Source organism: Erpetoichthys calabaricus, chromosome 2 (genome assembly GCF_900747795.2).
Source record: "Erpetoichthys calabaricus chromosome 2, fErpCal1.3, whole genome shotgun sequence".
Classification (NCBI taxonomy): Eukaryota; Metazoa; Chordata; class Cladistia; order Polypteriformes; family Polypteridae; genus Erpetoichthys; species Erpetoichthys calabaricus.
This window is the reverse complement of record NC_041395.2, coordinates 133,033,816-133,105,904: the sequence shown is the minus strand read 5'-3', so window position 1 is coordinate 133,105,904 and position 72,089 is coordinate 133,033,816. Positions and strand designations below refer to the sequence as shown.

The following is a 72,089-nucleotide window of genomic DNA, read 5'->3' as shown; positions in this document are numbered from 1 at the left end:
CTTTTTATACAAGATCTTGATGCCAGTATTCTCTAGGATCACCAAATCTCTAAGGTAAGCTAAGAGTTTCTACCAATCAGTTATAATATATACTGCATATAATCAAGGGAGAATTTACTGTCTTGAGAATTTCATAGGATTTATTGAATTATGCTGGTCTTTTATGCTGATTTTATTATGGTGTCTTATTAGAGCATCAGGTGCTACACTTGCTCATTTAGGTGCTTATTCATTTTTCAGTTATCACATTCTTCTTGGCTCTCATTTATATAATTCTGGAAATAATGAGTAACTAAGTCTAAAAAACATTACATTATGTTCAGCATTGTTTTCTACAATGTTTGTGATTTTTTTTTAATTTAGGAAAGAAATCATTTACTGTGTTTTAACAAATTAACTGAGACACACTGCGGTTAAACATATATTTTTTCCAGACATTTTTATCCTACAATGTTCTTTGGAAATGTTAATCCAGGTTGGATTTACTGTGTCTCTAACACCTACAAAAAGGATTTTTCCATGTGTAGTTGTTTTTGTCTGTTAATTTGTTTTTTATTTTAACAAAAATATAATATTCAGTGATGCCAGTAGGGTTGGTGTCACCTAGAATGGTAACCAAGGCTGAATTAAGATCCCCACAGGCCCCCATATGACTTAATGAATAGAGCTCCTTAAGTGAGAGTTGATCATACCATAAACAATGCACCATGTGGACACCTGGCCATTTAAAGCAGCAAAATAATTCCCTCTATTAATGGTGTGGGATGACTCGAGCAGGGGGCACATCCTCTTTGATGATTTCAGTCAGCAGAGACTTATCTGTTTCATCAAGCTGCCCCCATTGTTGATTTCAGTTCTCAGACACTCATTCATTTCTGTAAGCTGAGGGATAGGGGTGTCTTCCTTGGTGATTTGAACCTGTGGACATGTGATCATTTTATCAAGTGGGTTGGAGGAGGATCGTCCTTGGTGACTTTAGCCCATGGACACTTGATTGTTTCACCCCGAAAGACTGCTGCACGAAAAACTTTATAGATAGTCATTTTGGTGTCACCATGGTACGGTCCATCCCTGCCGCACCCATGTAGTTACCATTGATAATATTCACAAAACCAAGTATCCATTTTAGGACACATATCCAATAGGCTGTATTTTACATACAGCATACTCTATGAAAAAAAAAAAATTTCTAGTTCTTTTTATCTTGCAGCCTATTGTAATTTTAAACACTCAGTCACGTATGTTCATGGCTTAACACTAAAATTACCAAAGCCTACGAAAAAACTTGTAAATCCGGCCCACCTTAAATCCCTTCGCACCTCTCCGGCAGTGTCTTTTGTCCTGTAAATGTGCCGATCAAGACAAGCAGCAAGCAGCCTACTATTCCATCCCCCCACCGCCGCAGAACGTGCACAATGTTCTCCCAGCTCATGCCTTGATCATCTGGGAGTGAAGTGCTGGAGTTTTAGGGTGGAAATAATAGATCGTTATTTGGAACACATGTATTTCATGTGTGTTCCGTTTCTACAATAATCTGTGTAAACACATTGTTAAAACAGAAACGTTTTTCATATTTTAGTAATAAATGACAAAATGTAGGCATAAACTATATAATGTGTGAAGCCTGAAGTCCAAAGATCAAACAAATATTTTCACAAAAGGTTCAAGGATGATGCAACAGTTTCCATGGCGCAGCGGTAAGAATTGCTGACTTGTAACAATGAGTCCCCCGGTTCGATCCTAACTGCCTCGTATATTTACTGTTTTGAGGAGTGAGCTACTCTTATTGTTAATATTATACAATAAACACATACATTTGGTTTGTGTCTGTAACAGCCAGTGTACATTTATAGTACTTGTAAAAGTTAGCATTTTTTTTTTACTTTTCTTCTCTCAGTCACGATCACAGTACATACTACCGCCCCCTCAGGGATCTGAATAGTTAGTTTTTATTTGAAACTGGGAATAACTGTAGATGTGAATGGTGTTTTGAGACAATGGAACTGGACATTCTCTGATCTGACACACAAACGCTGGTGAATCTGCCTTGTTCATATCTCACTGTCACTTGATTTTTTTTATTCAGTTTTACTAAGTGTTCCTGCTCAGGTACACATGTCATAAATGTTGGAAGGATGGTCCTTGCGTGTGTGTGAATTGTTAACATTTGAATTTGATGGTTGCATATAGCGCGGAACTGACCTCTGTGTACTATTCTTTCCTCTGCATGTCCTGGAGTACAAAAGAAACGCCACCATACAGCAACATGTGGGGACTGGCAAGATCGGAAAAAAAAAAAAAAAAACCACGAGGTCACTGATTACAACCGCAAGATGTTATGCGAATAAATATGAAAAATATGAATAATGTTGCATCTGTGTCACACTGTTTTCCGAAATGTACTATACAGGTCATAAAATGAATAATTCCAAATATCATATACAGTACACCCCCAAAATTCATGGGGGTTACATTCCTAGAGCACCCACGAATTTTGAAAAACCGCGACTTTTGGATGTGGTTAAAAATGCCTTTTAAATGCCTATTTTTATAGTTTAAACCCTAAATACAGTATGCCCCCAAAGCACTTTAATTTCGGTGCAAACTCAGCTTAATACATTAATACATTACCTTAAAAATTAACTTAATACATTACCTACAAACAGAATGTAAAGGTAAACCCATCTACTGTACAGTACTGTACTGCTATGTCTCCTGCGGTGCTAGAATGTAAAATACAGATGTTACCACTATACGTGCTGTAATTAATGCAAGCGCGTTTTCTTTGGTATGCGCTGTTGTTTTCTTTGTTATAAGTAGAATAAATACATAATAATTTCATTTAATTAAAATACAGTAAAATGTACAGGTACTCACCAATGATCTATGATATTGATTGTTGATGATGAATTAGCTGTGCAGTACGATGGAGAGGATTTAAAACTCCTCGGGTGGTGCCTCTTCTTCAGGCGCTTCAGGAGGAGTCGTATCTTTGGAAGGGTCTTCTTCTGAAGGGGTTATGTGCTGGCTTTTCTTTATACGTTTCAGGAACATTGTGAGGGGAAGTTGCTACGTTGTCTCCTGTAGTGAATTGCTGGTACAATTTCCGTGCCTTCTCACGGATGATGTTACCGTCCAAGGGGATGTTCTTCTTCCTGAAGTCGGTGATCCATAATGCCAAGGCAGATTCCATCCTGACGATATTTTTATTCCTTATGGTCGTTACCTTTTTGGCACTATCACAGAAACTTACGGATACGGTACTCCAGATCGCTGCTTTTGTGCATTTTGTGAAATTTTGTGCATTTAAGAATAACAAAATGAATATAATAACAAAATGGAAAACACGAGGACACTCGGCTGGAGACGCGTTACAGGGCAGCAGTCAATCAGCAGCAAGGAGAAATGAATAACGCTCTCGGATTGGCTACTTTCACCATCCCAAACCGCGTTTCCCTCAGCGGTGGTAAACTCACTCAGCTGAAGATGCGTCACAGGGCAGCAGTCAATCAGCAGCAAGGAGAAATGAATAACGCTCTCGGATTGGCTACTTTCACCATCCCAAACTGCGTTTCCCTCAGCGGTTGCTTCCTGTTCTCTCTACAGCACAGTATTGCCACGAAAAAGCCATAAAAAATTGTGGAGGATATTTGCGCTTTCTGTTAAATTAATAGATAGGTTCTAAGGAAAAATCCGCGAACGACTGAGTCCACGAACCCTGAACCGCAACTTCGCGTGGATCTACTGTATACCTACAGTTGTGACAAACAAACAATAAGCAAGCAAACAAAATTAGGTCACTGCTCTATTTTTCATATTTTTTTAACTATTATTACAATGAAATGAATTGAAACACAAATGCAATACTATAAACTCTTTTTTTCTTTCTTTCTTTGTGTAACTAGAATATTCTGGTAAGTATACAGAGTATATAAAAGATTTTGTGCTTGTCCTTCTTGCTTTAAAACATGTCTCTGAATGCTTACATTTATTAGGAACTGCTTTTTAAGCAGCTCTAATACCCCTACTACAAGCTAAAAGGTGCTAACTGACAAAAATAACATTACAATGCTGTACATTGTCACGCATGTCAGAGGGTCATCTTCCAGGATCCTACCAGGGATGTAATGCCATCTCAGGCCAAGAGAAGGCACTGCTAGCAACTTGTGTCATCTTCCTTTGCCTCTACAGTACCAAGGAACTTCCAAGTGAGGTCAAAGGTCTCCTCCCCTTCTGCCCCTGGATCATAAAAGCCCACCTACATGGAAAAAAGGTGCCACTTGTTGACAAGAGAGCTGGAGAGACAGAGTTCCTTTGAGCTGTAACAAGAAGCCTTGATAGGCTGCAATTTTCTGTTACAACACCATGGGGTGAAATTTCTGTCTGTAATCACACCATCGAGTGCAATTTTTTTATTTTTGAAGTAAATAAGGACAGCTGGGTTGGTGCTCATTTACCGTAGTTATCAACCAGTTATTATCCTGGATGATTACAACATCCATTTAGAATGCACACGGGATACTGAAGTATTTTGCAGTACTGTCGTTGGGAATTGTTGAAGGAAGCAGTGAGGGAATAAGGTGTTAGAGATATTTTCTGTAACACAGCTGCAATAGTTTATAAAACCAACAAGTGGAGAAGTGAAAGCTTTACACAGCGAGTGGGACATTTGGGTTGTCACCAGAATATGCCCGGTTTTGAATTACAGCTAATGCTAAGTGAGAATCTTTTTCTTATAGAATTTACATTATCCAATGTTCGTACTTTTGTACGAAGTGCCTTGAGCATGGGAAAGGCGCTATATAAATAAAATGTATTATTATTATTATTATTATTACTTTTGATTTTTTTTTAATTTAATGGTTATTATACTGTAGCTAGTGAATGTGATTTGTCTTTTTCAGGTTTAAATTCCCAAAGAGAAAATCCAAAGCTACATTCTGGTAGCAGAAAACCAAAACAGTACAGTAACATAACAAATAGGTTCAACTTTACACCTGGTAAATAGTGATGATAGCTAATTATGAAATTGATTGACAGTGGATTACGGCTTTAACATGCATATTCTGACATTCTAAAGTTTATTGTACTTCACAATAACTTACTGTATGTTTTTGCCCATTACAAGAATGTGTGCAGTAGTAAGAAAACAACGTGCTGCTATTGTTAAAAAAAAGCAAAAAGAGGTATGTGTTGTAAACATTTGTTACTTTTATTGTAATGGGCAATGAACTATAATGTATTGTGCTGCATTCATGTGGTAGAAAGCCGGATCAGAGCATTACTGTCTGTTTGTTTGTCTTATTGAAAACACAATGTGTTGTCACACATGAATGTTTGGGAGACAATCTTGCCTAATGCTTTTTCTCTTCCTTCCTCTGCAGAACAGATGATTGACAGTTCTTCCACCTGTGATGTCACTTCTGGTTTCTGCTGCCCTGAGCCCACCCCTTCTGGGTTGCAACATTGATAACCAGCTGCAGTGCAGTTTTGGATCAGTCTGAAGAAGGCTCCCATCTGAATAAGATATCATTTATTTTTTTTCCTTTTGCAAACTACTTTATTGGCCATCACAATATATCACAACAACTAAATCAATTAACACACTACATTCTTAGTTATAGCAAGAGAGTTCTTATTATCTCTTATAAATCTCTTATTAACTTACAGGGGGTAAAATACTATACCATTGTCTATGACTATGACTAATCAAACACTGTATGAATTTAACTTAAAGCTTTAACTTTCTAAGATCGGCTTTTACACCTTATTTTTTCTAAACCAATTTCAGCAGCTAATAAACTGCCAATAATTTAACTTTACATGTAAAACTGTATTGTATCTTGTAGTGTACTATTCTACACAGCTAACAGTTTAGTCTGAGAGGTCTTTTCTGGCAAAATTGGCTCTTGTGTGACTGTATATATATATATATATATATATATATATATATATATATATATAATATAATATACTAGCCAACCCGCGGCGTAGCATACGGCGCATAATTATTTACTGATGGGTGAACACTTCCTGAACGACACAGTTGTCCAAATGGGGTGGGTTTGAGGATACAACTGTGAGTGAATGAAAACATGGAACTCTAGGAAAAGCAACACACACTTGTCCGTGGCTGAAAACTTTGTTTGGCAGATACAGGCATATCATTTTGAAAGTTTGTCCCTGTGCCTTATTAATTGTCATTGCAAAGGCCAATCTAACAGGAAATTGTCTGCGTGTAAAAGTAAAAGGCTAATTTGAATCTGATGGGATCAGGGATATCTGAGGAATAAGTACAGTTTGTGAGGTAGGAGCTGCGATAGCTCTTCACTCCAGTACATTGCGGTGAATGCTGGTAACAGAAAGTCTAGTGCCATCACAGAGACCTTTTGCTGGCAGGAGGTTTCTGTGAAGCATGATGACTGAACTAATTTTAATTTTGAGTTTATGCGGAGGCATGCCAGTGGGAGTAAGACTATTAAGAAATTCTTCGGGGAATAAAAGTTGATCTGCAGGAGCGTCCGTGATGATAGAGTCAACACTGGTGAATGTCACTTCGTCGGTAGGGATAAGTTTCAGCACTTGTTCATTAAGGTGCAGCGAGTCTTCGTTGGTGACGCTTAATATAGCTCGCATGCAGAGTTCTTCCAGAGTGACAGTTGAGAAGTCAATGTCGCCATATGGTTGTTGAACGGGGTCAGAAATAAAAATAAAAGGAAAACAATGTGAAGGCAATGTCACAGGTGTTCTGTTTCTCCCGTCTCCAACATAAGGACAGTTTGTGACAGAATGTGTTTGGAAAATGAACAGTCAACGTGGCGCACAGGGGCATGTGGACTGTACACAGATGAAAGCGACACAGGTGAGGAGTTGGCTCTGTCTTGCGTACGTGCGTATCCAACATCCGGGGAATAGGGACAGTTTGTGAGGTAGCAGCTGTGATAGTTTAACACTCCAGTACATTGCGGTGAATGCTGGTAACAGTCCGTCTAGTGCCATCACAGAGACTTCTTGCTGGCATGAGGTTTCTGAGAAGTATGACGACTGAACCTATTTTAATTTTGAGTTTATGCTGAGGCATGCCAGTAGGAGTAAGACTGTTAAGAAATTCTTCGGGGAATGAAACTTGATCTGCGGGATTGTCTGTAATGATGGAGGCAACGGTGGTGAAAGTTACTTCGTCGGTAGGGATACGTTTCAGTACTTGTTCATTACGGTGTAGCGAGTCTTCGTTGGTGACGCTTAATATAGCTCGTGTACTGAGTTGTTCCGTAGTCACAGTTGAGAAGTTGATGTTGCCATACAGTTGTTGAATGGGATCAGAAATAAAAGGAAAACAATGTGAAGGTAATGGACGTGGGAGGAGTGTTAGAGTTGGCAGGCAGGGCTCTGTCGTGCGTGCCATTGTCGGCTGCTTAGTGAATTGCTGGTGGGCGGAGCTCTGTGAGTTGGTGGGCGTGGCTCTGTCTTGCTTGCGTCTTGCATGCCATGGACTTATATCTATAGTCACACGCAAATAGGGGACAGCCAAAGGGCTCGATGGCGCATGAAAAAACGAAAATTACAGACCTAGAAGACTCCCTTCCACATTCTCTGAAGCGCTGTACTTCCGGTCTCAGCATGATGACCTCAGTTCCATCCCCCAATTCTTATGTCATCCCTGGCTTCTATGATCAACGTAGTTTTCTCCCCACCAATTGTATTTCCTGCAAAACCTCCATAAAAGCTAATTGAATTCAATCCGTTATTGTCGAATATTTTCTATAAATTATTTTGACCATGATTCTTATTGGAACGCACAACCAGTATACGGGGAGGATCCCCAACTCTTTATCTGCTGTCTCTGTGTGGTCTTATATATATATATATATATATATATATATATATATATATCTATACTAATAAAAGGCAAAGCCCTCACTGACTCACTCACTCACTGACTGACTGACTCACTCATCACTAATTCTCCAACTTCCCGTGTAGGTGGAAGGCTGAAATTTGGCAGGCTCATTCCTTACAGCTTACTTACAAAAGTTAGGCAGGTTTCATTTCGAAATTCAAAGCGTAATGGTCATAACTGGAACATATTTTTTGTCCATACACTGTAATGGAGGAGGCGGAGTCACGTATCGCGTCATGACGCCTCCTACGTAATCACGTGAACTAAAAACAAGGAAGAGATTTACAGCACGAGTCGCACGCGGGAACGAAGGTAAATGACGTTAATTTTTGACTGTCTTTTAATACTGTGTAAGCATACATATTAACACATGTGCAATTAAAACGTGTGCATTTACGGGGTGATTTCTCAGGCTTAAAAGCTCACCTTTTATCAAACGCGGGAACAAAGGTAACTGACGTTGTTCACTGTCTTTTAATACTGTGTAACCATACATATTAACACATGTCCAATTAAACGTGTGCATTTACGGGGTGATTTCTCAGGCTTAAAAGCTCGCCTTTTACTAAAAAGGTAAATGCAAAACTATTTTCAATCAGTTTATTGAAACGCTCCCGTTAAGGATTGCAATAACATATTCGCGAGATAAAAGAACGAAGTAGGGGGAAATGGAGGAACAGCCGCAAACAGCGAAGAGCAAAAAATTAATTAAACAATTGAGAACGGACCGAGTTAAGCATACAAGCATGTTCATAAGGGAAACAAAGCACGGTGTAAAACATAAGTTTAAATTAAGTTTATAGAAACGCTCCCGCTGCGGATTGCAATAACATATTCGCGAGATAAAAGTTTAATGAGAAGACACGAGGTATAAACGAACCACACGCTGTGGCGCAACGTTAGGGGCAACAGTTTCAACCATTCTATGATCTGCTTCTCGCAACTGAAAGACGGCACATGGCGGATGTTAGCCGACTTGCTCACCGCAACGTTAGGGGCTTCAACTATGGCGCTGACGCCACATCTCAGTGCCAACACTTTGCAGACTGTACTTAAAAGACACGCCCTCCTCACTGGACAGTTAAAAACACCAATCAAACTAACGATGACATCAAGTATTACCCAATCAAAAGTAGGAAAGGAGGCATCTTCATAAAATGCGTGTGGGATGATTTGCATGAGACGCTGCTTTAAAAAAAAAAATGATAAAAAAAATACGGGATAAATCCCGTCCAGTATTGATTCAAAACGGGACGCGCAATTTCATTCTCAAACGCGGCACGATTCCCGTATTTTAAAGGACGGGTGGCAACCCTACAGTGCCAGGTAACCACCCATACAATCAGATTGTGATTCAGACTAGGAATGCAATGAATGTAATTACCCCGATCTACATACAAGGCGAAAGTCTTGCAACATTCAAAAATGATGGTTTGGGATAAGTACACCATACAACATAAAAGAGCTTATGAAGCCTTGAACCGAAAAAAGCAAGATCTCAGAGATCGTAAAAAAAAAAAAATAGGAGGTAATGTCGTTTTACTCGCTGTACATTTTAGTCAAAAATTACCAGTTATTCCACGAGGGAGACCAGCAGATGAACTCAACGCGTGTTTAAAATCCATGCTTCTCCCACGCTCGGTTATATGTCGCGTGTTCTCCGGTAGGTGCACCAAAAAATGTATACATTTAAGCATGTAATGGGCAAACAAAAAATGAGGTATACCCGAAGGCACTGCAGTAGTACTTAATGTAACTTTACTTCTTAAATGTTAATGTTTTACTGTTTAATAATTTATACGCTTCTTACATGTTGTTCAAATTCTTTTATCAAAATACCACTGACAGCGCAATGCACGATAACATGGAGTGAATACACCATACGCATCCGCCCACGGCTGCCCTGCTGTGCGCAGATAGGAGTTGATTCTACAATAAAATAAAGATAAAAAGAGTAAAACAATCATCACCCATAAAGCGTGTGTGTGTGTATATATGTGTATATATATATGTTGATATGTGGATGTGTATATGTATATATATATATATATATATATATATATATATATATATATGTAGATATGTATATATATGTGTATATGTATATGTATATATATGTTTATATGTGTGTGTGTGTATTTTATATATATAAAACACAGCAACACTCATAACAATGACAACACAATTACATTGACAATCATGTTACGTTATTTTTAAAATGTTTCCTTTTTTTTTCATAACCTCTTTAACACACTACTTCTCTGCTGCAAAGCGCGGGTATTTTGCTAGTATATATATATATATATATATATATATATATATATATATATATACACATACTGTATATACTTGTTTACATATATACTAGTAATGTCCAGGGGCCTCATGTATAAATGTTGCGTACACACAGAAATGTTGCATAAGAACATTTCCACATTCAAATTGCGATGTATAAAACCTACACTTGGCGTAAAGCCACGCACTTTTCCACTGTACCTCATACCCTGTCGTACGCAAGTTCTCCGCTCGGTTTTGCAGACTGGCGGCCCCCAGCGTCAAAGCAGTGCTACTGTTCCTGTGTGGTTACCCTTTCTTAGATCCACATCCACAAATACACTGAAATTAACCGCATATCATTCATAAATTTAATGTATGTGATTGTAATTAACCTGTAACAATATAATGGTCCATAAAATGGTCAAAACTATTCTAAATACCATAACTGCTTTAGCCTTCTTCTTCTTCTGTCAGCTGCTCCCGTTAGGGGTTGCCATAGCGGATCATCTTTTTCCATATTACTCTCACTGCACCACTTGGAGTATTTATATCACTGTATCTGAGTGTGAATCACAGATCTACAATGATCGGAAAGAGAATTATCGGTATACAGCATCAAGCACTCGCTGCCTCAGCCATTTGCTACTTGAACTGCTCTCATCCAACCAATGCTTCACAGCCTTTCCTGTTCGGACCTCGCGGTTCACAAACAGTTTCATCCCAAGAACTCTAAACGCACTCAATCAGTCCATCAAGTGCTCCTTGTAGAACTGTTTGTGCTTGCAAGTTACCGTGAGGTAATTGTACTTATGATACAGTTATAATATTGCACAACCTGAGACACTTTATAAAGCGCGTATTTACAGTACATATGATGACGATATCATTTTTAAGATGAAATGCAGCAAAATATGTTGATTATATTATACAGATAAAACTAACTTTAACTACACGGTGCCGCAGCGCTAGCGAGCTTGAGATTCATTCACGGTTTGTTCCTGCCTTGCGCTGTATTCATGCTGTGGCTGGCGCGACACTGGAAGGATAGATGGATAGAGTAATTAAACATTATGAAGATATTTCGATGTTCCTTAAAAGTTTTGAAGAATCGATGTTCTAAGCTTACAGATGGCTTAACGTCTATTACAGAGGTGATTGTGTGGCGATTGGGTAATTGGAGAAAGAAAAGTAAGGACAGGAATTGGGCGTTAGTACGTTTGAAAAAGACAGTACTTCTGTAATAAAGCATTTCATTGAAGGTCACGCATGGTGCAGCAAGCATGTTGCTGTAAGACATGAACAATCACTGCGCCACCGTGTTCCCATGTTTAACACTAGAATTACCAGAGCCTACGAAAGAACTCGTAGATCTGGCCCACCTTAAATCGCTTCTTAAATCCGTTCACACCTCTCCGCCAGCATCCTTTGTCCTCTAAATGTGCTGATAAAAGACAAGCTGCCAGCAGCAGGCTATTCCATCCCCCCACCAACTTAGAACGTGCACGAACTTTTCCCAGCTCATGCCTTGATTGATTATCTGAGAGTGAAGTGGAGTTTTAGAGTGGAAATAATAGATTGTTATTTGGAACACACGCATTTCATGTGTGTTCCGTTTCTACAGTAATCTGTGTAAACACATTGTTAAAACAAACTTTTTCATATTTTAGTAATAAATGTTACAAAATGTAGTAGGCATAAACTATAGAATGTGTAAAGCCAGAGTTCCAGAGATCAAATAAACACTTTCACAAAAGCTTCAAGAATGATACAACAGTTTCCCTGGCGTAGCGCGCTAAGATTTGCTTCTTAGAGCGCAGCAGCTTTGCTATGCCTCACAGACCTGAGTTCGATTCCCCGCTGGGGATAAAGCGTTGCTTTTTTTTTTTCTTTTTAACCTCAAACGGACATAAAATTTATAAATTGGTATGCACTGTCCGTATAATGAGATCGTTATATTTTCATGTGGGATGCTCCTTTTAAAATATTTTTTTAACAATTGACACTGCAATTAACATGAACAACTGTCCCTATAACTTATTTTTAAGATCCATAACACACAGACAGAGAGAGCACTGCGTAATAGAGAGACAGACAGGCAGAGATATATAAACAAACAGGAAAGGCACATGTACTGAAAGAAAAAAAAGATCAACATATGCATTGTTCCTGCTGCACTAAATAAGCTCACGTGCTGTAACATCACCCCTCCCCCCATCTGACTCTCTAAGTAACAGCACAAGTACAGACGCAAACAAAGTGCATGTGTGTACTGTATAATATTAACAAAAAAAGCAGCTTACTACTGAAAATGGCAAATATAAGATTGAGTTGGGATCGAACCGGGGATTCTTGATTACATGAGCAACAGCATCAGGATAAAAAAGACTTGGAGAAATATTTAAGTTTACTGCAACCTTTACAAAAATTCTAGTAAATACTGATTAAAAAATACAGGAAAATATGAGTAAATTAGAGAGTAAAATTAGAGTACATGCTGCTCACCATGAAGATGTAAAGCAAATTTTTACGACTCATATTGAAATAGTTGAACACTCAACATCCACCACTGATGAAAAAGCCACATCTGCAAAATTAGAATGCTGGAAGATAGATATAGAATGAACAACAGCAGAATCAAACGTCACTCTGAAAACCGAGAAGGTCTAAACCAAGTGAAATTCATAGCTGAACTATTCTTTAAAATAACAGAAGAAGACATCGAGATCTCAGCAGCCTGCCATATATGTGGATCAAATGCCACAAAACCGAGAAGACTGATTGTCCATATCAACAAACTACAGGTTAAAGAAAACTTGATGGCTCTTATGAGACTGAAAGAGATTATATTTGAAAATAACCATTTTCACTGATTTCTCACCTTCAACAGCTGCTAAACGAGCCACATTCTACAGCATTAAACAGTGGCTATGCAGAGCCAAAGTCGGATACAGCCTCCTGTTTCCTGCAAAATTGAAAGTGGCTATTTTTACCACTTCAGAAGAAGCAGAACAAGAACTAAGACTGATCCTGACATCCGTTTGATACATGATCATGAGTTATATCATGAGTCATTTTGTGTCCAGGCAAAGCAAGGAAGTTTCTGCTTGCAACTTGGTCCATTTGTAATGTGACATTTGCCATAACTATACATTCTTTTTCCCTTAAGTTTTTTTTTGTTAAACTTTAATTATTATAATGAAATTTCTTCCATTGCATATACTGTATGTAGGTTCAAGTGCCAACATAACAATAGGCCTCCATAGCCATCATACATGGCAATAATATGAAATCTAGGTCAAAGCTATCATATGTAACAATGTACTACCTTATATTAAGACTACAAAATGTCAACAAAAGTTCAAAAGCAATGTCTCTATAACAAAACAGTGAACTTTGTGCGCTAGAATGTCAAAAGTTCCAATCAAGAATTAAAGAGAAAAAAGTATTCTCTTCACAAGAAAGGTCTAAATGCCAAGATAGTACCTTTACAGGAGATGCATTTAATAAGGACCAGTTTTGGTTGCAAATAGATTGGATTGGTCAAATTTTTCACTCCAGCTATACAAATAAAACTAGGGGTATGGGAATCTTAATATCCAAAACAATTCCACTTGTAGTATCAGACCTAATATCTGATCCTGAAAGGAAATATGTCATGGTGATGGGCAGTTTATTTGATAAATATCTATGCACCTAACATGGATGATAGAGATTTCATCCAAAATGTACTGTATTTGCATTTATTCCTAATGTGAATACTCCTAAAGTTATAATGGCCGGGGACTTTAATTATGTTTTCAATCTAGACCAGGGGTCTCATGTATAACGCCGTGTGTAGAATTCACATTAAAACATGGAGTACAGACAAAAACAGCAATGTGCGTACACATAAAAAAATACAGATGCATAAATCTGTGCGTATGCCAACACGTTTTTCCGCTACATAAATCCCAGTCAGCATGAAGTGTAACGCACGTGCACTCACCTGCCATCACTCCCCAACTTCTCCCAGAATTATGCCTCTTTGAATATGCAAATCAATATCAACAGCTCTTAAGTTCAGCGTTCTGTGAAAAGACAGTGGTAAAGCATAGGAAAAATTGAACAATTTCAGCAAATACCAAGTGGAGGCAAGGAAAAACATACTATTTGTTGGTTTAAATAGTGGTATAAACAACAAAAGGAAGTTGATCAAGTGACACTAGAAAGCTCAAGTTCACAAAGTCACACAGTGCCTGAAATAAAAAAGAAGCGGTCAGATATCAAAGTCGCCGTGAAAAGGCAAGTAGTGGCCCACCGTCTGAGTGTCATATGAAATCTTATTAGGGTACAGAGAAAAAAAAAAAATAGGGACAAGGTGGGGAGAAACGCTCGAAATGTTAACTTTAATGTTGACTTTGTCATTAAAGTAGAACATCATAAACTTTATCTTGAAATCATTTAATTTACTAGTTTCTCAAATCCCATCATAACTAAAGTAGCACGTTAAATGTTTTGTTTCTCTTCTATGTGCTCTATGTGTGTGAATCACTATGTGCTTCTTAAACGGGCTTTCTCTTTCTCTGACAGGATACAGAATCCATTACATTCATGATTTTACAACTCTCAGAACAATTTAAATACTAAGATGTATGCTTGATATCATTTTCATGATGATAGGAATTAAAGTATGTATTAAACATGGGGCCACAGTGGCGCAATGGTAGCAACGAGCTGGCGCCCTGTCCAGAGATTGTTCCTGCCTCCTGCAAGATGCTTGCTATGCCTTGTGCAACCCTCAATGAAATAATTTATTGCAGCAGTACTCTCTCTCAAAAGTACTAACCCCAAATTCCTGTCCTTCTTTTTCTTTCTCCAAGTAACCAATCACCACACAATCAGCTCTTTAATAAATGTCAAGCCATCTGTAAGTGTAGAACACCGATTCTTCAAAACATTTAAGGGACATTGAAATATCTTCGTAGTACAGTAATCCCTCCTCTATCGCGGGGGTTGCGTTCCAGACCCCCCTACGAAAGTTGAAAATCCGCGAAGTAGAAACCATATGTTTATATGGTTATTTTTATATTGTCATGCTTGGGTCACAGATTTGCACAGAAACACAGGAGGTTGTAGAGAGACAGGAACTTTATTCAAACACTGCAAACAAACATTTGTCTCTTTTTCAAAAGTTTAAACTGTGCTCCATGATAAGACAGAGATGACAGTTCCGTCTCACAATTAAAAGAATGCAAACATATCTTCCTCTTCAAAAGGAGTGCGCGTCAGGAGCAGAGAATGTCAGAGGGAGAGAGAAAAAAGGCAAACAAAAATCAATAGGGCTGTTTGGCTTTTAAGTATGCGAAGCACCGCTGGACAAAGCAGCTGCAAGGATGTACAATGTGAAGGGAATCGTTCAGCATTTTTTGAGGAGTGTCCGTATCCTCTAGGCCAGTGTGCGAACAGCCCCTCTGCTCACACCCCCTCCGTCAGGAGCAGAGAATGTCAAAGAGAGAGAGAGAGAGAGACAGAGAAAAAAAAACAATCAAAAATCAATATGTGCCCTTCGAGCTTTTAAGTATGCGAAGTACCGTGCGGGAAGCATGTCGCTTGACAAAGCAGCTGCACAGAAGGGAGCAACGTGAAGGTAATCTTTCAGCATTTTTAGACGAGCGTCCGTATCGTCTAGGGGTGCGAACAGCCCCCCTGCTCACACCCCCTCCGTCAGGAGCAAAAAAATGTCAGAATAAGAGAGAGAGAGAGAGAAAGGCAAACAATCAAAAATCAATACGTGCTGTTTGATCTTTTAAGTATGCAAAGCACAGTGCAGGAAGCATATCGCTTGACAAAACAGCCACATGCAAGCCCAGCAAGGAAGAGAGCAATGTGAATGTAATCTTTCAGCGTTTTTTGAGGAGCGGCCGTATCCTCTAGGGGTGCGAACAGCCCCCGTGCTCACAATATATTTGAGGAGTTTTATTTAATACGTAATACGCGCTCTGGTTGGGTAGCTTCTCAGCCATCTGCCAATAGCGTCCCTTGTATGAAATCAACTGGGCAAACCAACTGAGGAAGCATGTACCAGAAATTAAAAGACCCATTGTCCGCAGAAATCCGCGAACCAGCAAAAAATCTGTGATATATATTTAAATATGCTTACATATAAAATCCGCGATAGAGTGAAGCCGCGAAAGTCGAAGCGTGATATAGCAAGGGATTACTGTACATGTTCAATTATTCCATCCATCTATCCTTGCAGTGTTGCGCCAGCCCCAGCAAGAATATTGCGCGAGGCAGGAACAATCCATGAACGGTGCACCAGCTCCTTGCTAGCGCTGCAACACCATATCCTCACAAGTTTAATTTTTAACAATATAGATTATTTAAATGAAGTTAATATTTTAGCTGTATAATGTAATAAACAAATTTTGCTGCATTACATCTTAAAAAAAATATCATCATATGTAAATACACGCTAAAGTGGCTCAGGTTGTGGAATATTATAACTGTATCGCAAGTTTACAGTGAGGTAATTGTACTTATAAGTATAAACGGTTCTACAAGGAACACTTGATGGACTGATTGATTGCGTTTATAGTTCTTGGGATGAAACTGTTTCTGAGCCATGAGGTCAGTACAGGAAAGACTCTGAAGCGTTTGCCGTATGAGAGCAGTTTAAACAGGCAGCATGGCTGAGGCAGATGCTGTATACTGATAATTCTCTTTCTGATCAGCTGCTGTGAAGCTGTGATTCCACACTCAGATACAGTGATATAAATACTCCGAGTGGTGCAGTGAGAGTAATATGGAAAAAGATGACCCACTGTGGCAACCCCTAACGGGAGCAGCTGAAAGAAAAAAAAAGTGCAGTGAGAGTAACAACGCTATAGCAGCTATGGTATTTGGAATAGTTTGGCTATTCTGTGGACCATTATATTGTTACAGGTTAATTACAATGAGATGCCTTAAACTAATAAAAAATATGCGGTTAATTTCAGTCTATATGATAAAGCCACATCAGGGATGTGGATCTAAAAATGAAAGGGAAACCACACTGGAACAAAAGCACAGCTTTGACACTGGGTGCTGGCAATTTGCAAAACCGAGCAAAGAACTTGCGTATGCCAGGGTTTGAGCTAACGTGAAAATGTGCGTGGCTTTACGGCAAGTTTAGCTTTTATAAATCACGATTTGAGCGTACGCACTATTTATACATGAGGCCCCTGGACATTCACACAAGTTGATGAATATACACCAGCCTGTTCTGCAATAGAATTAAAATCTGTTGTTGTTGCACCTCTATGTGACAACCACCTTTTTCTACCCTCTCAAGCATACACAGTATTTAATGTTTGAAAAATGTCCAGGATTGTACATAGGTAATGTCTTTGAATCCTATGAACAATTAAGCTTCAAATTTAAATTCTATCAATACAATTTTTTCACTACTTTCAAATTAGAAACTTTGCTAAATTGAACCTGACCAATTTTCCTCACCTCCCACCTAATTCTATTCCAGAAGAAATATTGATCGGTCTTGAAGACTCAGATAACATCTGTACAATATATAAAAACATTTTAAAGTCATTTCCTTTCAAAGACCGTAAACTTAATATTTCAGAAAAGGAGTGGAAGGCAGCCATACATAGAATACACTTTAACTCCACACAACTTAACATTTTTTATCGAGTGCATGTATCTTGTTTAAAATTGTCCAAAATGTATCCAGGGCAAGATTCAACCTGTGAATGTTACAATCTAGCCCTTGTCTCACTGGGCCACATGTGCACCAAATTAACATCATTTTGGACAAAAACCTTTGAATGCCTATCAGTTAGCCTTGGTGTCCCAATCACTCCTAATCCATTAACAGCTGTGTTTGGTTACTTCCAGATGGGCTTAAGGTGGAGAAGGACAAACAAACTAACTGCCTTTACAGCACTACTAACATGTAGACTTATCTTGCTTAATTGAAAGAATCCCACCCCACCTCTTTTATGTCAGTGGGTAACTCAATTAAAGTATCTCTTCAAAACATTTTGAAAATATGTCAGAATATAATCAATAACATTTTAGAATAAACTTCTATATTGTGAAAAAGGATACTGCTGCTTTTAAAGATTTGCTCTGGTTATTGGCTTTCCTCTCCTTCTGTTGGGACGGGGTAGAATTTTGGCTTGTTAAATTTGACTTGATTGTATGGAATGTTGTTTGTTTCACATTAAAATCAATAAAATATTTTTAAAAAATCACTAAATACATCTGCCAAATTTCAACAAAATCAGACCATTTGAGCTGAGTTGTTTCGTGTGGACACACAGATATACATGATAATTGCATGCAAATGCACATAAAAACAGAAATATGTCATTAAGGTCATCTCTGAATCTCCAGATTTTGCTGATGTACGATACATACAATATATATTTATATTTAATTTGATTACATTAATGTTTAAGTTGAGATTTACAAGAAATACTTTAACTGCTACTATGTAAAGGGAATATTACTGTTAAAAAGAACCTTATTTGTTTAAAGTGTTTGCAAACCAAATACACACAATACATTACTTTTGAGTTCATTATTGAATTTTGCACATAACAATGTGATTGTTGTGATTGTCTGCGATTATTCACATATATACTGTATATATATATTTATATATATATGTTGCCTGACTGTCACCATTGTTGTAAGCTACCTTGCAAGCTGGTGCTGTAATTACCGAGGTACCCAAGAACTTAATCATATTTGTTATCATTCAAGTGTATTGTTATTTTTTTTCACTTGTGAGACAGATTTAAATGTATTATAGGAATGTGAAGTGCAAAAAAAATAAACAAATAAATAAAAGCAATTCCTATTTGTTTACCGAAATGTCATGCCTCAAACATGTAACTTTCTGAGAGACTCTTTCAGTAGTGATGATTCCACTGTAAAAATCTTTAAGTACTAGCCATCATGTGCCGACCAATTCTTAGATATCATGGCCGTAAAGAATTTTAAGTCAACATGTAATTGCTGTTCATGTTTATATGGTCACATCTGCCTGATGAATTAATGTTTATTAATTTTGCAGATTTAGGTTGGATATCAGGAAAATGAATGCCAGTACCATGAACTGGCATGTGGCTTTGAAATGTGCACACGCTGTTTTGCTTCTTGGATGCTAACAGAGTGGCAAGATTGCTGTGAACTGCATTATACCAAATTTGAAACTTTTTAAATGAAAATATTTCTCTCCATTTTTAAAGATAGATTCAGACCATTAGAAAGATTAAGGCGAGAACAGGCCATTTAGCCCAATAAAGCTTGCCAATTCTATTCCTCCAAAATAACATTAGGTCAAGTTTTGTAGGTCTCTAAAGTCCTACTGTGTAAAACACAAATTGGTAACTTAAGCCAAGTGTCTATGGTTTCCTGTGTGAAGAAAAAAGTACTAATGTTTGTGGGAAATTTTAACTGTGTACCATGTTCCCAGGTATATAAAAAAGGCACTGGATGTGTGCGTAAGGTTCATACCTAAGTTTTTTTGTATTGTTATTTTGTAATGTCAAAAAAAGTTACATTAAAATGTTCCCCTGACTAAAGTGCCTCCTGAGCAATCCCTGTGTCACCTCACCCCAATGCGTAAGCCCTGCACAAGCTCCTTATTTTACGATGTGTGGTTTATTATATTGGGTAATAAATCTTCATTGTGAAAAGTGGCAGCAGCAATTAATCCCACACCCATATTTTGGTGAAGGTTACAAGCTTCATACACTTATCATTGGAGGGAGTATACTTGGAGAGCAATAAAACATTACAACATTATGTTATGACCCAGAAGAGATGTGGATGTCAAATGTTACTGTGCCTCACATTCTGAGTGTTAGCTGCAACAAATACCCTGCCACTTGTGCCTTGTTTCTAAATGATATATCTTTTGAATGAATGCTATGGATATTGTTAAACTGCTTGAGCTGTCCACTTGAAGCCAATTTAAATTGTAGTAAGTTCAGATTATACTACCTCATATCCTGTTTTTAAGTAAGTAACTATAAAATAATTGTAGATGGAACAACTCAGGTGTTTGCTTGGGTCGACATCCCTAAAGAGATGTCATTTATGTGTGAGAATTTTAAACAGACAGCCAAATTGTTGAATACCAAGCCTTTCTAAAGATCTGTATATTATTCACAGATTGTATGGGAAGCAAGCCTGAAGGCTGCTTGACTTAGTCGAGAATGAGTGAGAAGTGCAGTGTGATAACCAAATGAACATTTTGGAATATGTCATCCAGTAATGCAATCACTTTGAATGCTGCATTATTCTAGTGAAAAGACACTGGAAACTTTTAAACAGACTCATGAACAAATTTACATTATGGAAATTATCTCCCTGAGATAGAGTAATGGTACGCCTCTCGTCCTCAGCTTCTAGGACATTGACAGTGTCAGTATGAGGTGGAAAAAGAACAGAGTGCACTGTCTGACAGTAAAAAAGAAAATAAAGAGATGAACTAAGAGATGAACAAACATAGAAGGAAAGAAATTAACCCCAAAACAATTAAAAAAATTAAAGTCAAAGTACCTTGCCTAAATTCAAAACCCGAAAGAACAAGAAAATCATAAAATTGCCACAAAAATGTATTGTTTTAGAATCTAGAATATTGCACGGTTATGATTTGTGTGACACCAGTACAAATACAGTCAACGACTGTGTCAAAAACAAAATGGAATATAAAATAATGAATAATCTGAAATTTCATGTTGTTAAAATAACTTTATGCAAAAATGAAACTGAAATCAAACAGTTCAAAATGTGAAGAACAAAAAAAATATCTCAAAACAAAAAAGAAAAATGTTCTCTTTCTTTGGAATAAACAGCTAGTAGTACACAAACTTAATAGATGTCTCAAAAAAACAGATCTACCACATTAATATACTAAAAGTCTGGATGTTATGTGATAAATCACCCACTACAGTTGGAATAACATCAGTCTTGTTTTCAGACTCAATGGGCTTGGGAAACACCTCTCTCCTATTTTAAAATGCCAGCTGCTACAGGTGCAACAAAAGGGGGCTCTAACCTGAGGCTCATCCGTATGATTTTGCAAAATTTCCTGACCCAGGTTAACAGTACAATAACATTTTTATCAACTCCATGAGTAAAACTGGAAATACAAAAGATTCTCAATCTAGATGTTATTGAGGAGAGTACAGATTGTCTAACCCCATTGTTCTTTAACTTGAGCCAGATGGATTGAATCACTTTTGTAACAGTTTTAGGTGACTCAGTTAAGCCCCAAGACATTTGGGTATTGTGTGTCTCTTTCAGAGAATGATATGAAGGATACACAGGGGAAGGATTTAGATGGAGCATGGCTATTTACCCATGTTCATCTTCCACCCTTGGAGTTGAAAAAAAGACCCAGATGAATGTAAGTGACTTCTTCTACAACCATGCCCATTCCAGTTCAACTTAAATACAGCAGGAATTAGGCATCATTTGCGACTGAGATGCTGAAAGAAGTACTGGTGGCCCAACACTGTTTTTTTACCCTTTTTCCAAGGCTATTAAATAGTGCTACTTGCTACTTGTGCTACTCCACTTCGCTTATCTTGTGTATTTGTTCTTTAGTACACTATATACTTTAAAAGTATTTACACTCACTGGCCACTTTATCAACTGTTTGTTAACGCAAATATCTAATCAGCCAATCACATGGCAGAAAATCGATGCATTTGAGGCATGTAGACATTGTTAAGATGAACCACTGAAGTTCAAACCGAGCGTCAGAATGGGGAAGAAAGCTGATGGTTGTTGGTGCAAGACAGGCTGGTCTGAGTATTTCAGAAACTGCTGATCTACTGGGATTTTCACACACAACTATCTCTAGGATTTACAGAGAATGGTCCGAAAAAGGGAAAATATCCAGTGATCGGCAGTTCTCTGGGCAAAAATGCCTTTTTGATGCCAGAGGTCAGAGGAGAATGGCCAGACTGGTTCAAGCTGATAGAAAGGCAACAGTAACTCAAATAACCACTCGTTACAACGAGGTATACAGAAGAGCATCTCTGAATACACAACATGTCGTACCTTGAAGGAGATGGGCTAACGCAGCAGGAGACCACACCGGGTGCCACTCCTGTCAACTAAGAACAGGCAACTGAGGCTACAATGCATACGGGCTCACCAAAAGTGGACAATAGAAGATTGGAAAAACATCAGATGAGTTTTGACTTCTGCTGTGACAGTTGAATGGTAGGGTCAGAATTGGCAACAACAACATGAAAGCATGGATCTATCCTGCCTTTTATGAATGGTTCGGACTGGTGGTGATGGTGTAATGGTGTAGGGGATATTTTCTTGTTTTCTTGCACACTTTGGGCCACTTAGTACCAACTGAGCATCATTTAAATGCCACAGCCTACCTGAGTAATGTTGCTGATCATGTCCATTTATTTATGACCTCAGTGTACCCATTTTATGATGGTTACTTCCAGCAGGATAACGCTCCATGTCACAAAGCTGAAATCATCTCAAACTGGTGTCCTGAATATGACAATGTGTTCCCTGTACTCAAATGGTCTCCACCGTCATCCGATCTCAATTCAATAGAGCACTGTTGGGATGTGGTGGAATAGGAGATTCACTTCATGAATGTGCAGCCAACAGATCTGCAGCAACTGTGTGATGCTATCATGTCAATATGGACCAAAATCCCCAAGGAATGTTTCCAGCACCTTTTTCAAGTGCTCTTTCCAGAATTATGGAAAAATGGGGGTCTAACCTGGTACTAGTAAGGTTTACCTAATAAAGCGACTGGTGAGTGTGTAAAATATCTCTATATGCACACATACACAATAGGCAGTTACCATTTTATTATAACGCATTTATTGACTACTAAACTTTGATTTACATTTTATTTAGTGTACCTGTTTACTACTTAATGGTGCATATCCAATGCACATCCAGTTGTAGACTTATGCCTTTTTACTTTATTTCTATTTGTATTTTTGTTTTCATTCATCAAGAGGAATGTGTTTATTTTACTTCACTGTTAAACATTTACTTAAACCAGTTGCTAAAGTCCAAAAGTATAATATGGTGAAGAGATCTGATCATCAGATCTTGAAATATATTTCCTTAATACCATGGCTGTAGAGGGCAAGGGATCGTCAAAGAAAGTGTACACCTATAAACTGCAATTCTTAGACACAGAGTCCAGAGATAGGATTACATACAGTCATCTGAACACAAGTGTTTCAATGTTTTTATTCAAACTTAAAAATATACAATGTAAATGGCAGTTAGTCAGGTTATAAGGTCAGCAGTTATGAATAGGTTAAACAGTGACTGTCAAAGACAAGCACTGTTAGTAGAAAGTTTACCATTTGTGCTAAAAATGAACAAAACATATCACTTTACATTGAATTATACTGTAGATATCTTTAGTTTAGAAAACATTTACACCTCAGGCCAGAAAGCTCGCCTAATCTGAACAGCAGTAACAAATTGTATTGGAAACATAAGCTGTATTGGAATAAAAAAATCAATTATGCATGAGTGTCCTGCGGTGGGTTGGCACCCTGCCCAGGATTGTTTCCTGCCTTGTGCCCTGTGTTGGCTGGGATTGGCTCCAGCAGACCCCCGTGACCCTGTGTTCGGATTCAGCGGGTTGGAAAATGGATGGATGGATGGATTATGCATGATATATGCAAATAGTTTAACTTGAAGTTTTACTTGTGTGAAACAACAGAAAGAAAAAAACAGTCTATAAAAGCTGTTCCACACTGAATCCTACAAGGAGACTGAATGAACTGGTATCACTTATACTGTCCATTGTCAAATTCATTCTATTAAAAAAATCTTTTCATTACCAAGTTAAATGTGTTCTATTAGCTATTTTATGCTGCAGTCATACTTTCAAATAAATAAATCTTGCTTTCTAGTACATGAAAGTCCTAATGTGTAGCTCATGTCTCAGCATGTAGACAAATGTATGATATTTCTATTTTACTATTGAATAAATATTAATTGATAATATTTGTTATGCAAAACTGGACAGGAAGCAGGAGGCATCAAAAACAGAGAACGCTAAATCTCAGCTACAGACATAAAGAAAGAATATGTCAGAGCAGATCTGTGTAAAGACAGGTAGTGCTGACTGGACTTCATTGTTATCTACCCTGATGTTCAAAACTGGGCGGCACGGTGGTGCAGTGGGTAGCGCTGCTGCCTCGCAGTTGGGTGATCTGGGGCCCTGAGTTCGCTTCCTGGGTCCTCCCTGCGTGGAGTTTGCATGTTCTCCCCCGTGTCTGCGTGGGTTTCCTCCGGGCGCTCCGGTTTCCTCCCACAGTCCAAAGACATGCAGGTTAGGTGGATTGGCGATTCTAAATTGGCCTTAGTGTGTGCTTGGTGTGTGGGTGTGTTTGTGTGTGTCCTGCGGTGGGTTGGCACCCTGCCCGGTTTCCTGCCTTGTGCCCTGTGTTGGCTGGGATTGGCTCCAGCAGACCCCCGTGACCCTGTGTTCGGATTCAGCGGGTTAGAAAATGGATGGATGGATGTTCAAAACTACCAAAGCCATAAACAATGTAAAGAATTTCATTCTTCTTAGAAAGGAATTTTGCATGGAGAATACTGATGGAAACACACAAAAGGAGCACAAAATGCACAAATAAGAAACAATTCTTGAAGTGAATTATGACATATCCCGTTTTCACAAATAGCTAACATCCAGTCAAGCAAACAACACATACTGACTGTATTGTGCTAATTTGTAAATTTTCTAAAGCTCTTGTTGTAGACCATTATTGTTGGTTGGGTATTTCTGTCTGAGTGGTGGCTCTGAGGCTAAGGATCTGTGCTGGTAGCCCGAAGGTTGCCGGTTCGAATCCCTGTCACTACCAAAAAGAGATCCTACTATGCTGGGCCCTTGAGCAAGGCCCTTAACCTTCATTTGCTCCAGAGGCACTGTACAATGGCTTACCCTGTGCTCTGACCCCAAGAGGTATGTGAAAACTACCAAATTCCTAATACAAGAAATTGTATAAGACGAAATAAAGAACAAGACAATTACATTTTAAAGCTGCATCAAATAAAATAAATTGAACGATTAATAGTACAAGCATTATGCAAATTAGTTCAACATATTTACTTTATTTCCACTCATATTACTTTTATGTTTCAACTTTGGAAAATAAATCTAAGCCCCTTTCTTTATAAATACTGTAAGATTTTAGTTTAGCCATATACAGTGCAAAATGTAAATAAGTAATTTAGCATCAGCATTTACATTTTGCTTTGGTTAAAATGTGAACATACAGAAAGTCATAAAGTATGTTGAGAAAAAAGAAATAACCATTAATTTCGAATTTATAAGGCAGGATTAAGCATTTTATGTTGGTTTGCCCATTAGATGCTTCTTTGTATTCTTCTCTGGTTTTAATAATAGTATGTAACACTTTGGAGCAAAAATACAAAAAAGCAAAGAAAAGCTTGAAGCTAAAATTGCAAATATTTCTACTGCTACTGTATATTTTCCAGGTGAGCTGATGTATGCCGGAATGAAAGTAATCCAGACAGCACAGAATATCAGCATACTAAAAGTTATGTATTTTGCTTCATTAAAGTTATCTGGTAATTTACGGGCGAAAAAAGCAAGTACAAAACATATGGCAGACAAAAATCCAATATAACCTAAAACAGCATAAAATGCTACTGATGAACCCAAATTACATTCTAAGATGATTTTCTCTACGTAGTATGAAGTGTTTTGATATGGGAACGGAGGTGACACTAATAGCCAAATCAAGCAAACTATTGCTTGTATAAGGGTAAAGGAAAAAACAGTGAACTTCTGTTGTATCGGGCCAAACCATTTCATCATATTGTTTCCGGGAAGTGTGGATCTAAATGCCATTAACACCACTATTGTTTTACCTAGAACACAAGAAATACATAAAACAAATGTTATTCCAAAGGCAGTGTGACGTAACATACAGGACCAATCAGAGGGTTCGCCAATAAATGTCAATGAACACAGGAAACAAAGCACTAATGAAAATAATAAAAGGAAACTTAACTCAGAGTTATTGGCTTTGACAATAGGAGTTTCCTTAAAATGAAAGAAAACTGATGCTATAGCTATTGTTGCACAAGTTCCCAATAATGAAAATATCACCAGGACTGTCCCCATGATTTCTTCAAAGGATAGGAATTCAATTTCCTTTAATATGCATTGATCTCTTTGTCTGTTTGATTTGTATTCCAAAGGGCACTTGATGCAGTCAATTGAATCTAAATAAAAAAGAATGAATCTGCTGAGCATTTTGTTGCATATAGTATAAAGTTATCTATAGTATTACTATATATACCTATATGTGTGTGTGTGTATATATATATATATATATATATATATATATATATATATATATATATATATATATATATTAAAATATATAGATTGACAGATAGAAGGATAGAAACAACAATTGTCATTTCTGCACCCACTTTCTGAGAGGCTACTTAAAAATATGAGAAAAGTTTTAAACTCCCCGCAAAGGTGATTTTTTTTTGCTTGAACAAATTATAGAGTAGATGAATGTCACTTGCATGCAATACAAGCTTCATACCCAACTAAAGATCAGAATTCAAAGGTTATGTGCCTTTTTCTATAGGAAACAAAAACTTCAACTAAGCTTTCATAATTTTATGTTGTTTTTCATTGTCTTTCATTTATATATTTCTATATCAACATCACAGGATATCAGCATCTACACCCTTGCAAGTATAGTTCACATACATATGCCAGACTGTTACAGCACATTGATCAGCGAGGAGAGTGAGGGGAATCTGAGTACTGACACTCACTAGCAGAATATAGCCTGTAACAACACTGGGTGTGGGCACCTCAGAGAATTCTGCCTTGCTAAAGGACACCAAGGTGCACAAATAGGAGACACTGCATGTGTCTCCACAACTATTGTCCATGCTTAAGAAAACACTTAACTGATCACTTCCTTAACTGACACATTTTATGCCAGCAAGAGAGGATCACCTTGTGAAACCTTAAAAACTGTAAAGTATATTCTAGCCAGCAAGCCCAAAGTACATCCAAACAATAGAGATCTCTATAAAGAAATGAAAAGCCTACCATTTAGGCCTATGTAAGGACATGTAAGGACAAAGCATTGCCTCCACCCCATTAAATGACAGGAACCAGTTTCATTACAAATAATACTTGTTACCTGTTAGCTGGGGTAACGTCAGCAAATGAGTTAACAAAAGTATTTCTAGTTATTTGTGAAAACCTGAAAGTAATAATCTATGTGTCTGATGTATCTTTAGCTTTTATATGTTTTCTAAATTTAACAGAAAAGCTAAAAGTCTTACAGCATAACTTTCTTTTGTTATATTTAGTGAGGCTGGCTTCAAGCCATATAGTGGCTTCAAACTATATGACCCCACAATCATGGATAACCACACAAATATACACAGACATGCTGTGAGAAGAAATACCAGCCACACTCAAAGTTCAGAGGGTCCAAGAAACTCAAAAACTAGACAAAGATTTTTCATTATTTTAATAAATGTTTTAGTTAGAGGCCTTCGGTGAAATGATTCTCATCTACAATATCAAAAAGCTTATTTTCCCCTACATTTGGCTAATGGTGAACTAAAAGGTTTGTTTTCTTGAAGGTGTATAGTGTAAGCAACAGCTGTCGTTTTTGGGTATTTTTAACTGTTATGGTTAGGTAATACATAAGCATTATTCGAAATTGTCCAAAATTAATCAGTTGTTTGCATACCTGGTTCATTTGATTTTTGTAACCATTATTAGTAGGATATGAAAATGTCTATGAATTCAAAGGTACAGAGTTTGTGATATACGTACATTACTTCATAATGAAAACACATCAGGCAAAGTTTTTTTTAATGATAAAGGAAGTGTTAATTTTTTTAGGAAATTATCAAAACATAAATAATTTTTCCATCAATAAGCCAATTTGAAGGAAACAAGCTGCCAAACAGCAAAATCTGCAATGAGCTATTTTGTTTTATCATTTACAAAAATATGTATTCAGCATAGCAAGTCATATTAGATTTATGCTTTGTGTTGCTTATTGTAAATCCATCTTCTATAATCCAAGTGTTTAAAATAAATTGTGTTATTTTGTTTGTTAACATGAGAGTGCTGGGAGATGTTTTTGACAGGTAATTCTATCGCCTGCCCATATTTTAAAATATGTGATCCTTAGCCAATTTGTGAACTTTATTTAGAAACTTTTCTCATAGTATGAACTAACCTAGACTGGGGTGGCAGTCTATGACAAGTCATACTCAGAAACACATTCTTATCAAGACAACACACAGAGATGCTATAATCCAAAATGTACTTCCTTAGAATGTGGAACAAAATTTTTAAGAATCTGGACAACTGCTGCAGATGTTTCACACTGAATGAACAGAGTATCCATCAAACCCTGGAGCAGTGAGACAGAAACGTTAACCACTGTACAACTGAGCCACTCTGAATAAAATAATGCTTTTAACTTATCCTTTTTATTACCTGTGTACAGGTGCCTTTTTCTACCTAGTGATATTTGGTCACACATAGTGCACTGTACACTCCTGAGATAAGCACCTGTTAAGTAGTTTCAAGCTTGTTACAGCCATGCTGAGATATTTATTATAAAATGCTTTTTCCTTTTTTGATTTTTTTCCTGCCTTCCCTTATTTGGCTTGTTTGGCATAGTCATGCATGCATAAGATGAGTACTTTTATACTATTGAATGGATTTGAGTCTTTCTTTTTTCTTTTTTTATTTATTTTAACCCAAACAAGTAACTTTAATTCAATTCACAAAGTTACCATGTGTTTATAGAAACTGAACAATACATAAGGCTGCTTTTTCAAGAGGTATAAATGCTTAAAAATAAAATATTGCATTGGCAAAAGACATTATAAGAAATAACATTGCAGTAGGAGTTTTTTTTATTCAATTCAGTTGTTCTTTTCTAATATAATATCCAGGCAAGCCTCTTACCGTATGTACTCTCATTGTTTCGTTCAAGGGTGACAGGGCCTATTTAGACAACAATGGAAGCAATATATGAACCCACCCTAGACAGGGGACACATCTCTCACAGTACAAACTCATTCACACAGCACACACCTACTTATGCACTCTTAGTTTAGGGTTTTCAATGAATCTAAGGTGCACATCTTTAGGTTGTGGAAGGAAATCACACAAAAACAGTGAAGGAGCATGGGATTTAAACTCAGTCTCAAGGAGCTATATTATAACAGCACTAATATCTGGGATTCTGCAAAATATCAGAATGCAATGAAAAAAATTTTACCTAATGAGGCATTAAAATGTATTAATTTTCCATAATTCAAAGCATTAGTCTTATATGTTTTAGAGATATTAACAAATTATTTTTTTCATTATTGTATTACACAGAATATAGAATAGTTTGTATATTTTTATTGTTTAAACATGCAGAAACTAGAAAAATAGTTTTATGTGTACATACTGTATATACAGTAAATAGTGTATGACACAAGTTACCACATAAAATGTGTTTGAATGCTAAAGCTGAAACTGTTTTTTAGATTACCTGTGGAATTGCTAATTTCACCTTCAGCACAAGGTAAACAGTCAAAGCAACAGAGGGGTTTTCCTTTCTGAACAGCTTTTCGAGTACCACGGGAGCAGCTCTCACTGCAGCTGGATTTTGGCACCTTGAAAACAACACATTGATAGAGTCTGTTATAATTTTTTTTTTAAATTCAAATTATATTCATACTGTAAATGGTATAGTTTATTTGAATTCATACTCTAAATAAAGAGCAGTAAATTAGTTGGTTTTTCTCACAGACAGCATCCACAGTAGGATGTAAACCTTACCTTATTCTGGGTGCCTGCCCACATGATTGTGATATTATTCATTTTAAATTGCTGCCTTTCTGGTTGGGATGAATCATAAATACCAACTGTAATAAATTTTATTGCTCCTTCTTTACTCATTTGCCAGTTTATCAGGTCATACCTTGCAACAGGGTCTCCATTGTCATCAAAGTAAACCTGCTCACCGTTCCTATTTGTAAAATTAACTGTCTTGAGATAATGTAATACCTACGGGTAAATTAAAGTTTGATATAAGCTAAAATTATAATATTATAAGGATACGTGTGTAATTTAGAATTCAATTAATAATTCAGTGTACATTACCTGCCATGGCTCAATCTGGTTAGGATTTTCACATATTTTTCGGTTTGAAGGATCATTTCCATTTCGACAAGTGACAAGATTATGTAGAGAATGGGCTATGGCATAGACTGCTTTGTATACATTATTTGTGATCCCAAGGTCATTTATATCTGTATAATCATTATTTATTTCATTCATACTTTCTGTTCCAGTACATTTTTTAAAGGACGTTAAATTACCTTCAGTAGTAAAAGAACAATTAAAAGTCATTTCCCAAAGCTTATTTAGGCCACTGTTATCAGGTGCATCTGTTGGTTGAATGTGCAGTAAAAATTCTTTTAGACCTGGTATTATTGCATTGCCAATTGCAACTCCTACAGCACCACCAATAACTTTAAAATTGGCTTTTGTTGCTAGATTTTTAGCTGAAACCCACGACTCACTGCCAATCCATTGAAATCCTGTGACATTCTGTAGCAACAGTTCATTAATGAGAAATTCCATATCTATAAATGATACAAAAGCTACTATCACTTTTGAAGAAGACTGTTTAATAACATCCACGGTTTTGAGAAATTTGTCACGTGGATTAGTGCGAAAAATAGCTTCTGAATACTCAATGCACACTCCCTCCTGTTGTGCAGCTTGTAAGAAAGTTGCCATTCCATTATTCCCATAATCATTGTCACTTCTAACTGTTCCAACCCAAGTCCACCCAAAGTATTTCACAAGTTGTGCCAAAGCTTTGCTTTGATAGTAGTCACTTGGTATTGTACGGAAAAATGTTGGAAACAATTTCTTGTTGCTGAGACAGGCACATGTGGCAAAGTGACTAATCTGTATAGAAAAAAAATATACGCCATGATATTACATCAAACTTTGAAATTTCTTTCAAATGAGGTGTAAATGACCTACTAGAATAAGAGACCAATATCACTAATTAAATAGAGGTGGATTTCAAAAACACAGTAAAATATTTGTATTATTTATTGAGGTAAAACTTACATATTAGCCAATGCAGACCCAAAAAGTTCACAATATAGATATATACAGTTCAATATAGGATTCATTAAAGAGCCACAGTATTGCATGTTAAATTTATTTATCCCATTTTTGATTGAACTGTAGGTTTTCGGATGAACTACAATCCAATGTGAGGAATGCACTTTACCTTTCTCAAGGGTGACTATTTAAACATTTACTAAACATTGTTGATTATGCTTATGAAATAATATTCAAGTTTATTACATTGATAAACCTTATAATAAGGCTTATTTCAAATTAAATAGCATTAATTTATAGAAATAATAAATATGTAACTAAAAGTAAAAAAAAAAAAAAATCTTACCACAGGGATATGAAAGGGTGCAAATGTGGTTGCCATCCCTATTGTTGATGTAGAATCAGACTGTCCAATGAGTCCATGAACAGTAGATAATTTGTTGCAAGACACATTCACATTTGTTCTTTCCTCTGGCCCAATCACTGAATCCATGGATCCTTTGATTGCCAAGAGTGGGAAGCCACAACCATCATATATTCTGTATCCCAGGGATATATTCAAAAGCATATCTGTACTGTTATTTATCTCTTCAATAGCATAAATCATTGCTTCAGCAAACTGAAATTCTCTGAAATTGAATCTGTGAAATAGAGATTATTTTACTTTTTAATTTGGGTAAAGAGATGTAAGTAAATCTCAACATTTCAAATTTAATGGTGAAATATAAATAAAAAATATATAGTATTATCATGCAAACATATAATCACATATATTAACATCTAAATCTACCAACCCTTTACATTTTAGAGGCTCAGGTATAATATTAAATGAAGGCTTGTTGAGAACTAGGTTGTCATGTAAGGAAAAGACCCCCCCCTATTATAATATCACCATTCTTTGAAAACAGAGGCAAGTCTGGCCTTCCTTGTAACCTACAAACTGGATCCTGTGCAAAAGCAGTTAAAGCAGCTATGGCATAAATGAAAGAGATCATTTTAAAGTTGCAGTTAGTTCAGAGTAACATCGGGGTTTGTTCATTATTTATAAAATATTCCATATTACACACACCTCATTTAAGCATTTAAGATTTTCCATACAGAATTCTCAAAGGCAAATCCCATGTTTACAACTTGGAAATGAAACATATTGTTTGCTTTAAAGGCAGCGCATCTTAGCAATTACAGTATTTCATGATTTTTTAATCTCAATTGAATAATTTCTTCTTATATATAGATGAGCTTTAAGTTGCATGGGGTGTTTAAACTACTGTCCTTCTTAAGGGGCAGAACTAACTAAGAGAGATTGAAGTCTCAATTGATTAGCAATACAAATATCTATGATGGCTACAATTTTTTTTCTTAGCAGTTTAAATGTTCTTCAGATATTTATTGTGTGGATAAGAGGGTTAAAAATAATAGGTAAGTACATATAATTTGTTATGTCAGTAATGTTTAAGAAAAATTAGAGCAATTAGCTCAGTGCCACCAGGCTAACCTCTAGGTGTTTGATCAGGAGTTGCCATGAACATTCAAGAGCACTAACTGGACATGGTGGTTTCAAGGACTTAGACATACCACACATTGTCACCTGAAAACGTGACTAAAAGTAGCTCCCTGCATGAAATCATAGGTACCTCCAGGTGAAAGTAGTTCATACATCTTCAGTTTAAAAGATTTATCTAGCCTGACCGAGAGGGATTAGGTGGAATGAGGACACAGAACAACAAAAGTGATGCAAACATTGCAAAGTGCTTTTTATTTCTAAAACAATGTACAGTGCAAGTGCAGTGCAGTCTCAATAAATAGGTAAATAATCCATGATAAAAACAGCATTCAGTGAGGAAGTTAAAATCCAAAAAAATAAAAACAATCCATAAAGCACATGGATAAAAGCAAAAGTCAGAATCGCCTTTGGATATTCTCAGTGGTGCCAAGACCTTGGCGAAACCTAGCCTTCCAACCCCCATCTTGGCCACTATCCCTCCATGTCCACTGGGACAAGCTGAGTCTGACTCCATCTTCGCTATACCTCGTCATCCTTGATTACCATACTCCCATCCCGGTTCCATCTTCCCTATATCCTCTGTTGGTGTCTGCAGGATTCCTAGGTGCTAAGATCTAAGATCTAATCTTCACAGAGCAGCAGGATTGATCCAATCCTCCCCTGGAGGGCCTCTCATGCAGCTCCACTGCTGGGTTTCCCAAGGCCACATTGGTGCCGTCTTCTTGCACTTCACTTCAGTTTGATTGTTTACACTCTCTCACTTCTTTCTCTGTTCATCCTCTGTTTTTTCCTCTTACTCTTTTGTTCTTTTTTTTTTTCGAGAATACTTCCATGGGTGAATGAGGAAACCAGCAGAACTGATCATATCTGAACGTGAATGTGCAATCAGCTAATTTCCCCATCAACACTTTGGGGCTGCTCAGCCATGCCACCACTTGCACCTGTGAGACTGAATGTGCTGTTTGTAACTAAAATCACACATCACCACTGACCCCTTAATGCACTTTACTTCACAGCTCATCATTAAAATTCACCTTTGGCAAGCAAAGTATTTTAGCAGTAGAGAGTAGAGTTCATTTGAGAGTAGAATTATCCTAAACAAAACATTACTGGCTATGATGGATGTTTCATCACACAGACTAATATGTTTGCCACAAAACAGTTGGTTACAGTACCCCCTTCCCACAGATCAGTGCTGCAACTCTGTGGTTGACAGAAACAATTCATTTTGTGAGAAAACTGGAATAAGGATGGGATGCTGTGACACAAGTGGCTTTCTAAAGTTACTGTCTGACCAGGCATTAAACCGCTGTAGTTTTTAATCATACAAAGCAAAATGACAAATTTCAGTCAGCTAGAAACATACTATATTACATGAAGTCAAAATGTTAATATTCTATATATGGCAATTAGTTTATAAAATTCAGCATTAGTTACATATTTCACAAATTATGTAGGTAAATGGCAATCATGATGAACTGAGTATAATACTGTCCATATCACCAGTTGCTATGATTTTTGCAGAGTGGATCGTGCACCCAAAATGGCTGTATTGTATTCACGTTGCTTTTACTACATGTACTGTAAATTCTATCACTGCTTCTGCACTTTATCAGTATCTGTCTCCTTGACCACCTTTTGTGTCCTTTTACAGTAGACTAACTGCTCCAGTCTCATTTTGTTAACAGTTTGGTACGTAGCAGGCTTGTCTTTTGGACAAATAGCTTATTTCACATGAAATGTGATGTGAAAATATTGTCAGCAGTGACATTCCTCACATTGTCTGTTAAAGCCTTAAGAGCCACATCACTAGTCATACTATCATTGCCTGGCAATCAAGTGTGATCTTTCTCCAAATGGGGAATAATAACAGCCACTGTTTGTTACTTAAATCAGCACCTATCCAAAATATGACTCTAGACTTTTTGGGCTTGCTTGACTTTCACTGTGTGAAAAGGTATCAACGTTTCATCAGGGACAACTGGTTATCGACGTGTGTGTCTACCCTTGCTTATAATGCATGATACAGTTCTGCACAAAGTGTGCCAATTGTCTTATATAGTAGCAAAGCAGTGAGTATATGAAGTTCACAGTCAGCATCAGTTTTACACGGAGAAAGAAGAACACATTGTGGATGGAGCAATCTGTAAGTAAATACAGCTCACTTCCAATGTTTTCACAGAGGTGTCAGGGAACAATGTTTGTATTAATTTGTAAAGTGCTTCTAAATGTGACTGCCTGTTTAACTAAGACATTCTACATTTATACCCAGTACACTACCAAGGATAAAATGCTATAACGACTTTTGTTTTCAATAAGGATCTTTAGATGTCACAGACTTTTAATCTGTTTAATTAACCTTTCGAGAACCTTTAGATAATATTAAGATATAGGTGTGCTAAAAATTATAACATTTATCTGTATGCTCATTGGTGCAAACTAATGTGTTTATTGACTATGTTATGCATATTAACCTAACTTACGTAAGATTGTGGTCTGTTATATTCCTGTCTTGTCATCCTGCAATGACCATTGCACATAGCAGACTCCGACAAGCTTATTGTAATAAAAGGATGTCCACCTTTCAAGTCTCAACTATCAATTTCAACTATTCTTTATTTAAGACAGTAATTTCCCTGAAATACAGCAGACCTGATAATGCATGCAAATAAAAGAATAAATAAGTCAGTTTTCTTTATGCATGTATGCATCTACCATTAAATCATGTATGGTCAAGTACCCCATTGTATCAGTCCTTTCATTTTCACAAGTAAAGCTCACTATTTATTATTTCATTTGCATTCATGGTTGGGTCTTACGTATCTTTGAATACTCTGTAAGTGAGCTACTGACCACTGCTGTGTTCTTCACTTACAGTTCAGTTGCTACATCCACTATGTGCCACTTCACATGTTTTCCCTTCCTCATCTCAAATTAATGCTGGCTGTGAACATCCTATTCCATGGTGTGTCAAAAATATTGCAATGCCATTTCAACTGAGTTTGTAGTCAGTTTTTTTCCAAAATGAAATAACTGAAGCACCAACAGTTTTCAGATATGTTTTTTTCATCATCATGCATAGTGAAACAATGTGAGTGATATTAAGTGAGGCATTTTCTGTTCATTATTTTATAGTTGTCTGCTGAAGAAAGAAAACAATTCACATCTGAAAATTAACGTTCAGTAATATTGATAATAATGGCAGGAGAAGATTTATTTAGGTAAAAAGGATATATAATTACAGTCCAGTTTGAGCCAGAGAAGAGAGACAGCAATTTACACCTAGGTACCAACATTCAATGGTGTTGCTTGTGGTGGTAATAAGGGGTATTTTGTGTTAAAAAATGACAGCTCTCATTAATTATGTTTTTCTGAATAGAGTTTCAGACTTGCAACAACATGGGCATTTGAAATGCAGCAGTTAAGGAAAAGTCAAGGAAGGACAGCTACATGACATGCATACTGGGGAAGCAATTAAAGATTTAAAAACACAGTGGCAATTAGCATCAGCCGTGACACTTACAATGTAAGATTTAGCAGTGGTTTACCTGTGCTATGTACTTTAATCTTAATCGAGTTTTGAAAAATATGTTTATCTGTCAAAATAAATTAATTTTTCTGGTCATCACTATGTTAAAGTGCCTAGCACTGCTACTATGAAATGAAGTTTGTTTCCATTTCAGTTGCCAGAGTTTGCATGCTTTCCATGTGTCAACAGATCTTTTTCCCCCAAGTATTGCCATTTTCCACTCACATTCCAAAGATAGATAGATAGATAGATAGATAGATAGATAGATAGATAGATAGATAGATAGATAGATAGATAGATAGATAGATAGATAGATAGATAGATAGATAGATAGATAGATAGATAGATAGATAGATAGATACTTTATTAATCCCAATGGGAAATGAAGGTTAGGTCAATTGACAATGTAGATCTGGTCTACAATGAAAGAGCTTGTGTATTCAGAGAGTAGCCTTCATCATCTTGGTTTCCTTTTTTGGCTTGTGGAGTGGATCTGCTGTACCATAGCCTTAAACTAGTCTGGTCATTCTTTTCTCACCTCGCTCATCAACAAGGCCATTCTGTCCACAGAAATTATGCTAACTAGATGTGTTTTGTTTTTTGGATTATTATGTTTAAACTCTATAGACAGTTATGTGTGAAAATTCCAGGAAAACAGTATTACAGAAATACTCAAACCAGCCCATCTGGAACTAAAAAGCATGCCACGGTCAAAATCACTGAGATCACAGTTTTCCCCCACTCTGTTGTTTGATTTGAATATTCACTGAACTTCCTGACCTGTATCTGCATGATTTTATGCATTGTCCTGCAGCTGCATATTTGGCTGATTAGATAATTGCACAATAAGCAGATGTACAAGCTTTCCTAATGAGAGTATATTAAGCTTTTTTGTATAAAACCTTAGAAAACAACATAAAAAGCATGATTGTTTATTATTTTATTGTTGATTTGCCAATTAATTTTTTCTTTGTATTGTTCTCTGGTTTTAGTAAAATAATGTAGCACTTTGGTGCAAAAATACAGAAAAGCAAAGCAAAGCTGGAAACTAATATTGCAAATATTTCTACTGCTACTGTATACTTTCCAGGTGAGCTGACGTACGCCGGGATAAAAGTAATCCAGACGGCGCAGAATATCAGCATACTAAAAGTGATGTATTTTGCTTCATTAAAATTATCTGGTAAATTACGGGCCAAAAAGGCAAGGACAAAGGATATGGCTGACAGAAATCCAATATAACCTAAAACTGCATAAAATGCCACTGTTGATCCTAAAGCACACTCCAGAATTATTTTTTCAACATAATGTGTGGTGTTTTGATATGGGAAAGGAGGTGACAATATTAGCCAAAGTAAGCAAATTATAGCTTGTATGAGAGTAAAGGCAAAAACTGTGAACCGTTGTTGATGAGGTCCAAACCATTTCATAACATTACTTCCAGGAAGTGTAGACCTAAATGCCATTAATACTACAATTGTTTTTCCTAGAACACAAGAAATGCACAAGACAAAGGTAATTCCAAATGCAGTATGGCGTAACATACAGGACCAATTAGAGGGCTCACCAATAAATGTGAGGGAACACAGAAAACATAATGATAATGAAAACAGGAGAAGAAAACTCAGCTCAGAGTTATTGGCTTTGACAATAGGAGTCTGTCTAAAATGAAAGAAAACTGAGGCTGTAGCTACAGTTGCACATGTTCCTAGTAAAGAAAATATTACTAGCACCACTCCCATGATTTCGTCACAGGATAAAAATTCAATTTCCTTTAGGATACACAGGTCTCTTTGTTTGTTTGACTTGTACTCTAGAGGGCAGTTCATGCATTCTGTGGAATCTAAAAAAATAAAAAACAAAAATTAAGAAATGGCAACCATCCATCCATTTTTCAAACCTGCTTATTCCAATATGTAGTCCCAAAAGACTACATCTGTTGCAGCAGCGTTAAACACAACAGAGGGACAAAACAACCTTGAATTTCTGTTGTTACTGTTACAATATTCATCTCATAGTCATTTGTATGGTAACCCTTTTTAAAAGAGTTTACAAAGCATGCTACCTCACTTATACAGTGACCTTTATTAGTGTACGCTACATTTTTTTACAATACTTTGTGAACACATATTCCTTACATACTTCTTTTTTCTCTGTACAAAGCCTGATGTTAGCTACCGGTTTGTCATAACATACTGTAAATAACATCTATTTCTGAATGTGTTGATTGGTGTTAATTTTAAAATTTGGTTTTGGAAGAAGAAATTGTAACTTACAATTTGCATGCATTCTAACACAACAGTTGCAGCAGATTTTAATAAGCTTCAGCAAATATATTAATGAATAGCCATAGTACCTGATGAAGACAGGTAATAGAATAATTAAAAAATATTTTCAATCTATTGCCCTACTTGTACCTTCAACATCTTTTCTCAATATTTGTGAACTTCTCTTAACCAGTGCTCCCTCTCTCAATTGTTCCCCAATTAATACCTGCTTCTTAAACTTTGTCATTATTTTTTGAGGCACTTTTCTCACCTTCTGACCTTTTTATACTTGCTGCCTTTGAAGGCTATTCTCTCAGCATGCCTCATATGTCTTTATTCCTTCATTACACATCTCACACTTCCTCTTTTGTTAAGTAACCAAAGCCAAACTGACCAATCACACCAAAGCAGGTTATGATTATTACAATACCTTTATTAACTCAATAGCTTTATTAACTCAAAAGAATGTTACATAATAAAAATAAGAATAGGAAGAAGACAAATAATACAAATAAATGATACAATAATTAATAAATAAATAATAACACAAGAATATACTCTGTTTTGTGTACTCACAACTGTAAACGTACTTTTGCCCACCCTTTTATGCACTTGTCAAATTAGAAAATATATAAAAAAATAAGTACACAAAGAATTAAATGCTTACTTTATTAAATTACCAACTATTTTTTTCTATGATTGTAGACTTAGTTGAAAAGACAAAAAAAAAATGGACTGCATGCTGCCATATGAAAATTGGGATGCCTTGGCCTTGCTCTGAATTTAAATTACCCATGTTTCAATTACACTAGATAATAGTAAATGAACTTTTCTGTTTCTAGCACAATACCTTGAAATGGCTTCTTTTGTGAGAGATGTTAAATAAAAATAAAAACTACGTCAAAAGTTAATGTTTTATAGTATTAGAATGAACTTAAATATAAACTAATGTAAACTGCCAATTGAGAATTTTAGGTATGGTGTCCTGTTAATGCAGTATTTAGTGATATTATGTGATTTATTAAATCAAATCCAAACATAGTCTACAGTTTGAAGAACACAGAGTTGTGACCAAAGCCAAATTTCTGCAAGGAAGTCTTAAGATAGATTAACTTATAGCAGCCAGATGATGCCCTCTAGGTATTTGGATAATTGATTCAAATATAATGATTCTCACACTATTTACATACATTATTTAGATGTTTTACATAAAGAAAATAAAAAAATGTGCTTCTAAGATATTGTTGTATCAAGTGACCTCCCTCTGTTTTCTGAACATAAGCATTAAACCCTGGGTTCTATCTGCCTGCCCTTACTCTTAAATTATGTTACTGTATCTCTTCTTGTGGTGTAATGATTAGCACTGTTGACTCACAACTTCAGGGACAGGTTTGTGCGGAGTGCCCATATACTCTCTGTATCTATGAGAGTTTTCTTTGGACACTCAATTTACATCCTAAAGAGGTTTGTGTTCTGCTAACTGGCATCTCTAAACTGCCCAGTTCTGAGTATTTACTTGAGTGTGAATGGTCATGAAACTGTTGTCTTGGATTCAGCCCTTTGCCCAAAATTGTCCAGATAGGTGCAACACCATGTTATATTATAAAGGGTGAGTTAAAGTAAATTAAATTTAGATAATTGATAAATGCCTTGTCCAATCTAAGATGGCTGTCTTAACTTTTTCTTTTTGTTCTCTGAATCCATAGGCTCAGATTTGTAAATAATAGTCAACTGATATTTTAATAAAAAATTCTAACAACAGTTAAGGCTGATCCAGATAGTGACTTAAAAAGCAATAAGAAAATAATACCATCTATACTGAGTTATCTGCACAAGGTAAAAAATAGTTACTAATTTAGTTAAATAGTAGATTTTTAAAACATAATCCATACACGTATTATAAGCTGCACTCATTTTCAGACTCTTCTTAAAAATGGGGCTTAACAATAGTTTGGCATTTAAACTATGCAAAATAATAGAAACCAGATTATTTAGTTACACAGTTATGGTTTAAATTGTGCAACAGGACACACAGCAATGGAAATGAGACCAAGAACAAAGAAAGGCAGGTGTTAATATAAAGAATATTAAAGTGTACCTCATATTTTTAGTGAAAAAGCATCAGGTTAACTCTGGTGTGGCATGGTTTTTTTTTTTTTACGGTTATCTGCTTTGTATTCAAAATATACAGTTTTTTTTTACTTTACCTGTTTTATTTGTTATTTCTCCTTCAGCACATTGTATGCAATCAAAGCAGCATAAGGGCCTTCCTTTTTGAACAGCTTTTCTTGTACCTGGAGGACAAAGTTCACTGCATACTGATTTGGGTACCTTGAAATAAGATTATTATATATCATTATCTTAAAAATAAGCAGTCAAATGTATTGTGTTACTATTATGTTTGAAATAAAGTATGGATTTTTAAAAACTTGAGCCATTTTCTTAAGACAAAATGAACTATACATATTGCTATAAATATGTAATGCAATATATTTTTAAAAGACTATATTAAGATATGTGTAAATGAATCTGGGATAAATTTGCAAAGAAAATTACAGTCAGAGAGGCTAAATGTTCTTGTTTAGGGACTGAATACTTGTTTTGCATTTTAAGTATAATCAAGGTTATGCCACCTATTTAACGTGTCCCCACTCCTTGATTCAATACACAATATATTGTACATTCAGTGGCAATACATCAGTTTAATAAATACTGTAGAAAAAAAAATCTAACGTTTTATTGTCTTGCTTTCAATAGCTTCTTATTAAATTCTCTTTCATTTATTAATTATCTCTATTACCAGGAGTTAATTTCAAGCTCCCCTTTTAAAGTCATCAATTACAAGTGTAATGGCCACTATATGACTTTATCTATTTTCCTGGTTGCCTCTGTCCTCTCATTCCTTTGCATCTAGTTTTTTTATTGTTTTAATAATCCTTAAGCACTACATCTGTTCTGCTCATTTTACTTGTCAGGCATTTCCATCCATCCATTTCACACAAGCTTCCATTCTTTTTTTCAAAATGTTTTCTTTGATGGTGTATAGGTTTACAGTTAGTAACCTATGTAGACTATTTGTACTACCACTTCATTGTTTATGATTGCACATTCATCTCTGGTAACACTTTCTTCCATCAACTATACCATATGGACTCCTCGTCCTCTATACACCATTGCCTGGGCTTTTTCTGCTTTTATATTTAGGGTTTTCACTTTCACATAATAGTAAATTTCCATTCCCATATCATCTTCTTCAATTTAGTTTGGTTTTTGCCATTAGTGTAGGATAAGTGGCATACAATAGCTCCTATGATAGTCTTAGCGTTGGTGACCCAAAAGGACTATCACAAATGTATGAGCATGTATCCACTTTTCAGACTCACTTAATCTAATGATAAAAGTTTTAAGGGTTGGAGTCCCCAACATATAAGAGGAACCAACTCTTAATGTGGTGCTAGTTCATCACACAGTGCACTCATGCACATACACACACTTACTTAATTTTGGAAAATTTCTCTGAGTATCTAATATGTCTTTGGTATGGCAGAGGAAAACTTGTGTCTAAAGAAAAACCCTTGATATTTACTATGATTTGGTTGATAGTGATGAAGTAGCAGTGCTAACCAACATGTCACTCTGCTTCTCATAAATATATCTCATTTCAGCCAATTAGTAAATACTTTTCAGTAGAAGCTGAACCATGTTTTCAGTTAGTTTAGAATTCAGTATTCTAAACAATTAATAATTTGTATAGCAATAAAATAAGGGCCTTTAAAACGAACAGAGGTCCAAATGTTTCATTATCAAATTTTGTTTCAGAAGTTCTGTATATACTCACGTATAAGTCGAGTCTTGAAACCGTAAAAATCAATCATAAAATCAGACCCTGACTTAAACGCCTGTTCAAAAATACGACACTTAATATTTTTTTTTTTACAATCTCGCATCAGTTTCTCACATGCATCGAATTTTGTTACCAATTTCTTTCGCTACTTCAACGACGTTTAATTTAAAACCAGCTTCATATTTCCTTCTGATCAAACGCTTCATCGTAGATAAGGTATGCTCTTACAATAAAGGTGTATGAGAGTGTGAGATACAAAAAACACAAATCAGTGCAAACATTGCTTCAGAATAGTTCGGGTATTCGGGCACAATAGAGAGAGAGGTTAGGAGCACGCGCTGATACAGTGCATAATAATAATAATAATACATTTTATTTATATTGCACTTTTTGCCACACCCACATAGAAAAAAAAGGCAGTGTGCTCCATGGTTACTTTCTCAGGTGGCCGTTAGCATATCATAGTCTCTTGGACCAATAGTGTGAGTTTTCCTCATTCGACTTATACGACTGACGATATACAGTAAAATACCAGAAATTATACAGTAAGATCAAGTCCCAACTTATCCACAAGTATATATATGGTATGCACTATTATTAAGATACATGTAATAAATCAAGCAATGTACAGTACCTAAATGTAATGAAAACCTCACCTTGTACTGGTTACCAGCCCAGATAATAGGCACATTTTTCATTTTAAACTGCTGTCCTTCTGGTAAGGAGGCATCGTAGACACCAATTATAACAAACTGGGTGACACCTTCCTTAGTGAGCTGCCAGTTAACTAAGTTATATTTTGCAACTGGATCACCATTGCTGTCAAAATAAACAATGTCTCCACTCCTCGTTGTGAAATTCACACTTTTAAGGTAATGAAGTACCTGAAATTAAAATGTTATTTTAAAAAATCTAATAACAAAGCTAAATTATTTTCAAACTAAAAGTAAAGTAAAATTAATAGTGTTACCATCCATGGTTCAATCTGCTTCTTGTCTAGACATACTTTATGATTTTCAAATTGTGCTTTATTTTGACAAGTGATAAGATTATGTAATGAATGTGCTATAGCATAAACAGCTTTGTATACATTGTTTGTGACACCAAGATCAGTTACATCAGTATAATCATTACGTATTTCTTCTAAATTTTCAGAACCAGTACATTTTTTTATTGAGGAAGAATTGTCTTGAGAAGATAATGAACAGTTAAAAGTATTTTCCCATATGGTATTTAATCCAATATTACCAGGGTCATTAGCAGGATGGATATTCAACAGAAAGTCCTTTAGCCCTGGCATCAGTGCATTAACAATTGCAACACCTATGGCTCCACCAACAATTTTAAAATTTGCTTCTGTTGCAAGATTTTTTCCAGAAAACAATGCCTCACTGCTAACCCACTGAAATCCTGTAACATTCTGAAGGAGCAGCTCATTAATCAGAAATTCCATATCCACCACAGATACAAAGGCAACTATCACCTTTGAAGTGGACTGTTTAATAACCTCCACAGTACGAAGAAACCTTTCTCTTGGATTAGTTCTATAAATGGCTTCTGTGTACTCAATACAAACACCCTCTAGCTGTGCAGCTTGTATAAAGGTTGCCATTCCATTATTGCCATAATCATTGTCACTTCTCACTGTCCCAACCCAAGTCCACCCAAAATGCTTTACAAGCTGTGCCAAGGCTTTACTTTGATAATAATCACTTGGGATTGTTCGAAAAAATGAAGGAAACTCTTTTCTGCTGCTAAGACAGGCACATGTGGCAAAGTGGCTTACCTAGGCAGAAAAAAAAGAAATGTAAATCGGGTTTTTAAAAAGGAATATAACATTGCCTTAATGTCTCAAAACTATTATCTGTTATAGTGATACACAGAATAACATATAGCTGTAGGAACTTAATGTACATTTAGCTAAACACACCCAGCATATTAGGAAGTAAATATTAAGTTAAAGTGACAAAATATATACTCATACTATTTGATGCAGTGCCCAAGATAAAATAAATTAATTAAATTGTAATACAAGGTGAGCCAAAATGAAGTACCACATTTCTCAACGTCATTGCGCGAGGTAGATGCAGCTGTGTGGGTTGGGGTGGGGGTCCTTTGATAGGTGATCCCTTATAGTTTTCAGTCAGCCAGATTCCATGGTCCGGTGCGTACCATGCTGTTGCTGTCAAAGCATTCTTCAAAAACAACAAATCCATCATCACTATGCAACATGCCTTCCAAACACATTTCAGCATTCCCCCTAACGGTGACATCGCAAATCAGAAAACAATTCTTCAGTAGGTGGCTAAATTTAGACAGACGGGTACAACTGAAAATATCCACACTGTTCTCGGACTGTACAAACCCCTGAAAACATCCAAGCTGTAAGGGCATCAATTTTGCAGTCTCCTAGACATTCAGCGCGCAAACATGCTTCTGCTTTAGGCATTTCCAACATGTCTTTGAGGAGGATTTTGCATGAGGACCTTAATTTACATCAGTACAAAATGATGATAGTGCAGGAACTCATTGAGAGAGACTGGGAGAGCCGTAGAGAGTTGTGTGCAAACATTCTGCAAATCGTTCATTGAGATGCCATTGTCATGTGCAGTGATGAGGTACATTTCCATTGGAATGGTTGCGTAAATAAGCAAAACTTTCAATACTGGGCTGAAACCAACCCTCGTGAATTTCATCAGAGACCCCTGAACAATGAGCTTGTTACAGTTTGGTGTGCCATTGTAGAATTTGGCATTATAGGCCATTACGTTTTTGAGGAGGGCGTAGCAACAGTCACCGTCACTTCAGAACATTACATTGAAATGCTAGAGAACTTTGTCAGCTCCAAATGGAAGAAATGGATGAGGTGGATGCCTGGTTTCAAAAGGATGGAGCAACAACTCATACGGATCCATGCAAGTTTTGCGGGAGATGCTTCCAAGGAAGCATCCCTGCATGGGGATGTCGGGTGGCCTTCACGTTCAACTGATCTCGCTCTGTGCGATTTGCTTCTTGTGGGGCTATGTCAAGTTGAAAGTATACACACACCGACTTCAAAACCTTGAAGCCCTCAAGGACACTATTCACCACAAAATCTCCACTATTCCCCTTGAAATGGCCTAACAAGTCATGTGAATGTTCAGAAATCATCTCAAACAGTGTACTGCTAATGATGGCCACCACCTTGAAGACAACATTTTTAAAACACAGTGAAAAAAAATGATTTTGTATACCCTTTCTTGTGTCATAATGAAATTTATTTTATCTTGTAGCGTTTCTTTGTACAATAACGTTTCAAATGTGATACTGCTTTTTGTCTCACCCTGTATAATGAAAGCCAGACTAACCAAGGAAATTTGGAGTATAGAAGAATTAAATTTTTCTCTTCCCCATGTCAATAGGATCCTTAAAAACTTGCATATACAGTATATGTCTTTTCATTTGTTGTGCAGTATAATGTAAGCTTATACATACAACTTACAAAATTATTTAAATTATTAATCATTTAAATATTGAAAGATAATGTTGCGTTTTATAAGTTGACACGATATTGCAAGAAATTTGTTCACTTTAACTGTTTTGTTTTTATTGTATTTCATTTTGTAATTTATTTTAACAGGTCTTAATTTTTTGTCTCGTATAACGCACTATGTTTACAAGTAGAGATTTACTTTATAAAAATAATTTAAATGAATAATCATTTAAATATTGAAAGATATTGTTAAGTTATATAAGTTGACATAATATTGCAAGAAAATAAACAAAAGACAACCTTTGTTAAAATATTTTTAAAAAATCCCTAGAGTTGTGATGATAGTAATACTACTGATGACAAGGTTGAATTATCTTTTTTTTCGTTTCTAGCATAATTACTATGATCTCTAAATTCTAGTGTCAATAGTGAAAGACTATTTTAGAGCTTTGAAAATTTTATAACTTTGTGTGTCTGACTTTAATGTATATAAGACACAGGCCGAATGAGGTAGAAAAAAAAACACATTGCAAGAAAGGTTTGTTGATTAATTTGTAAGAAACCAACAAACTTTAAATGATAAAGTATTAGCTACCAGGCATTATTAACAAATAAGCAGTGTAGACTGTTGTGAAGAAGAATGATACAGACTGATTGTATGGAAAGTAGCCCAGGTTCTCTGCTTCCTCCACCCGACCACACATCTGTCAACATACAAACTTCACGCAGACTATGACCAGGAATGGATATGAACGCAGTCTCATGGAGCTGAACTCCAGAAACAATACCCTTTGTCCCACCTAGTGTCTGAAATGAACTTAAGCATTAGTATCATCTGAACTGATAGTGTATTACAGTAATTTATAATTAACTTTTATGCAAAATCATTTAATTTACAAAAGTACATTATACAAAGTCATTACCAATTTTTATACTGCTTGGTTAAAAAAACTTCCAGATCATTAATACATATCCTTTGTGTTTTACGAAAAAAAAAAACTATGTGATTGATAATCTCTGTCTGAGTGGCCATTTCATGTACCAGTGCTACAGTACAGACTGTTTCTAATCTTTTTGATATCATTTTATAATATTTGGATAGTCATTGAAGAAGAGTAAAATCAAGGAAATTAATAAAGCTAATTTCTCTTAATACTTAGTGGCACTGAACCATTAAACATTAATTACATGAACTGAAATGAAAATCAATATACAAGTGAATGTTATTGAGAATCTTTGTGAATGGAACTGACCCATCAAAAATTCTGCTGAAAATAAACCACCAACTTCTTATATTTAATGGTCCAAGCTAAGTGCTTGACAATTTTAAAATTGTTTTAAATATATTTGTATTGTACAATTAATATAGACAATGTTTATACAATTTCCATACCCTCTGTCAAAATTGCCTTTAACCTTTGGTTTTGTTAGGACTTTAAGTCATGTCATTTACTAACCTGAAAAGGGTTGGAGGAGGGTGCTGGAGCCTATCTCAGCTAACATAGGGTGCAAGGCAGGAACAAACCCTGGACAGGATGCCATTCTGCCACTGGGCAAACACACACACACCCCAAGCACCCACTAGAGCAATATATCCTCACCAATTCACCTAACCTGCATGTCTTTGGACTGTCGGAGGAAACCGGTGCACCCGGAGGAAAACCCACACAGACACAGGGTGAACATACACAGGCAGAATATGAACCCTGGTCTCCTTACTAGGAAGTAGCAGCGCTACTACTGTGCTATCATGCCATTGCTTTAAGTGGAACAGAAAAAAAGTAAAATTATTATTTTTAACACATTTATTTGTTTCTGATTTTGCGAGTTACAGAATTTTATGTAGTTAGTAAAGTTCATGTACAGTCTATGCATACAGTTGCATATACTGTACAGTGTGCAGTAAAGACACATTCAACAGACTTTGAATTACCTGTAAATACAGTATATCCTTCCCAAAAAGATTGAAATGCAATTTAATATATACATACACAACAATAAAGGAAGGAAAGTACATATTGAAACAAATGAATAAATACTTCATGCCTTACCACAGGAATATGAAAAGGACCAAGAGTTGCTGCCATTCCTATGGTTGACGTTGAGTCAGATTGCCCAATGAGTCCAGGAGCAAAAAATGATTTAGAGCAGGACTCGTTAAAGGTCATCTCATCCTCTGGCCCATTTATTAACTCCATTGCTCCTTTTATAGCCAATAGTGGAAAACTACAACCATCAAATATTTTATAGCCAAGAGAAATTTCAGGAAGAAGATCTGTACTGTTATTGATTTCTTCAATGGCAAAAACCATTGCCTGGGCAAACTGAAAACCTTTCAGATTAATCCTGTGAAAATAAAGCAAATACTTATTATTATTATACAGAGGTTGCATATACTAGTATATGTACAATATGGAATGATGTTTATATTTATTTAAATTATTGAAAAATTATTATTGTTTTAAAGTTTATGTTACATCCAGGCAACAAAAACTGTAACCAGTTATTTTTATCTTAAATATACAGATATTATTAGCAAGTGTAATTCTGGATAATAAATAACATATAATTAAACTATTATTTACGAACCCTTTGCATTTCAGTGGCTCAGGTATAACATTAAATGTAGGTTTTCTAAGTATCAGGTTGTAATGCATTGAGAAAATGCCTCCGATTACAATATCTCCATTCTGTGAAAACATAGGCTGACTTGGCTGTCCTTGCAGTCTGCAGAAAGGATCCTGAGTGCTGCCAAATATATAAATTATGACTAGAATTAAGAATAACATTTTAGAAGAGTGTTTTGAAAGCTCAGAAGCTGAACTTTCAATTGGCTTTTATACTATACTTCAGCCTCCTGCGACCCTGAACTGGATTAAGCAAGTTTCAGAATGTTATGTTAATGTAAATGATTCCCTATGGTAATTTCACATTTAGAATTGCCTAAGGAAAATAAAGACAAAAATATCAAAGCATTACTAGAAATTGCCTTTCCACAATTTAGAATTTGCCATAATTTTAAATTATTTATTGATTTCTGCTAATAAAGTCATATACTAGAAGTGGAAATGTCTACTTTTTAAGTTTTGAAACGTTATGATACCTAAAACTGATGTATATGTTTTTATGAACTCATTTTTTATATTATAACTAGATAAGCATACACTTAGCATCCATACATGTGCCGAATATTCCTAATTTCAGATGACTGACCTCTTAAAAGAGACCTCCACCAATTCCCTCATCACTCCTACACTATCATCATTCTTCTTCCCAACTCTTATACTTACTTTAGACTTATTCATCTCTGTTAAAATAGGACTTTTAAACTCTGTTCAAGTGTCACTTCTGAACTCAGCACTGGAGTCAGATTGAAGAGGTGGCTCTACTATAACTAAAGCAACACCATGCTAGGTTTTTCTCTAGTAGCCACCACTCATTACTCCTACAACATTTAGCTCTGAGTAGCCTTTAAAGGGCCAAGTCTCCGAGATAGCTACCAAACTGTTTGATTCCCATGTTGGCCATCATCAAGTGTGATAGTACTGTTACTGCTTGCTGGTTTACTGACATTTCTTCCAAGCCTCTTTTACTTTCTCTCTCTCTATATCTCTTTGTCTTAGTCAGGCACCTCAATATATGTTGAATTGCCTGTCCTGCACAATGAACCCTTCTCTGTCTGGTATGTTGCCCTCCTGCATCCCAGTGGAATCTCATAAGCTTCTTTTCTGTTCAAACAGGCTTCTTTCGTAAACTAAAGCCAATATAAGATTTAATTCCAAGTTACCTTACAATGAAGGCTCCTTCATACACTAGCAGCTCCTGTCTTTCCACCTTATTTCTCTTTTTTGTAGGTCCCTGTTGGGACTGTCCCTTGCCTTTTGGTGAGATGAGAGCAATGTCTCACACATTGCTTTTTACAAGCACCAGAAAAGAATAGCCGAAAACTAATCAAATCCTCAGAGAAGAGGTAACCAACAGAACAAAGATGAAATTGATCACTCAGCAGGTATTAAAAGCTTAAAGCTGTTGGTCTCCTAGTGATTCAGTTGAATGCAGAAAGCACCGAAGCTACCACAGAAAGGGATAAAGATGAACTTGGTGCTGAACGTAAGTTGCATCTGTTCCCGGCCTGTTGAGGGCACATTTATATGTTATGTGTCCTGCAGCATGTACAGTTCAGGTTTTCCGGTTGACAATACAGACAGCTTCACCTTCCAAAGAAGCTTAGTTAATTTAGAGTTGGTCATTGAAATACGTGAATTGGAGGATCCCGTTAGGAACTTGATAGAGATTAACCAAACTGAAAAATTGGATAGACTCGGTTTGTTTAGAAAATTCTGCCACTTCTGCTTCAGTCCCTCCAGGTCCCATTGTAGTCAGTGCGTGGCCAAAATCAGCAATACCAATTCTGCCACAGGATGAGTGGGTAACAGTGAGACGGGGGACCCAGAACAGTTTCTCAGCACTCTGCAGCACACCTGTGGACCCTGAGAAAAATAAAGTTCTCATAATTGGCGATTCCATAGAATGTTAGAATTCCAAACTATGTTAAACCAGCAGTTAATGTTAAATGTCTCCCAGGGCTGGATGTCTGACATAGAGGCTCAATTGGATGTTCTTGCCGATGATGAAGTATCTACCTTATTGCTGCATGTCAGCACTACCAGTATTTTTCTACAGCAATCTGATGTATTAAAGGGGAATTTCATCTCTCTATGCACCAAAGCAAAAGGTAAATGTCAGAAATGTCAGAACTGACCCTTTACCAAGATTATATAGAGGGATGTGATATATAGCAAACTGTGTTTGCTTCACTGCTGGCTAGACACCTGGGGGGTATTTTCTGTACGTCGCTTAAATCATCCGAGATCAGATGCCTCATCTTGGATGAGTTAATGCTGGTGAAACTCATCCGGTATAAGTCGGTTTTTCAAACGCAGCCATGTAGTAGATTAGTTTAGCTGGATCTAATCATCCAAGATGAATGCGCGTGCCCGCGCTGATTGAAAAGCCCATATATACTGAGTCTAGAAAACATGATCAGCAAGTCTTTCATAGGCTGTAACAAAATGGCGCATTTTTTTTTCACACAAGCGGAGCAAGAGAAAATTCAAAGGACATGAAGAATTTCAAGATTTAATATGCACAAAGGGTAACACTGCAAAAGCAGCCCAAACCAGAAAAGACGGCTGGCAAAAAGTGGCCGACAAATTAAACGCTAAGTAGTGTGCTTTGTACTTACTGAATGCAGCGTTTCATTTCTTATGTGTCAGATTAATTAGATAGATAGATAGATAGATAGATAGATAGATAGATAGATAGATAGATAGATAGATAGATAGATAGATAGATAGATAGATAGATAGATAGATAGATAGATAGATTATTAATCCCAAGGGGAAATTCACATTTAATATATTAAATATGCATGTAAATTCATATTTAATATGTCATAATTCCAGATCAAATGTGACCACAAGGAGAACATGGAAACAGGTTAAAGTGAAGTACAAGAATATACTTCAAACTGGTAAATATTGGTATATAACTATTTAAAGAATTGTTGACATAAAGAATCATATATAATATAAAAAAACATTAATTCTAAAACTAATAAGAAGGCAGACAAGCAAAAAACAGGTGAAGGTCCATGCGGTCCAGACCTAACCCCTGCAGAAGAGTTGGCTCTCCAGCAAAATGCCCATCGCCCTGTTTCTGAGGGCATTCCAGGGCAAAGCTCCTCCTCAGAACCAGTGGCAGGATGCAGTGGCCACTTCATTTCAGGTAAAGGATGGTCATTGCATATATTTGTCATCGATGTGTGCCATAGGTATGTTCCATATAGCCCTCTTTTTTGTTGGGTCAGTTGCAGGGAATGTCATATCCCTAGAACCTGTGTCTAACCAACGAGATATTGACGAAGGTCAAATATTTGATGAAGACACTGTGTCTGATTATTCGGATCTGCATACAATCCAGTGCCCAAATCACATTTGGAAATCCTGGGTAATGAGAATGTTAGGCAGATTGAGATTCTTCATGGAACTGTGGGTGTTTTTGCCTATGTATCACCTACCTGCAATGGCATGAAACGCCTCTTTTATTGTCTGCACACGCAGGTGTCCAGGAAACACTATGAAAACCCGAAGGAAATATTTCAGAGCGAAACAGACTTTACGAATTGCCTGGCAAACTGCACTTTTAGTTAGATTTTACGCATCGCCTACAGTATATAAGAAAAGTGCCGCTTGCAAGAAACCTCAAAGCAATGCATACTGTCTGTGTGGTTGTGAGAGCCAACTTCACAGAGTTTGACTTCGAATATAAGGTGCTAATAAATCTTTGAGATATAATATTCCCCCTCGGCTAAAGCGGTATCTTTCGAAAAGAATTTCCTCCGGGAGCAATAAAGGATCTTGCCGATCGCGCAAAACCCTCTCTATATGAAATTCTCTTCTTATAATTTGCGCACGGATATCAATTGGTCGCTCATTCATGAACGGTGAAGCCATGACTGAATGAATTCCATGCACTGACACTGATTAAGTGTGTGAGCTAATCCTTGTTTACACAGAATAAACCTGCTCCAAGCAGGTTTGAGGATTTGGATGTGTTGCTATGACAACACATCCAGCAAGAGTTTTGAAAAACCGACAGATCCAGGATCACGCCAAATCGTCAACAATTACATCTGGCTAAACGAGTAATCCACGTATGAAAAATACCCCCCTGGTGTGCAAATAAAATCATAGCCTTTGTGATCAATTGGGATGATTTTTAGAAAGGGCCTGGATATTTCAAGAGAGATGGTCTTCATCTTAACTGTAGAGGGTACTTTGTTTTATCCCAAAATATGGCAGCAAAACTGACTAGCTGACTGATCAAAGCACCATCCAGACTATAGTCTTGTGCTTTTCAATTACACACAGTTGTTTATCCCACCTGTTACTATCCTGTAGCTGTTATCGATAATACCTGTTGTGGGGCATCTTATAAATTTAGTCATGAAGCAAACCTTAAATTACTTAAGAACCAAAATGTGTGTGTATATATATATATATATATATATATATATATATATATATATATATTTGTTTTTTACTGTACAGGCTGGAAAATGACATTGGGCATACAGGCAATGGCCCTTGCCTTGTTTAGTCCTTATTTATCAATTTAATTCCAGTATGTACAGAAATGTGCTGACAGTACTCCATCATTATATAAAGAAGTAAGATATAGTGTCCCGCAAGGCTCAGTATTGGAACCTTTACTGTTTTCACTTTACATAATTCCATTGGGATCTGTGAGAGGGACTTTAAAGTCACAGTGCTTATGGGCAACTTCAAAACACAGCAAGAGAGAAAAGAATGGGAAGTTAAACTTATGCTAAAATTTAATACATTACAACATGGCTTGAATAAAGACAAGAGTTTTATGGCCAGATATGAGGATTGTTTACATCTCTCAGAATGACAGACAACCTGTCTACAGATCCACATTGTTTTGAAAAACTCATTACAAACTTCAAAAGACTTTGTTGGACAATTATCTTATCGAAAGATCTTGACCATACATTGTTCTTCTCTCTCTTGTTAAATTAACCCTAGCCTGAATGAATCTATTAATTTTTTACATTTCAAATTTCTCATTTAAAGATTTACCAATGTTGTTTCTTGTCCTAGAGTGTGTATATAAACACAGGGAACTCCAGTTTCTGTATTACATGTTGCCTGAAGAAGGGACCTGAGTTGCCTCGAAAGCTTGCATATTGTAATCTTTTTAGTTAGCCAATAAAAGGTGTCATTTTGCTTGGCTTTTCTCTAGATCTATAATTATAAAACATAACTTTAATTTTCACTCGTATGTAGATGACACCCAGTTATACCTTTCTTTTCTTGGCCAAATGACATTTCTCAGATGTTGTCCTTAATTAGATGTGTTAGTGAATTAAAGAAGTGGATGGATGAGAATTATTTGACTTTAAACACAGATAAATTATTAGAGGGAAAGATGCTGATTACAACAATATTTTTTCATTAACTCAGTTGGAATCACTAGTAGTTTTACTGAATCAGTTCACAATCTATGCATTATCTTTGCATGTCATTTAAAGTGCGTGTTACAAAACTGTTCAAAACATGTTTCTTCCCTGTTAAAAATGTTGGGAAATTAAGGTATTGTCTATATATGCAGAATACTGAGAAATTAATTCTTGCATTTATTTCTAGTAAGTTTGGCTACTGAAATGCGGTGTAAACTGGATATTCAAATTGTTCTTTATACTGCTTTCAGTTAATTCAAAATACTGTTGCAAGAATTATTACAAGAACAAGAAAATATGAATATATAAGTCCAGTTCTTAAATCCTTACACTGGCTTTAGGTTAGGTTTAGGGCAGATTGGAAAGGTCTGCCTGCTATATGCCCCTTCGGTCTCAGCTTTAAAATCCCAGCTGAAGATTCACTGTTTCAGTTCAGCATTCCTTGATTATAGCTGCTGATTAGCTGTGCATACTGCATCTCTGGTGTTTGTCATTAGTAAAAAAACATAAGTAATATGATGTTTATAATTTGTTACAAGTAATATGATGTTTATAATTTGTTACTAACCCTTACCTACTCTGTTTCTTTTCTTAGTACTCACATGTGACACTTAAAGCCACTGCCCTACTGCCAAATTGTTTGCCCGCCTATGGAAAAGTCATCTCTGATAAAGGAGTATTGGAATCATTGGATAGAAGGGACCTTGTTGGCCAAGGTCTCCTGAACTCTGTACAAATCTGAATCCTCATATGTGATATACAGTAATCTACTCCTGTATTTTGCTTTGTAGCTTGTACTATTACTGTTGTACTATTGTATTATATTCCTGAGGTGGCAATGATAGATTGGCCTTCTAGATCTGAGGAGTACTTGTGTTCTGTTTTGTGTATTGTATTTACTTCATTTTTTGACACCCATTGCATGCCCAACCTACGCGGAAAGGGGTCTCTCTCTGAATTGCCTTTCCCAAGATTTCTTAAATTTTTTCCTTACTAGGGTTTTTTTCAGAGTGTTTTCTTATCTTCTTTTTTCGAGTCAAGGCTTTTGGTGTCAAAAACAGGGCCTATTAAAGCCCATTAAGGCACTCCTTGTGTGATTTTGGGCCACACAAAAAATTAACTGTTGTTGTTGTTGTTGTAAAGTGGTAGAACTGATGCCAACTTGCCAACTTAACAATCCATCAAAATATCATTGATAGATTTATAGGCTGTGTAAAACATATGATGCTTATTTACTCTAGCTTAAAAAGATAAACAATCCCTTTAGTATATGAAAGTACAGTACAATATAATCATCAGTCCAGTTATGCGCCATGTTTACACATATATCAAGTACTTAATTTATATACTGAATTTTAAAAAGTGTAAGAAATATTTTTATTTTCCTACCCTAAAAAGAGAGGGACACTACTTTTAAAATCACCTACTCCTGAAAATATTACTCTCACTGTAACCCTTTGCTTTCAGTGTTTAGCCAATTTTGTACTCACCTACGCATCATGCCTTGAATTCTACCTTCTTTGAGTTTGATCACTAAGCCTTCATGTGACACCTTATCAACTTCTGAAAATCCAGATTAATAAAATCTTAGGCCCCGCATTTGTTGGTTCCTCATAGAATTCCAGCATATTGGTAATACATGACCCTCCCTATCTAAACCAATGTTATTTGCTAATGCACTTGTACTTGACAGGTGCTGCTTGATCTTTTCCGTAATAATTGGTTTCCTTAGTTCAATGTACCTGGCATTCATCAAGTCAAACTTAATGAACTCAATTCTGCATTGAGAAGTAATTAAAATGAAAAGGTTTATTTATTTCTTTTTGTGCTTGCCACACATGTACACATCCACCTACTGGAAATAAGATGAAGGGTAATCCATCTGAATATATAACTTCTTAATTGCTCACTGCAATACTACTTGTGTTCTTTCTGTCACTTAATTCATATTTAAAGGTATAATTAAGGAATTTAGGTATCACAGCTCTATATCCAACTGTGTAAAATTCCATAGTGACTATTCATAATGAAAATTCCGGTTCATGACTTGGATTAACATTAATAATTAAAAGAATTCAGAGTTGCTTTTAGAATTTTTGTTTCATCCTGAACCAACCCAGAGACATCAAGTTCATGATCAGGTGCCCTTTTGCTCCAACTGATGATATTAACAGTCATCTCTAACTGCTAAAGTAGAAAGGGTGCATAAGGCTAATATTGTCATTCATGAAAACTTGTAACAACCTCTGAGCTTGGAATGTACCATCATTTAAATGTTTTGAACCCGTTATTAATTAAAGTGAAATTGTTTTCATTCATGCATAGTGGTCCTGCTTTATGATGTCAAAGGCTGACTTTAAAGGTGACCATTCAAAAGTGAATGACTGTTTTGGAATGACAACTTTGTTGGTGTCAGGTAGACCACCTATAAGGAGATGCAAACCATTTCATTACAATTTTATGATTTCTAAATTTACTTTGAATAATAAGCATCATTTAATTTAACAAATGTAAAAAGTTTATTAAAATATTATTGATACTTAAAATTAACACACATAATTCACATGCTAACATTCACAATTCATGTTTATTACTTAAGCAAACACCATTTCCTTACCATTTTATAAAGAAACACAAATGAAATATTTAATAACAAGTTCAACTTTTGACATTATTTCCTTGAAATATTTACAATTTATATTTGCTTTTTCATGATCAGGGGTGTGGTAGGTTGAACCCATCCCAGGGTTGTTGTGGCTGGAAATTACCCTGGATAAGTCATAAGTAAGATATATAGGTTTAATTGATTTTAGTCTGCAAATAAATTGGACCTTAACATATAGACTTAAGATTTTAAGGAATGGTTATCCCAGCAGTCATGTCACATATGATGGAATATACTTGATTCTTTCCATACAGTACACATTAAGTGGTTTCTAATATATCTCAGTAGAGTTCACATATTCTTACAGGTATGTCTTCAGAGTTTGTCAATATCTAAAAAATGTTGCTGAATTCAGACTGATGTGACAGTTTGTGTACTGTATATGCCTGAAATGTATGTGTAAAAGTGTAGTCTTAGATGTCTATTAGAATCAAAGAAGTATACATTAGAAATGTTTTGAATATGGAGTTACATTTACACTCTAAAAGAACTTGACATGTGCTGATTTTCTTTCCCTGTAAAAAATTATTTGTTTAAAAGCTATAATGCATTTATTCTTTTAATTTTTCGTCCTGTGGAGGTTAAAGATGTTTTGAAGGCATTTTCCCCATTATGTGTTTTCTGGTATTGATTTCAGGTTTAAGCAATATGACATAGCATTTTGGTATAAATATACTAAAAAGCAATCCAAAACTGGAAGCTAAAATAGCAAATATTTCTACAGCTACTGTATATTTTCCAGGAGAACTGATATATGCAGGAATGAAGGTGATCCATACAGCACAGAAGACAAGCATGCTAAATGTGATGAATTTTGCTTCATTAAAGTTGTCTGGCAGCTTTCGAGCCAAGAAAGCTAACACAAAGCACATTGTAGAAAGAAATCCAATGTACCCAAGAACACAGTAAAAAGCTACAGTTGATCCAGCATCACACTCCAAAATAATCTTCTCTTTGTAATACTTCATATTCTTTATAGGAAATGGGGGCGATATAATTAACCAAAATGCACATATTAAGACTTGCACAAAAGTAAAGAAAAAAACACTTAGTCTCTGCTGCACTGGCCCAAACCATTTCATAAGATTACTGCCTGGCAGAGTTGCTCTAAAAGCCATCAAAACAACTATAGTTTTTCCAAGGACACAAGAAATGCACTGAGCAAACGTGATGCCAAATGCTGTGTGACGCAGTATACAGGACCAATCAGAAGGCTGACCGATAAATGTAAGCGAACAAAGGAAACAAAGGATTAATGAGAACAAGAGGAGAAAACTTAATTCAGAATTATTGGCTCTAACAATGGGGGTATCCTTGTAACAAAAGAAAATGATAGATATTGCAATAGTTACACAAGCCCCCAACAGTGAAACTATCATTAATATGATCCCCATTGTTTCATTGCTTGACAGGAATTCTGTTGCCTTCAAGATGCACTGATGTCTTAGTTCATGAGAAATAAATTCCATAGGACACTTAATACAATCAATGGAATCTGAAAAAAGAAAATCCAAAATTCAAGATCAATATTTGTTCCAGACCTTTAAACACTACAAATATATATTTTTTATTCTAGTGTATAAATCATTCATATTAGTGATTTCTCTAGAATGGTCCATCTAAATGTGTGACTAGTCTCACTATCAAATCATTTGTCATTCATTGTCATTTGTCAATTTTATTTTATTTTTTTACATTTAGGGTTAAGCTGAGTGTAAAAAAATACTTTTTACTTTTTAGCAGCATATTCAAAATGACCAGTAAAACAGTAAACACCACCACTGTATTTAGTTGGAGTCACTGAAAACATTTTATATATATTTGATAATATTATTTTTTATTTTGATAACCAAGGATGACAATATCTCCCGCTTCACAGAAATTAAAGAAACCTGTGATTTACATTACATTAGAAGACATTTTCAGGGGGCTGGAGCCTCTCCCACCAATACTAGACTCAAAGCTGGAATCAGCGTTGTTTGGGGCCCCAATCCCATGCATGGCCTACTTACCCACATATCCAAACTCAAACATAGCCAATTTCGAATCAACAGTTAAACTAACACTTAGGTCTTTTGGGATGTGAAAATAAAACCCCATTACAAGGAGGAAAATATACACCAACACAGATAAATATGTTATCTTCATAAGGACAATGACCAGGTAAGCATAGTGATTTAGAAGGTCACTAATGTAGTCCGGTGCAAGGCCATTTAAAGCTTTGTAGGTTATGAATAGAATTTTATATTCAATCCTGTAAGACACAGGGAGCCAGTGAAGGTGAAGCAGGATGGGTGTGATGGTTCGTGTAAGGACTCTTGCAGCAGAGTTTTGAATCAACTGGAGCTGTGATATAAGATTAGAAGGGGCACCTGCCAGCAGCGAGGTACAATAGTTGATGCAGGATGTGATAAAAGCATGGACAAGTTTCTCAGCATTAGAAAAGGAGAGGAATGAGCGAACACGGGATATGTTACGGAGGTGAAAGTAAGAAAGTTTCTTAATGTGGTTAATATGGGCGGAATAAGAAAGGGAGGAATCAAACATGACACCAAGTTTCCTTGCATCAGAAGAAGGTCTGATGAGATAATCATCAAGAGTGACTGAAAAGGAGCTCATTTTCTTAAGTAGCGCTTTAGTGCCAATTTGCAGGAGTTCAGTTTTGTTGCAATTTAATTTTAAAGAGTTCAGCTCCATCCAGGTTTTAATTTCACTGAGGCAAGTTGTGAGCTGAGAAAACTCTGATGAAGTTGCACTTTTAACATTGAAGTAGAGTTGAGTATCATCTGCATAAAAATGATAACCCAGTCCATAGCTACGAATAATATGGCCAAGGGGAAGCATATAAATACAGAAGAGAAGTGGGCCGAGGACAGAGACCTGAGGAACTCCTGGTGTGACTGGCGCTGAGCTGGATCTGCTGTTGCCAAGACTAACAAACTCTTGTCTATCATTCATATAGGAATTGAACCACTGGAGGGCAGTGCCAGAGATACTCAGCATGTTCTCCATTCTAGACAGTAGAATGTTGTGTCTGATGGTGTCAAATTCTGCACTGAGGTCTAATAGAATTAATATGCTGGTTTGTCCAGAGTCTGCTGCCATAAGCAAATCATTGGTTACCCAAAGAAGAGCAGTTTCACAGCTGTGCTGCGCCCTGAGACCAGACTGAAAGGTTTCCATTAAATTATTAGAGGTTAAGTAATTGGTGAGCTGAGAGGCTTCAACACGCTCAAGAACTTTTGACAGAAAAAGTAAGTGGGAAATAGGCCGAAAATTGTTAAGATCGTCACATGGGGGTTACAGAAGCAATTTTAAAAGTGGCTGGCACAAACCCAGTGTTGAGGGATTTATTGATTATTGTCGTAACAGTCTGGATTATGGCATGAAGGCAGGATTTAAGAAATGTGGTGATGGGGCCCAGTACACAAGTAGTTGGCCTCAACTTACAAAGCAGATCATTAACAAATGCAGATGTGACTGGTGAAAATTTAGAAAAGGAGCTGGATGGAGTGGGAAGACAGGGAAGGATATAAATGGATGATGGATTTATGTTAGTTGAAGTATTTAGATCTTTAATTTTATTTTGCGGAAAAAGTGGAGGAATTTTTCACAGACTTCAGTAGAGGAGGTAATTGGGCCAGATGCAGGTTGAAGTAATTTATTAACTACAGAGAACAAAATCCTTGGGTTATCATGGCCACTTTCTATTATTCTGCCATAATGTGTGTTCTTGGCTGCAGTTAGTGCATCCCAGTAAGCCCTTTGATGGTCAGAGAAAGCCTGGATGTGAACAATGAGGCCAGTCTTACGTGACATTCTCTCAAGGCGTCGGCCAGTTGCTTTCAAAGATTGTAGCTCTGAATTATACCATGGAGCTGAACGCTTAAAGGAAACCTCCTTATGTTTTAAAGGAGCTGTTTTATCGAGTGCTGAATGAAGGGCTGAGTTAACAAGACTATCTAGTGTTGATGGAATAGGTGAAGAACAGAAAAAGATTAGAAATGCATCCATCAAGAACAGAGGGACAGATATTTTTAAGGTTTCAGAAAGAAATTTGACGTTTACAGGTAAGAGGAGGGAGAGGTAATGAGACAGTGAAAAGCACTGCTTTATGGTCAGAGAATCACAAATCACTGCTATAAGTTGCTGACAGATAATCCAGATGTGACAGATCAGGTCCAGTATATGACCACCAGAGTGGGTGGGAAAATCAACATGCTGCACCAAGTCAAAGCAGTCTAGTAAAGGATAGGAATTAATTTCTCAGTTTACATGTAGTAATGTCAATATGAATGTTGAAATCGCCAAGAAGAATGACTCTCTGGGAAAGTGAACTTAAGTGGGTTAATAATTTAGTCAGATCAGATAAAAAAGACGCATTGTATTTTGGGGGACAATAGACAACAATAAGTGAGACAGGACCAGATTTTGTTATTAACTTAAGAGCCAGACACTTGAAAGACAATGGACCGTCAATGGGGATTCTTTTGATGTTTATATACTTTGAGAGAACTAAAACAGGACATTGTTTTGAAAATGAAAGAATGCCACTGCAGAATTAATTTTAAGAATACTAAATAGGCTTTCATATTAGCACATAGAGTATATACTCTTTACATAGCATTTAAGTTTAGATATCAATGCGTCCTCGTGAATCAATATCTTAATTTATTGAGATAACAGCATGTGGCCACTATTATGAGATAACATGTAAAAGGAATGATGAGAAAATATAGAAACGGGGAGGTTTTGTGATAAGGACTGGAATAAAAATGAAATGAACCCACTGAGCTCGTTCAATTGAACCGAGACGGCTTTATATGCTCTGTTGTTGTTTCCTATGCTCTGCAATAAAGTTTAATTCTGACTGCCTATCTGAAGACTCTGTTTATTTCTTCTGAAGAGGTTTTCTCCACGACATATTCTGTTCCAGCATCATGTGTTCTTTGTTAACAATCTCATAATAAGAAAAAAAATCTTGATTCTGAATTCTTTCATCCTGGTTCTGCACACGGATGTCTCAGTTGTCAATATGTTAAAAGTCTACCTTTTTTTTTCTAGCTGATGAGTCACTTCTCTTCATTATTACCGCCTTGTTATGCTCAACAGAGTCAGTAATTGTTATGTTTGGATATCTCTTAACAATTGCATCAAGATAAAAAGGTTTTAAAAGGTAACACTCTAGAAAATCACTCAGCAGTATTGCTAATATATTGAAGGTGTTATTTAAATATACTTTTTTAACTCAAGGTAAGAATTTGACAATAGTATGTACAAATGATCTTCATTGTTCTAACTTGCCTGTTGTGTTGCTGAACTCCCCATCAGCACAAGGTATGCAATCAAAGCAGCAGATAGGTCTTCCTTTCTGAACAGCCTTCCGAGTGCCTGGAGGACAGCTCTCACTACACACTGATTTGGGAACCTACAACCCATAAATACAGAAATTCAAATATGCATGTAATTTGAGTCTTAGCAATTAATCTAGCACAGTACAAGTCAAGTCCCAATCTACTGCAGCTGCAACTACAGTACTATAAGAATTAAGGGAATTGGTTCATGTATTAATTGATTCATTGCCTGATTTATTTTATAGAAAACTACTTGGAGGGAAAAACCTGAAACTGTATTTTAAGAATTCTACAACTCACTGAAACACTGCTTGCTCAACTGCTGAAAAGTGAGTACACAAACTGTACATCTCTGTTACAGGGTCACTTAGTGAAGCCTGACATATCTAAATAAAATTGGAATCACTAAAGGGAACCAAGATGAATGTGGGGAGCACTTCTCAGATAAAGATCCCAGTTTGGAGCTAAAAGAATCTCCAAGCAATGCAAGGCAGCAACACTCCCAAATCTAACATTATGCTATTTTCTGTAAGGTCCCCTTTTTTGTGCTATTAGGAGAAACTGAAAAATTATATAAATATTAATAAAGCAAAAATTAACACATATATGTCAGGAAAAAAACATAATTTTTGAGTGTAAAAAAGGTGTGTGGTCAGTAGAATTATTTCTATTAATTATAAATAAATTCTACATACTGCTGAAAGCAGTGAACCTCTGTGGAACAAATATTTATCAAGGTGTGAAAATTATTTAATGCTTTTGTTTTTTTTATAGCTTTGGTGTCTTTCCCTTATTTTTATTCCTTTATACTTAGCAGTACTGTATGTTAAATTTTGGTTCAACCCAAATATGTTCAATATTTAATTACGATTTCTCAAAATGTGCCTAGATTGTTGGCACCTTGTATGTTTGTGCAAAGACACTGTAGAGATATACAACATGGTAAACCCGTCTATTTTTGTCAAAGGTGTTATTCAGGTATAGTACAACTATTTCCCCTTCTATACATTTATTCTTTTTTATTACATACTTTCCAAAAATTAAACTCTTATAACCTTATTCTCTCCACCTGCCCATATGATATTCATGTTACTCATAATAAATTGTTGTCCTTCTGGCTTAGATGCATCATATAGACCAACAGATACAAATCTGGTTGCAAGATTTTCAGTTAATTGCCAATTTATTAGAGAATATTTTGCAGCGGGATCTCCATTGTAATCAAAATAGACATTTTCTTCATTTCTTGTTGTAAAATTAACTGTTTTCAGGTACTGTAGAACCTGTGAAGAAAAGTTTTCCATCTAAATAAATACCATTGTGTGAATAAAACTCAGTTTCCTTATATAGTAACCTGTAATGAGTTTACCTGCCATGGTTCTATTGGGTCCATCTTTACACATTTGATATCAGATGATTGACTTGCATTGCAGTGAAAAAGGTTGTGCAGTGCATGAGCAACAGCATACACTGCCTTGTAAACATTATTCTGTATTCTCAGCTCTGACACATCAGTATACTGATTTTTCACTTCGCTTAGGTTCTCTTGTCCAGTGCAGAGGTTTTTAGTTACGTTTTTTTCTTTAGTTGCTAAAATGCAACTGAAAACATTCTCCCAAAGCTCATTAAAGCCAGTGTTGCCAGGTGTATCGGATGGTTTCATTTTCACTAAAAAATCTTTTAAACTTGGTAGAGCAACATTTTCAATTGTAATACCGATGGACCCACCCAAAACTCTAAAGCTAGATTCTGTCGCCAGTGTTTTAGTTGAAATCCAGGATTCACTTCCTATCCACTGTCTGCCTGTAACATTCTGAAGCAATAGCTCTTTCATTAGAAATTCCATATCGATGTAAGATGAAAAAGCAACGATAACATTTGAGGTAGATTTTTTTATAATCTCCACTGTTTTAAGAAATTTCTCTCTTGGATTAGATCTGTAAATTGCTTCATAATATTCGATACAAATACCCTCCTGCTGAGCAACCTGAACAAATGTAGCCATACCATAATTGCCATAGTCATTGTCGCTTCTTATTGTTCCAACCCAAGTCCATCCAAAGTGCTTGACTAGTTGTGCAAGGGCTCTGCTTTGATAATAATCACTTGGTATTGTTCTAAAAAATGTAGGGAATTCTTTCCGATTGCTGAGACATGAACATGTTGCAGAATGACTAATCTAAACAAATAAAACGAAACAAAAACTAAAATAATTTAAATCCACTTTATCCATTTTTTGATCACACAAGAGAAAAGGCAGAGGATGTTTATGGTTACTTTATTCAAATGTGTTTTACAAGACTTTACAGTATTTGTACAATACACCAGAAGCATCCATTTCTTGCATTTTAAATTATGTCACCTTCATTTTCACCTGTAGATTTAGTAAATGTAATGCGTTAGCTTTAATAAATGTGTCTAAAAAAATCTAAAAGCTACATATAAATTAAAAGTGAGGCGCATAATAATAGCCTAGTTTGTAAAATTTCAGAATCACTGTAATTTAAAAAAATGCCTTTTCCAAAACAGCAAAAGACTGGAAATTGTACTTTGTACAAAATGTAGATGTACTATACACAAAATGTTATTTAAATGGCAAAACAAAGCAGGTGGTCTTTTTCATTTTGCACTTTACAGCTACACTTCTGCAGTGTAAATTTTAAAAATGTATAATTAAAAGTGCAGACAATGTAATATGCAAATTACAGTACTTTTTTTGTATATTTACATTCTTTTCTAAGATTTACTGTAGATATATAAAAATGTTTTTCTTACCACAGGCATTTGGAAAGGTCCAAGGGTTGTTGCAATGCCAATGGTCGGTGTGGAGCCAGACTGTCCGATTATAGCATGAACAATAGAAGATTTAGAACAGCTCATCCAAGGAGACACATCTTCTTTCTGTTCACTCACTAATGCCAGTGCTGCTCGGATTGCCAAAGGTACTGAGCCACAGGCATCATACAATTTATAACCCAGAGAAACACCAGGAAGCAGATGCGTGTTGTTATTAATTTCATCAATCGCAAAAATCATAGTAACTCCAGTCTGAAATTGTTTCAAGTTTATGCTGAAATGATAAAAATGCTAATCAGTTAAGAAAATTAAACAAATAAAGAATTAAAAAATAAAAAAGAATGTTAGGTGTTTTAATATTTTGGAAACAATCAAATTAATATTAAATGATGCAATTCAGCATCAAGAGAAACTCAGTTTATTCAGCTGCATTTGATGCAAGGCAGGAAACAAACCTAGACATTGTGTCAAAACCAAAAAATAATAACAATACATTTGCAACAGCTTATTTATTATTTTCAAAAACATCTCAAGAACAGGTCATTTATTGTTTTCAAACCTCAGTTATTTTTCATTTCATATACAGTTAGTTTTGTTAGTTTTCAAACCAAAAGCAATCCCATATTTAGTGCTATTTTATTTATTAATTGAAAAATTGAAATATATATGCTAGAGTTCTGTACTTACTCTTTGCATTTTTGAGATTCAGGCATATTTTTAAATGTTGGATTGACACTTATAAAATTGTCATGAAATGAAAATATTCCTCCAATTGATATATCACCTTCTTTTGCAAGCAAAGGCAGTTCATGTCCTCCTTGTAAATGACAAACAGGCTCTTCTGCCTTTGATAAAAGTCCGCTTATTACAACAAGCAGAAAGAGCATTTCAGAAAACATCAGAGTTGTGCAATGAAAAGGCTGATGCCAGCTGCATTTATATACATCAGCCTGAGCTATTGCTTTATTGGTTAAAGGATTAATTCTCAAAGGTAATTTGATTGTCTGATGTTGCCTTGGATTTTAAAACAACAGTGAATGTATTAGTAAGAATAACATCCAAAGATACACTATCAAAGCATGCTTCACATATATGGCGGAAACTAATTCTTTTTTTGTTGTTTTAGTGTGAGAAATTTCATACTTACCTTAAAATATTTCACAAGCAAATTGACAAATTGCTCTGATGTGTATGCTACATATTTCTCTATGCTGCATTTTTCTCTATTTAATACCAATATTCATAGTATTCTATTACATTTAAAATTTAATAATGCCAGTCATAAAATGTTGAAATATAAAGTAATATTGACAATTAGGATGTATCATGTATTGGGGCTTCCATATACAGTTTGTCAGAGAGACAGAAATTAGTAAAAACCTTTAAAAAATCAAACCTTTAATGAAATCACTGATACAGTTAGTGCTACTATGCTCAGATTTCAGAGATCTGCCTTCAAATCCTGGTCTTTGGCATTCATTGGGTTGTGACTTAATGCTCTCACCATGTTTCCTCTGGGTACACTGGCTTTCTAGGACTGCTCAAGTGTGAGGTATTTTGACTGGCTACTTAGCCACTAAAGTAAGTGTGGATATGTACATCAATATGCCCTGTGATGGACTGATGCCAATTTCAGGGTCAGTTCTTGGCTCCTGGCAATTCCGGTTTGGAATAAACAGACAAATTTAATACAGTATATAAAAATATGAGAATTAAGATATTCTTGTTATCAATAAGTATAATCAAATTACTAATATCAAATACTTTAATTTTCATATGGAATTCTGTGTGAAATGAATGCAGAGTGCACAGCAACATTTCCAGTGTTAAATTAACATGTATAGTGTGTATATGGAAATGCTCTTATTTAACAAGGTGATTTTGCTATGTACAACTTAATTGAACTAATACATTACTAATTGGACAAAGTATTTGTTAAAAGTATCACCTATTCAGAATGACTGAAATATATAATTGAAAAATTCTTTCAGGTTTTTCTTTAGTTTGTAATTATTTGTTTCCTGCAATTCTTGGAATTCACAATGTGAGGTACTTTGATACCACATGGTGGCCCCAGTCACATGTCACCTTGTTTTTCATGGTGGTTATTTTAAATATAAAAAATATCCTATAATACAGTATAGTAAGATTTTGTTAGAATTACCAGGCTCAGTCGGTCGAGTTCATACTTAGATCTTTTGCAAATTATTGATTTTGTGTAGGTACAAAAGAACGGAGGCAACACAATTATCTGCTTGCTGGCATAGTGAGGCATCCCCCAGAGAAGGCAGATCACTGTCTTCTGCAAGGCTCTGCTTATCTTTCAGGTGCAATCAGTCCCTGCCTGCTTTGCTGTGTGGCCAATCTATTCCGAGTATCACGGTATAGGGAGGACATGGCTCCATTACCACCAATAGTCGGAGAAGATTTCCTTACACGAGCACCCAGCAGACCATATTGGGATAGTGCCTGGTCTTGCCATGTATACATGAGGGAGTGGCCTGTTTACCACCATACTGTCATGGCAGGACATAGCAGCTGGTAACAATGAAGGTGCTATTGACAGAGTTGTACAGGCCATGAACCTGGCTGACCATTCAAATGAACTGCACTTGTAAAAGAAAGTAAGAGGATATTGGCTGCGACCGCATGACAGTGCCTCTCAGTCTGGGTCCAATCGCACTCCATAGGGTAGTCTAGCTTGGTAAACTCGAAGATGGTAAGGTAGGTTTCTACATCTTCTGGTGGTTGCATCAGGAATAGGAACTGCACTGGGCCTTGGCCCCATACTGATGGGCAAGTCTCTTTGATAGTGTAGGTATTAAAAGTAGTAAAAGAACATGCCTTTCGGAACTTGTACTTTTTTTTTGTTTGTTTCAGCTGGGGTTCTATTGTGTTTGGGGCAGCAGAGTGACATGAGCTTGAATAGTTTGCATGACTATATAGCTGATGGAACACAGTTAAAATTCTAAGGTAGAAATGTATATGTTAATGTAACTTATTAAATGATTTAAAAATATGAGACTGAATATAAGAAATAAGACTTTGTACTGTATATGTAAACTGTTATCAGAGAACAAAACACCAAGTTAAATGTTTTATGTAATCTCATTTTCTAATCTAAAATGTACAATGATGTCTTCCTTTAACAGGAATGCAGTTTGAAACATATTTTTTGTTTCCCTTATACAGTTCATTTATGCTGGCATGTTTTGCCAGCCCCTTCTTTAGGGTAGGCATTCTCAGCAGTCCCTTCATGTAATCCGTTACGATGCAAATGCAGGATGTACAGTAATGGATTGACATCTAAAAAAGTTCATATCTGTTGGCAGGAAAATGATTACTTGCAAGTTACAAACTTCTGCTAGTGTGTTCAAGTCGCATTAAAATTCCAAATATATATATTAAATGATGTTTTTGATATAAAGATGCTTTCTTTTGCATTTTTTAAATAAATTAATATTATAGGAAATAATGGTACTCATATGCATTATTATATTAAAAGTACAGTATATAAAAAATTAATATTAACAATAATTTTGTATTACCAGTGTATCCAGCAGGGACCTTTAGCTCCCCAGGTGGACCAAATTCAATGCTTGGAATCACAATGTGGAAAGGCTGTTCTACTTACAGTGCCACATCAAAGCCACGGCAGCAGCAGAATAACCATAAGAGAAACAGAAATCAAAAAATAATATGAACAGTCAAGCTATGTTGGAAGACCTGCAATAAAAATTGACAGAGATGAATACAGTAGAAATATGAGGTACTTTCTGGGCTGTGGCTATTGTCTTCTCTAGATTCTGTGAGTGTCCAGAGGCTTGGAGTGAGGTGGATGCTGGGAGCTGCAAGTCTAAGGTTGAGCAAGTCAACAGATGTGGTGTTCCAGCAAGTCTGTAAATCACCAGCTGTGAGGTTTCAAATGCAAGGGTGTAATAACACTCTTTGTAACTTCATGGGAATAAAGTTTTGGTGTAGTAAACCAATAGGTTTGTAACTAAGAGCTTCACTTTACCTTTTATGGAAATGTTTGCAAAATAGGGAATTGTCTCAATGTTTATCCTGACAAAGCCCAAAAAGAATGAAAGCAAAAGGCAAGCAATATACCATATTGGATGATGATAATAATAATTAAATATTTCATTAATAAGCCATTTATTTGCTGTATAAAATGTATTATGTAATACAAAGACCAGACCACAGTGATGCACTAATCATTGTTCTTTGCTGCCTACAACCAACCAATAATATTATCTTAAAGAGACTTTTTTTTCATTTCTAGTTCAACTTCTAACTTAATGTTGTTTATTAAAGTGATTCTGATTCCATTTTACCCATTAAATGTTTCTTTGTAGTTTCTTTTCTAGTTTAAATATAATAACAATGCACTTAGGGATAATAATGCAGAAAAAAACAAAACTAGAAGCTAAAATAGTAAATATCTCTACTGCCACTGTATATTTCCCAGGAGAGATAATGTATGCTGGTATAAAAGTGATCCACACAGCATAGAAAATCAGGATGCTGAATGTGATGAATTTTGCATCATTGAAATTGGCAGTGTTCGAGCCAGAAAAGCGAGAACAAAGCATAATGCAGCAAGCAGGCCTATGTACCCTAGGACTGCGTAAAATGCTGTTTTTGATCCAAGGTCACATTCTAATATGATTATTTCTGAGTAGTACTTGAAGTTTTTGTTTGGAAATGGAGGGAATATCAATAGCCAAAGCAAACGTATTACTACCTGAATTAACATCAAAGTGGAAACATTTAAATGCTTCTGAGTGGCTCTAAACCACTTCATGACATTATTACTAGGTAGTGTTACCTTAAAGGCCATTAAAACCAAAACAGTTTTTCCCAAGAACACATGATATGCGCAAAACAAATGTGAAGCCAAATGCTGTGTGGCGCAGCATACACGACCATTCAATGGACTGACCAAAGAAAGTAAGGGAACACAGGAAGCAAAACATTAATGAAAAGAGGAAAAGGAAACTTAATTCTGAGTTATTTGCTTTAACAATAGGTGTGTCTCTCCTAAGGTAAAAGACAAATGCAATAGCAATTGTAAGGGAAGCTGACAGCAACACTAATGTAACAAGCAATATTCCCATGTTTTCTTCAAATGATAAGAATTCGATATCCTTTAAAACACACAGGACTTATTGTAATATTGAATAATTTGTTTATTTTTTTTTGTTTTGTTTTGTTTTTTTGTCTGGAAGAAGCTAAAATCAAACATGTTTTCATTATGTGTTTTTTTAAGACTTACTAACTTTTCCATACTCCTTTGATATGGTGAGGTATGTGGTTGTATCAAGCTGACAAGAGCAGATCAGACTTTCCTATCCACAAGCACAGTCTCCAGTTAGTGTGAATAAATTCTGAGGCTGGCTGAGAGACCCTACTCTCATTACCATATCATTCTTTGCCGTCATATTAAAACCAAGTGAATATTCATGATTAACAAATTTCTGTGATTTGATTCTTTCAGGAAGTGGATTGTACTGTTGCCTAACAGCCCTTAATTGTCAGTGTGTGCATTTTTTTAGTAGTCCCGTTTCTTCCTGCACCACAAAGAAACATACATTTAATTAATACATTTAAATATACAGTGGAACCTCCGGTCACAACCATAATTCGTTCCAAAACTCTGGTCGCAACCCGATTTGGTCATGACCCGAAGTAATTTCCCCCATAGGATTGTATGGAAATACAATTATTCTGTTCCGGACCATACAAGCTGTATGTAAATATATATTTTTTTAAAGATTTTTAAGCACAAAAATAGTTAATTATACCATAGAATGCACAGTGTAATAGTAAACTAAATGTTTACTTACTTCTTCTGGTCACTCCAGCTCCTTGATCGCTCACCGAGTGTCGGCCAAAACACCCCTGCTTGGGCTCTCTCTCTCGCTCGCACTCTCGCTCTCTCTCTTGCGCTCTCGCTCTCTCTCTCTCGCTCACTCTCTCGCTCGCACTCTCGCTCTCTCTCTTGCTTGCTTGCGCTCTCGCTCTCTCTTGCTCACTCGCTGCACAGGGAATGCACAGGGAGAGACTGAACACATGCGGAAATCATTGGCGTGTACAAACCAGAAGGGAACTGGCTTGCCCATCACCTGAGTGTGTGGTCTGAACAGATGCAAAAGTTTGGCAAACTTTTTGGTCGTAACCTGATTTGTATGTGGTCCGAGACGTTCGTGACCTGAGGTTCCACTGTATAATTTAATCTTTAACTCAAAACTGAGTACACATAATTGTGAAAGGACAGGCATTGTCATGCAGGATAGGTTTTGGATTTGTGTCCTGTTATCTATACATATTAATAAAAGGCAAAGCCCTCACTGACTCACTGACTGACTGACTGACTGACTGATTGACTGACTGACTGACTGACTCACTCATCACTAATTCTCGAACTTCCCGTGTAGGTGGAAGGCTGAAATTTGGCAGGCTCATTCCTTACAGCTTACTTACAAAAGTTAGGCAGGTTTCATTTCGAAATTCTACGCGTAATGGTCATAACTGGAACATATTTTTTGTCCATATACTGTAATGGAGGAGGCGGAGTCACGTATCGCGTCATCACGCCTCCTACGTAATCACGTGAACTAAAAACAAGGAAGAGATTTACAGCACGAGTCAAACGCGGGAACGAAGGTAAATGACGTTAATTTTTGACTGTCTTTTAATACTGTGTAAGCATACATATTAACACATGTGCAATTAAACGTGTGCATTTACGGGGTGATTTCTCAGGCTTAAAAGCTCGCCTTTTACTAAAAAGGTAAATGCAAAACTATTTTCAATCAGTTTATTGAAACGCTCCCGTTAAGGATTGCAATAACATATTCGCGAGATAAAAGAACGAAGTAGGGGGAAATCAAGGAAGAGCCGCAAACAGCGAAGAGCAAAAAATTCATTAAACAATTGAGAAGGGAGCGAGTGAAGCATACAAGCATGTTCATAAGGGAAACAAAGCACGATGTAAAACGTAAGTTTAAATTAAGTTTATAGAAACGCTCCCCCTGCGGATTGCAATAACATATTCGCGAGATAAAAGTTTAATGAGAAGACACGAGGTATAAACGAACCACACGCCGTGGCGCAACGTTAGGGGCAACAGTTTCAACCATTCTATGATCTGCTTCTCGCAACTGAAAGACGGCACATGGCGGATGTTAGCCGACTTGCTGACCGCAACGTTAGGGGCTTCAACTCTGGCGCTGATGCCACATCTCAGT

General features: G+C 36.1%; 3 protein-coding genes across 3 annotated transcripts; all 3 read right to left on the bottom strand.

The window, feature by feature from the left end:
* Positions 1 to 25,356: 25,356 nt before the first annotated feature.
* LOC114645411 (extracellular calcium-sensing receptor-like) lies at positions 25,357 to 32,356 on the bottom strand. The gene is given in 7 exon segments (XM_028793269.2): positions 25,357 to 26,440; positions 29,767 to 29,890; positions 30,057 to 30,284; positions 30,381 to 31,196; positions 31,708 to 32,002; positions 32,156 to 32,238; positions 32,240 to 32,356. Coding segments are annotated over 7 exon segments (2,565 nt in total). The 3' UTR covers positions 25,357 to 25,538.
* Positions 32,357 to 37,031: 4,675 nt separating this feature from the next.
* LOC114643381 (extracellular calcium-sensing receptor-like) lies at positions 37,032 to 48,772 on the bottom strand. The gene is made up of 6 exons (XM_028791972.2): positions 48,567 to 48,772; positions 48,029 to 48,323; positions 43,476 to 44,291; positions 43,162 to 43,389; positions 40,869 to 40,992; positions 37,032 to 38,237 (listed from the first exon to the last, which is right to left on the bottom strand). Exons 1-6 carry the CDS (start codon positions 48,764 to 48,766, stop codon positions 37,330 to 37,332), a joined length of 2,571 nt encoding a protein of 856 aa, XP_028647805.2. The 5' UTR covers positions 48,767 to 48,772; the 3' UTR covers positions 37,032 to 37,329.
* Positions 48,773 to 57,148: 8,376 nt separating this feature from the next.
* On the bottom strand, positions 57,149 to 65,727 carry LOC114643371 (extracellular calcium-sensing receptor-like). The gene is made up of 6 exons (XM_028791961.2): positions 65,524 to 65,727; positions 64,816 to 65,110; positions 63,410 to 64,219; positions 63,096 to 63,323; positions 61,991 to 62,114; positions 57,149 to 58,181 (listed from the first exon to the last, which is right to left on the bottom strand). The coding sequence occupies exons 1-6, from the start codon at positions 65,721 to 65,723 to the stop codon at positions 57,268 to 57,270; spliced, it is 2,571 nt and encodes an 856-aa protein (XP_028647794.2). The 5' UTR covers positions 65,724 to 65,727; the 3' UTR covers positions 57,149 to 57,267.
* Positions 65,728 to 72,089: the final 6,362 nt, after the last annotated feature.

Bases quoted from the DNA above. Each gene is read 5' to 3' on its own strand.
- LOC114643381 (XM_028791972.2), bottom strand. From the start codon at position 48,766: ATGTTATTCTTAATTCTAGTCATAATTTATATATTTGGCAGCACTCAG. The intron at 48,324-48,566 runs GTTCGTAAATAA...TTATTTTCACAG, and splicing joins GAGCCACTGAAATGCAAAGG to GATTAATCTGAAAGGTTTTC. The intron at 43,390-43,475 runs GTAACACTATTA...TTTTAATTTCAG, and splicing joins AGCAGATTGAACCATGGATG to GTACTTCATTACCTTAAAAG.
- LOC114643371 (XM_028791961.2), bottom strand. From the start codon at position 65,723: ATGCTCTTTCTGCTTGTTGTAATAAGCGGACTTTTATCAAAGGCAGAA. The intron at 63,324-63,409 runs GTAAACTCATTA...TTTTCTTCACAG, and splicing joins ACCCAATAGAACCATGGCAG to GTTCTACAGTACCTGAAAAC. The intron at 62,115-63,095 runs GTTATAAGAGTT...TATGGGTTGTAG, and splicing joins GGGCAGGTGGAGAGAATAAG to GTTCCCAAATCAGTGTGTAG.